Consider the following 68,068-nt stretch of genomic DNA (forward strand, 5'->3'; position numbering starts at 1 on the left):
TGGAGTATGCGGCCCCAGCATGGAGCCCGTACCTTGTCAAGCACAAGACGAAGTTGGAAAATGTTCAGAGGTATGCCACTAGACAAGTCCCAGAACTAAGAGGCATGAGTTACGAGGAAAGGCTGCGGAAAATGCACCTTACGATACTGGAAGACAGAAGAGTAAGGGGAGATATGATCACTACCTACAAAATTCTCAGAGGATTTGAGAGGGTAGATAAGGATAAACTATTCGACACGGGTGGTACGCGAACAAGGGGACACAGGTGGAAACTGAGTACCCACATGAGCCACAGGGACATTAGAAAGAATTTTTCAGTGTCAGAGTAGTTAACGGATGGAATGCATTAGGCAGTGATGTGGTGGAGGCTGACTCCATACACAGTTTCAAATGTAGATATGATAGAGCCCAATAGGCTCAGGAACCTGTACACCAGTTGATTGATAGTTGAGAGGCGGGACCAAAGAGCCAGAGCTCAACCCTCGCAAGCTCAACTTGGTGGGTACACAATATATATATATATATATATATATATATATATATATATATATATATATATATATATATATATATATATATATATATATATATATATATATATATATAATATAAACACCTTGAATTCCTCACTGCCACTAGAAACTTTATCAATTCCACTCCAGACTTCAGTATGGCACAAGAACAAATGTTTCTTTGAAAACTACTTTACCCAGAACTTGTCCTAATCTCATTGGTGATAAACTATCACCAATGACACGCGAAGCTGCTCTGTGTTTTATTTTATTCTTATCATCTATTCAATTTCTGAGCCATTGAGCAAGATTTAGCAGGAGTCCGCAGGATAATTATCTCTGAAAGCTCATTCAAGTCTGCACTTATCGCCTCTTTGCCTGAGTGAATTGATTGCTTTTCACTGGCACTGATTAACTGACAAGAAAAGTATTATAAAACCACTATGATTTGATGATAACGCTCATGGATAAAGGATAATGAATTTAGACGAAAGGAAGAAATGTTCGAGGGATATATCCGTGGGCTCCACTTCTCGGTGGATATACAGGGATAATACAGGATTATTGACTATTATCCTGGATTACTTTAATGACTAAAGTATACATGTTTGTTAATCAGTTAGTCTGATAGCCTCATTATCTCTCCAGACGGTGATAACTTTTAAGTCCATCAACAAATGACTCCAAAAAATGTAGAAAATATAGATGATAGTAAATGATGTAGAAAATCACACTGAATGCATTTGGCTCTTCCTCCGGCTTATCTAGACTATCACAGATAGTCTAGATAAGCACTGATTAAACGGTGATTTAGTAGGTGATTTAGCAGGTGATTAGGTGATTTAGCAGGTGATTAGGTGATTTTGCCTCTTCCTCCGGCTTATCTAGACTATCACAGACAGTATAGATAAGCACTGATTAAACGGTGATTTAGTAGGTGATTTAGCAGGTGATTAGGTGATTTAGGAGGTGATTAGGTGATTTAGGAGGTGATTAGGTGATTTAGCAGGTGATTAGGTGATTTAGCAAGTGATTAGGTGATTTTGCCTCTTTCACCGGCTTATCTAGACTATCCATGCCAAAAATCTACCCGTTCTGAATCTACTAACAGAATAGACTGAGTTGACATTACGTAAATCACCGCAAGAACAAGGTACAATAATCAATCAATCACAATAATGGGGAGGAAGGATTGACACCTAGGACCAGATTCACGAAGCAGAAACGCAAGCACTTACGAAGTCTGGGGCCAGATTCACGAAGCAGTTACGCAAGCACTTACGACCCTGTACATCTTTTCTCAATCTTCGGTGACTTTGTATACAATTATTAAACAGTTAATGAGCTCCGAAGCACCAGGAGGCTGTTTATAACAATAACAACAGTTAATTGGCAAGTTTTCATGCTTGTAAACTGTTTAATAAATGTATCCAAAGCCGTCAAAGATTGAGGAAAGTTTGAGTTCGTAAGTACTTGCGTAACTACTTCGTGAATCTGGCCCCAGGTTCGTAAGTACTTGCATAATTGCTTCGTAAATCTGGCCCCAGGTTCGTAAGTGCTTGCGTAATTGCTGCGTGAATCTGGCCCCAGGTTCGTAAGTGCTTGAGTAACTACGTCGTGAATCTGGCCCCAGGTTCGTAAGTGCTTGCGTAATTGCTTCGTGAATCTGGCCCCAGGTTCGTAAGTGCTTGAGTAACTACTTCGTGAATCTGGCCCCAGGTTCGTAAGTGCTTGCGTAATTGCTGCGTGAATCTGGCCCCAGGTTCGTAAGTGCTTGAGTAACTACGTCGTGAATCTGGCCCCAGGTTCGTAAGTGCTTGCGTAATTGCTTCGTAAATCTGGCCCCAGGTTCGTAAGTGCTTGAGTAACTACTTTGTCGGAAATTCCGACACCATTTAATAATCATACAGATAATAGCTGTATTGTATAAACAAGTTACCCATAGAAAACGTAACTTGTAGTGGAATTACCGTCTATAGAAAACGGGATATCATCACCACATACTATTATATTCTCCACCTATTATGGTGGGAATTATTTTTAAATACATTAGTCTTTGGACTTTACCATCATAAAAACATCTTATATAAATTAACTTAATTATCAATATTAAAGTAGAGTAAATGTGACCCTTCTATCACTTTCTGAAATCTGGACAATGTAAGCCAGGCGTCAGGGTGAGGAAGGGGCAGCCATTGTTGATACTAGACCAGAGGCTCACAGGAGCAAATTCGGCTCCTGTTAATTTTACTTGGACGTAGTGTTATGGAAACCAAAGGTGTACCATTATCACACGCTGTCAACAAATTCAAGTTAAGTGTTCTTTCCGAAACCCATGTATCTTTCATTTATGGCCATTAATGTCATTATATAGGGTGGGCCGGTTAGAGCACGACATAGCCTCAAACTAAAGGTAATTAAGCCAGGTCTTCATTGTTCCATGTATAGTGTTTTCTCTGATATAACTTGTCATATATAGGATTCTGGCTTTACAGCTAGCGCCCTTTTGACAGGTCAAGAAGAGGAAGCAAGATTTGTGCACCAGTTACTGGGTGATGGAAGCTACCTCAAAGAGGATAATTTGGTGTCTACACCCTAGTTATACCTGGTGGACTAACCTGCTGTACTATAAGATAAGGAACCTTTTCAATGTATGTAGTTAATACTGTAGTTTGATTGGCTGCATATATATAAATATAAACCCCCCTAATGTGTAGAGGATCGATTTGTGAGATTATGAGATTATTGCAGAAATACAGTCCACTTATCATTATACAAATTGCTATCGAAGTATATAAATTAACGTAAATATAAATTCATATAAATTAAATAAATATAAATCGCACAGGTCGGTTCCCACATACTTCGTGAATCTGGCCCCAGGTTCGTAAGTGCTTGAGTAACTACTTCGTGAATCTGGCCCCAGGTTCGTAAGTGCTTGCGTATTTGCTTCGTGAATCTGGCCCCAGGTTCGTAAGTGCTTGAGTAACTACTTCGTGAATCTGGCCCTTGGTTCGTAAGTGCTTGAGTAACTACTTCGTGAATCTGGCCCCAGGTTCGTAAGTGCTTGAGTAACTACTTCGTGAATCTGGCCCCAGGTTCGTAAGTGCTTGAGTAACTACTTCGTGAATCTGGCCCCAGGTCTCGAAGTTAAGCAACAGACAACGTTTCGATCAATCCGGATCATTATCATAATATATTTCACGGTCTGAGAGTGGTCCAGGACGGACCGAAACGTCGTCAGTTTCTATTTGTGAGTTCGGTCTCTAAGACACGTGAGTTCGGTCTCTAAGACACGTGAGTTCGGTCTCTAAGACACGTGAGTTCGGTCTCTAAGACACGTGAGTTCGGTCTCTAAGGCACACACTTCGACTGTAATTATACTATCCAATTCATCAATTGTTCCTCATATCTTAGCACATTGCCCCTCATATCCCAGCTTCCTGTCCTCATAAATAAGTTACTTTCTCTTTTATCCCAGTTTATAGCCCTCATGTACCCTTTCCTTGTCCTCATGTCCCACCCCATGGGATATGAGGATACATAGGGATGGGATATGAGGATACATAGGGGGTGGGATATGAGGATACATAGGGGTGGGATATGAGGATACATAGGGGGTGGGATATGAGGATACATAGGGGGTGAGATATGAGGGTACATAGGGGGTGGGATATGAGGATACATAGGGGGTGGGATATGAGGATACATAGGGGTGGGATATAAGGATACATAGGGGGTGGGATATGAGGATATATAGGGATGGGATATGAGGATACATAGGGGGTGGGATATGAGGATACATAGGGGGTGGGATATGAGGGTACATAGGGGGTGGGATATGAGGATACATAGGGGTGGGATATGAGGATACATAGGGGGTGGGATATGAGGATACATAGGGGGTGGGATATGAGGATACATAGAGGGTGGGATATGAAGATACATAGGGGTGGGATATGAGGATACATAGGGGGGTGGGATATGAGGATACATAGGGGGTGGGATATGAGGATACATAGGGGGTGGGATATGAGGATACATAGGGGTGGGATATGAGGATACATAGGGGGTGGGATATGAGGATACATAGGGGTGGGATATGAGGATATATAGGGATGGGATATGAGGATACATAGGGGGTGGGATATGAGGATACATAGCGGTGAGATATGAGGATATATAGGGATGGGATATGAGGATATATAGGGATGGGATATGAGGATATATAGGGATGGGATATGAGGATACATAGCGGTGGGATATGAGGATATATAGGGATGGGATATGAGGATACATAGCGGTGGGATATGAGGATATATTGGGATGGGATATGAGGATACATAAGGGTGGGATATGAAGATCCATAGGGGGTGGGATATGAGGATACATAGGAATGGGATATGAGGATACATAGCGGTGGGATATGAGGATATATAGGGATGGGATATGAGGATACATAGGAATAGGATATGAGGATACATAAGGGTGGGATATGAGGATACATATCCCACCATGGGATATGAGGATACATATCTCACCCCATGGCACATGAGGATACATATCCCACCCCATGGGATATGAGGATACATATCCCACCCATGGGATATGAGGATACATATCCCACCCCATAGGATATGAGGATACATATCCCACCCCATGGGATATGAGGATACATATCCCACCCCATGGGATATGAGGATACATATCCCACCCATGGGATATGAGGATACATATCCCACCCATGGGATATGAGGATACATATCCCACCCATGGGATATGAGGATACATATCCCACCCCATGGGATATGAGGATACATATCCCACCCCATGGGATATGAGGATACATATCCCACCCCATGGGATATGAGGATACATATCCCACCCCATGGGATATGAGGATACATATCGCAACCCAATGGGGTATGAGGATACATATCCCACCCCATGGGATATGAGGATACATATCCCACCCATGGGATATGAGGATACATATCCCACCCCATGGGATATGAGGATACATATCCCACCCCATGGGATATGAGGATACATATCCCACCCATGGGATATGAGGATACATATCCCACCCATGGGATATGAGGATACACATCCCACCCCATGGGATATGAGGATACATATCCCACCCATGGGGTATGAGGATACACATCCCACCCCATGGGATATGAGGATACATATCCCACCCCATGGGATATGAGGATACATATCCCACCCATGGGATATGAGGATACATATCCCACCCATGTGCACTCCGTCAAAGACTCTGTGTCGTTCGTAAACTCTGTTAATGTCGAAGGGTAGTCGACTCTGTCTATAACAATTCTTGATACACTCTGTGCCGCATCTTAGTAAACTCCGTCTATGCCACATTTTGTGGGAATAATTGGACCCCAAGACTGACAGCTCTGGCGTCTGTGGGAACATGTTGAAGAGGTTTCTGTTCAGGAAGGATTTTTGGGGTTGTAAATACGACTGTGGATGACAGGAGTTGGGTGATTGTCTATTGTTGCTTCATTCATCCGTGTATCTCTTCGTCTCATCCATCTCCCTCCCCGCCTCATCCATCTGGCTTTAAGCCTCATCCATCTGGCTCCAAGCCTCATCCATCTATCTCCCCGCCTCATCCATCTCCCCTCCCCGCCTCATCCATCTCCCCGCCTCGTCCATCCCCCTCCCCGCGTCATCCATCTCCCCGCCTCATCCATCCCCCTCCCCGCGTCATCCATCTCCCCGCCTCATCCATCTCCCCGCCTCATCCATCTCCCCCGCCTCATCCATCCCCTCCCCGCCTCATCCATCTCCCCGCGTCATCCATCTCCCCGCCTCATCCATCTCCCCACCTCATCCATCTCCCCGCATCATCCATCTCCCCGCCTCCTCCATCTTCCCCGCTCATCCATCTCCCCTCATCATCCATCTCCCCGCCTCATCCATCTCCCCGCCTCATCCATCTCCCCTCATCATCCATCTCCCCGCCTCATCCAACTCCCCGCCTCATCCATCTCCCCGCATCATCCATCTTCCCGCCTCATCCATCTCCCCGCCTCATCCATCTCCCCGCCTCATCCATCTCCCCGTCTCATCCATCTCCCCGCATCATCCACCTCCCCGCCTCATCCATCTCCCCGCCTCATCCATCTCCCCGCCTCATCCATCTCCCCGCCTCATCCATCCACCTCCCCGCCTCATCCATCTCCCCGCCTCATCCATCTCCCGCCTCATCCATCTCCCCGCCTCATCCATCTCCCCGCCTCATCCATCTCCCCGCCTCATCCATCTCCCCGCCTCATCCATCTCCCCGCATCATCCATCTCCCCGCCTCATCCATCTCCCCGCCTCATCCATCTCCCCGCCTCATCCATCTCCCCGCCTCATCCATCTCCCCGCCTCATCCATCTCCCCGCCTCATCCATCCCCCTCCCCGCATCATCCATCTCCTCGCCTCATCCATCTCCCCGCCTCATCCATCTCCCCGCATCATCCATCTCCCCGCCTCATCCATCTCCCCGTATCATCCATCCCCCCGCATCATCCATCTCCCCTCCTCATCCATCTCCCCGCCTCATCCATCTCCCCGCCTCATCCATCCCCCTCCCCGCATCATCCATCTCCTCGCCTCATCCATCTCCCCGCCTCATCCATCTCCCCGCCTCATCCATCCCCCTCCCCGCATCATCCATCTCCTCGCCTCATCCATCTCCCCGCCTCATCCATCTCCCCGCATCATCCATCTCCCCGCCTCATCCATCTCCCCGTATAATCCATCCCCCCGCATCATCCATCTCCCCTCCTCAACCATCTCCCCGCCTCATCCATCCCCCTCCCCGCATCATCCATCTCCTCGCCTCATCCATCTCCCCGCCTCATCCATCTCCCCGCCTCATCCATCCCCCTCCCCGCCTCATCCATCTCCTCGCCTCATCCATCTCCCCGCCTCATCCATCCCCCTCCCCGCAACATCCATCTCCTCGCCTCATCCATCTCCTCGCCTCATTCATCTCCCCGCCTCATTCATCTCCCCGCCTCATCCATCTCCCCGCATCATCCCCCTCCCCGCCTCATCCATCTCCCCGCCTCATCCACCTCACCGCATCATCCATCTCCCCGCATCATCCCCCTCCCCGCCTCATCCATCTCCCCGCCTCATCCCCCTCCCCGCCTCATCCATCTCCCCGCCTCATCCACCTCACCGCCTCATCCATCTCCCCGCCTCATCCACCTCACCGCCTCATCCATCTCCCCGCCTCATCCACCTCACCGCCTCATCCATCTCCCCGCCTCATCCACCTCACAGCCTCATCCATCTCCCCGCCTCATCCACCTCCCCGCCTCATCCATCTCCCCGCCTCATCCATCTCCCCGCCTCATCCATCCCCCCGCCTCATCCACCTCACCGCCTCATCCATCTCCCCGCCTCATCCATCTCCCCGCCTCATCCACCTCCCCGCCTCATCCATCTCCCCGCCTCATCCATCCCCGCCTCATCCATCCCCCCGCGTCATCCATCTCCCCTCCTCATCCATCTCCCCGCCTCATCCATCTCCCCGCCTCATCCATCCCCCTCCCCGCATCATCCATCTCCTCGCCTCATCCATCTCCCCGCCTCATCCATCTCCCCGCCTCATCCATCCCCCTCCCCGCATCATCCATCTCCTCGCCTCATCCATCTCCCCGCCTCATCCATATCCCCGCCTCATCCACCTCCCCGCCTCATCCATCCCCCGCCTCATCCATCTCCCCGCCTCATCCATCCCCCGCCTCATCCATCCCCCCGCGTCATCCATCTTCCCGCCTCATCCACCTCCCCGCCTCATCCATCTCCCCGCCTCATCCATCTCCCCGCCTCATCCCTCCCCCTCCCTGCGTCATCCACCTCCCCGCCTCATCCATCTCCCCGCCTCATCCATCTCCAAGCCTCATCCATCTCCCCGCCTCATCCATCTCCCCGCCTCATCCATCCCCCTCATCATCCATCTCCCCGCGTCATCCCCCTCCCCGCCTCATCCATCTCCCCGCCTCATCCCCCTCCCCGCCTCATCCATCTCCCCGCCTCATCCACCTCACCGCCTCATCCATCCCCCGCCTCATCCATCCCCCCGCCTCATCCACCTCCCCGCCTCATCCATCCCCCCGCCTCATCCATCTCCCCGCCTCATCCATCTCCCCGCCTCATCCATCCCCCCGCCTCATCCATCTCCCCGCCTCATCCATCTCCCCGCCTCATCCACCTCCCCGCCTCATCCATCTCCCCGCCTCATCCATCTCCCCGCCTCATCCATCCCCCGCCTCATCCATCTCCCCGCGTCATCCATCTCCCCCCTTCATCCACCTCACCGCCTCATCCATCGCCTCACCATCTGCCACTGACAGTAATTGCTGTCGTGGCCGGGATAGTGTCGCGGCATCATGTTGCCCAACCGTCTCTGTCTTGTAAATCTCGATATTTATTTTCCTGGTTCGAATATTCCCGTTTCTTAAGTATTCTCTAATTCCCCCTCCATGGGGCCTCGTAGCCTAGTGGATAGCGCGCAGGACTCGTAATTCTGTGGCGCGGGTTCGATTCCCGCACGAGGCAGAAACAATTGGGCAAAGTTTCTTTCACCCTGAATGCCCCTGTTACCTAGCAGTAAAATAGGTACCTGGGTGTTAGTCAGCTGTCACGGGCTGCTTCCTGGGGGTGGAGGCCTGGTCGAGGACCGGGCCGCGGGGACACTAAAGCCCCGAAATCATCTCAAGATAACCTCAAGATAACCCTCAGTTGTCTTAACAAACTCCTTTATATACTGAAGCTGATGTAGTTCTTGTTTTGTTTATCAAGACTTGTTTATCAAGACTTGTTTATCAAGTCTTGTTTATCAAGACTTGTTTATCAAGACTTGTTTATCAAGTCTTGTTTATCAAGACTTGTTTATCAAGACTTGTTTATCAAGACTTGTTTATCAAGACTTGTTTATCAAGACTTGTTTATCAAGACTTGTTTATCAAGACTTGTTTATCAAGACTTGTTTATCAAGACTTGTTTATCAAGACTTGTTTATCAAGACTTGTTTATCAAGACTTGTTTATCAAGACTTGTTTATCAAGACTTGTTTATCAAGTCTTGTTTATCAAGACTTGTTTATCAAGACTTGTTTATCAAGTCTTGTTTATCAAGACTTGTTTATCAAGACTTGTTTATCAAGACTTGTTTATCAAGACTTGTTTATCAAGACTTGTTTATCAAGACTTGTTTATCAAGACTGGTTTATCAAGACTGGTTTATCAAGACTTGTTTATCAAGACTGGTTTATCAAGACTGGTTTATCAAGACTTGTTTATCAAGACTTGTTTATCAAGACTTGTTTATCAAGACTTGTTTATCAAGACTTGTTTATCAAGTCTTGTTTATCAAGACTTGTTTATCAAGACTTGTTTATCAAGTCTTGTTTATCAAGACTTGTTTATCAAGACTTGTTTATCAAGACTTGTTTATCAAGACTTGTTTATCAAGACTTGTTTATCAAGACTTGTTTATCAAGACTTGTTTATCAAGACTTGTTTATCAAGACTTGTTTATCAAGACTTGTTTATCAAGACTTGTTTATCAAGACTGGTTTATCAAGACTGGTTTATCAAGACTGGTTTATCAAGACTTGTTTATCAAGACTTGTTTATCAAGACTTGTTTATCAAGACTTGTTTATCAAGACTTGTTTATCAAGACTTGTTTATCAAGACTTGTTTATCAAGACTGGTTTATCAAGACTTGTTTATCAAGACTGGTTTATCAAGACTGGTTTATCAAGACTTGTTTATCAAGACTTGTTTATCAAGACTTGTTTATCAAGACTTGTTTATCAAGACTTGTTTATCAAGTCTTGTTTATCAAGACTTGTTTATCAAGACTTGTTTATCAAGTCTTGTTTATCAAGACTTGTTTATCAAGACTTGTTTATCAAGACTTGTTTATCAAGACTTGTTTATCAAGACTGGTTTATCAAGACTTGTTTATCAAGACTGGTTTATCAAGACTGGTTTATCAAGACTTGTTTACCAAGACTTGTTTATCAAGACTGGTTTATCAAGACTTGTTTATCAAGACTGGTTTATCAAGACTTGTTTATCAAGACTTGTTTATCAAGACAATTACAGAAAAAAAAGAAAATAAATCTGATAAATTGATGCAGTTTTAATGTTTTATTTTTATTATGGTAATTATTATGTAATTTCAATTATTGGTTTTGTAAATAATTGTTTCTGAGCTGTGAGGACGATTTGCTATCGAGGGCATTATGGCACTCTGGCACTATGGCACTATGGCACTCTGGCACTATGGCACTATGGCACTCTGGCACTATGGCACTATGGCACTCTGGCACTATGGCACTATGGCACTCTGGCACTATGGCACTCTGGTACTCTGGCACTCTGGCACTATGGCATTATGGCACTCTGGTACTATGGCACTCTGGTACTCTGGCACTATGGCACTATGGCACTATGGCACTCTGGTACTATGGCACTATGGCATTATGGCACTCTGGCGCTATGGCACTCTGGTACTCTGGTACTATGGCACTCTGGTACTCTGGCACTATGGCACTATGGCACTATGGCACTATGGCATTATGGCACTCTGGCACTATGGCACTCTGGTACTCTGGTACTATGGCACTCTGGTACTCTGGCACTATGGCACTATGGCACCCCAAGCTGAGGTAACCATAGTCTTGACCTCACTTGAGTGAACACAAGACTCTCCAAGTGTGAGTGTGAGTGTGATTGAGAAACAACCGCTCTCTTACATCAGGGAGGTGAGGTATTTATTCTCTCTCTCTCTCTCTCTCTCTCTCTCTCTCTCTCTCTCTCTCTCTCTCTCTCTCTCTCTCTCTCTCTCTCTCTCTCTCTCTCTCTCTCACTAACACTACCGTTCAATAGGAATGGTGTTGCATTTATTAATGAAACATCAAACAAACTGGTATCTAATCTCTGACCATAGAAACGCTAAATTAATATCCTTTATACACGTTTTTATCACGAATTAAGCTTAAAGTTACGCTAGTCACGTTCAGCTCGTGAGGAAGATCATGCAAAATGATGTTACTGTGAACTGAGATTGATCAGCCCCGTGAGGAAGTTGAATTCCCCGTATATCAGAGGCTTCATGTGGTAGATTGATCAGCCCCGTGAGGAAGTTGAATTCACCGTATATCAGAGGCTTTATGTGGTAGATTGATCAGCCCCGTGAGGAAGTTGAATTCCCCGTATATCAGAGGCTTCATGTGGTAGATTGATCAGCCCCGTGAGGAAGTTGAATTCCCCGTATATCAGAGGGTTCATGTGGTAGATTGATCTGCCCCGTGAGGAAGTTGAATTCCCCGTATATCAGAGGCTCCATGTGGTAGATTGATCAGCCTCGTGAGGAAGTTGAATTCACCGTATATCAGAGGCTTCATGTGGATGATTGATCAGCCCCGTGAGGAAGTTGAATTCACCGTATATCAGAGGCTTCATGTGGATGATTGATCAGCCCCGTGAGGAAGTTGAATTCCCCGTACATCAGAGGCTTTATGTGGTAGATTGATCAGCCCCGTGAGGAAGTTGTATTCCCCGTATATCAGAGGCTTCATGTGGTAGATTGATCAGCCCCGTGAGGAAGTTGAATTCACCGTATATCAGAGGCTTCATGTGGATGATTGATAAGCCCCGTGAGGAAGTTGAATTCCCCGTATATCAGAGGCTTTATGTGGTAGATTGATCAGCCCCGTGAGGAAGTTGAATTCCCCGTACATCAGAGGCTTCATGTGGATGATTGATCAGCCCGTGAGGAAGTTGAATTCCCCGTATATCAGAGGCTTCATGTGATACATTGATCAGCCCCGTGAGGAAGTTGAATTCACCGTGTATCAGAGGCTTCATGTGGTAGATTGATCAGCCCCGTGAGGAAGAACCTATTCTTAGGGAACTTAGTGGAACTCGGGTTCCATTGTAGATATATTTATTTGATATTTCAGGTTATTGTAATTTTTTTTTCCTTTCCTTATTCTCTCTCTATTGCTTTCTCTTCTTTTTTCGTGAGTAAAGAAGCAGGAGAATTTTCTCTCTTTCTTTCTCTTTCTCTCACTCTTTCGCATGAAATAAATTATTTATGATCCCAATGAAAAAAAATGTGTTCCGGTGTGTTATTTTTCCGCGTATATATTATTCAGTCGGCGCGACATTTATAAAATAATTATTGTTTATGAAAGATTTTCAAGCGGGTTCACGAGTATTATTTTTCAGCCAAGAACAGCGTCCCACAGACGAATATGTGTCGGGAATATTAAACTGGTAAACTAGAGACTGACATCTGCGTCACACCGTTACACCGTCACACCGTTACACCGTCACACCGTTACACCGTCACACCGTCACACCGTCACACCGGTACACCGTCACACCGTTACACCGTCACACCGGTACACCGTCACACCGTTACACCGTTACACCGTTACACCGTCACACCGTCACACCGTCACACCGGTACACCGTCACACCGTTACACCGTCACACCGGTACACCGTCACACCGGTACACCGTTACACCGTCACACCGTTACACCGTTACACCGTCACACCGTCACACCGTTACACCGTCACACCGTTACACCGTCACACTGTCACGCCGTCACGCCGTCACACCGTTACACCGTTACACCGTTACACCGTCACACCGTTACACCGTCACACCGTTACACCGTTACACCGTCACATCGTCACACCGTCACACCGTCACACCGTTACACCGTCACACCGTCAGAAAGTCACACATTGAACCTGTGTGTGTAGATATATCTATCCTCTCTCTGTCTCTGTCTCTCTCTTTCTCTCTCTCTCTCTTTCTCCCTCTCTCTCTTTCTCTCTCTCTCTCTTTCTCTCTCTCTCTCTCTCTCTCTCTCTCTCTCTCTCTCTCTCTCTCTCTCTCTCTCTCTCTCTCTCTCTCTCTCTCTCTCTCTCTCTCTCTCTCTCTCTCTCTCTCTCTCTCTCTCTCTCTCTCTCTCTCCCTCCCTCTCTCTCTCTCTCTCTCTCTCTCTCTCTCGCTGTCTGTCTCTCTCTCTCTCTCTCTCTCTCTCTCTCTCTCTCTCTCTCTCTCTCTCTCTCTCTCTCTCTCTCTCTCTCTCTCTCTCTCTCTCTCTCTCTCTCTCTCTCTCTCTCTCTCTCGCTGTCTGTCTCTCTCTCTCTCTCTCTCTCTCTCTCTCTCTCTCTCTCTCTCTCTCTCTCTCTCTCTCTCTCTCTCTCTCTCTCTCTCTCTCTCTCTCTCTGTCTCTCTCGCTGTCTGTCTGTCTCTCTTCTTCTGTCTATCTCTCTCTCTCTCTCTCTCTCTCTGTCTCTCTCGCTGTCTGTCTGTCTCTCTCTCTCTCTGTCTATCTCTCTCTCTCTCTCTCTCTCTCTCTCTCTCTCTCTCTCTCTCTCTCTCTCTCTCTCTCGCTGTCTGTCTGTCTCTCTCTCTCTCTCTCTCTCTCTCTCTCTCTCTCTCTCTCTCTCTCTCTCTCTCTCTCTCTCTCTCTCTCTCTCTCTCTCTCTCTCTCTGTCTCTCTCGCTGTCTGTCTGTCTCTCTTCTTCTGTCTATCTCTCTCTCTCTCTCTCTCTCTGTCTCTCTCGCTGTCTGTCTGTCTCTCTCTCTCTCTGTCTATCTCTCTCTCTCTCTCTCTCTCTCTCTCTCTCTCTCTCTCTCTCTCTCTCTCTCTCTCTCTCTCTCTCTGGAGGAGTCGTGTGCTCTCTCACCCTCGACCCAAGACCAGGGATGCCACCTGTGCCCTGAACAACGTCGCCCTGTCCATTCAAATGACTTATAAATTCAATTTTCGCTCCAGGTGGTGACTGATTACACCTGTGGGAGGCCAGCTGGCACGCGGGGGATATACCTGCCACAGGTGGTGCTTGTAAGGCAGTTGGAGAACATAATTACGCAACTACCACAATTATTATTCCAATTAGGGCTTTTAAGTAGGTGTTGCCCAATGGTGGTATTATCCAAAGAATTTGACTAGGTGGTATAACTCCCTGGCTTCTTAAACCATCTAAGCTTGGTCCTCCGATGGTGGAAGTGGTTGGGCAACATTCCTTTCCTCTGTCCTCATGTAACAGTGATCTGTCTTCATATCCCATCTAAGTGCTTAGCTTTTTCTCCATAATAACCCAGGAGGTAATCGCCTTCCTTCAAGTATATAGAACAAGGGACTCGGTCTCCTATATGTAGGGTATCATATGTATATATATATATATATATATATATATATATATATATATATGACTATATATGTGTGTGTATATATGTATATATGACTACTATGAAGGTCAATGAACTTGATGGTTGTCAGCACATCCCGTCACCATATCTTGAGATTATCTTGAGATGATTTCGGGGCTTTAGTGTCCCCGCGGCCCGGTCCTCGACCAGGCCTCCACCCCCAGGAAGCAGCCCGTGACAGCTGACTAACACCCAGGTACCTATTTACTGCTAGGTAACAGGGGCATTCAGGGTGAAAGAAACTTTGCCCATTTGTTTCTGCCTCGTGCGGGAATCGAACCCGCGCCACAGAATTACGAGTCCTGCGCGCTATCCACCAGGCTACGAGGCCCCCTAAAATAAACCATAAACACGTCTCTCCCGTAGGATAAACAACTATCCAACTAGCCAGGATATATGGATATTACCGTCGGTTTAGTAATCACCTTTTTCTCTATCCCATGTTCATGTCTTCCGCTCTTCCTATCTGGCAGGTGTTTCTGTTCTCCCTGTCCATATATCCTGTCTATCAGTTCTGTTCTACCTGTCCATATATCCTGTCTATCAGCTCTGTTCTACCTGTCCATATATCCTGTCTATCAGTTCTGTTCCACCTGTCCTTATATCCTGTGTATCAGATCTGTTCCACCTGTCCATATATCCTGTCTATCAGTTCTATTCCACCTGTCCATATATCCTGTCTATCAGTTCTGTTCTACCTGTCCATATATCCTGTCTATCAGTTCTGTTCCACCTGTCCTTATATCCTGTCTATCAGTTCTGTTCCACCTGTCCATATATCCTGTGTATCAGATCTGTCTTATCTATTATTCCTGTCCTATTCTAACTGTAGTCCCATTCCGTTTGTCTCCAAGTCATGCCTATCTGACTCCCCGTTCCGTCTCCGTCTTCTTCTGTCACTTTCTGCGTCCTTGCCCGTCTAATTCTCCCTCTTCTGTCTCCCAAGATCCTCTTAAATCTCCATCTATTTTTTCATCTTCCCAGTACTCGCTTGACATTCCTTTGTCTTTACTTAATTGAAGTCCTTTGTCTCCAAGACTCCGAGAGTTCTTATGGACCCTGAACCTTGAAACGTTCAGTTGGGGTGTTCATAAGAACTGGAGACCTTGAAACGTTCAGTTTAGGTGTTCAAAGGAACTGGAGACCTTGAAACGTTCAGTTGGGGTGTTCATAAGAACTGAAAACCTTGAAACGTTCAGTTTAGGTGTTCATAAGAACTGGAAACCTTGAAATGTTCAGTTGGGGTGTTCAAAGGAACTGGAAACCTTGAAATGTTCAGTTAGGGTGTTCAAAGGCACTGGAAACCTTGAAACGTTCAGTTGGGGTGTTCAAAGGAACTGGAAACCTTGAAACGTTCAGTTGGGGTGTTCAAAGGAACTAGAAACCTTGATACGTTCACTTTAGGTGTTCAAAGGAACTGGAAACCTTGAAACGTTCACTTTAGGGTGTTCATAAGAACTGCAATGCTTAAAACGTCTCAAGAATTTATAAGATATTGCACGGGGATGATTCACTACCTGATGCAACCACCAATTAACCTTTGCACAGGGAATAATAATGCTTTCGTCACACAGGTGTTCCTTGGAAGATAAGTTTTAAAACCTTCAAACACAAGAATTTGTTTCAAATGACTTATGTCAATCATTTTCATTCCAATGAGTACCAATTTTTTTTTAACTTTTATTGAATTACTTGAACGTAAAAATTTTCAATTGTCGGATATTGAACATTTAGTTTTAAACATATAACTGAAATTCTTAAATTATTTAATGTCTACAAATTTTGTATCGTGCCTACCCAATCATTCCCAGCCTTCCTCATCATTCCCAGCCTCCCCCATCATCATCCCCAGCCTCCCCCATCATTCCCAGCCTCCCCCCATCATTCTCAGCCTCCCTCATCATCCCCTACACACCCATGACTCCATGTGTGAAATAACTCCATCATTTCACACAGTCGTTATCAGGTCGATGAATTGGTAATGAGTCGCAAGGGACTAATAAAATTATTATATAGCGGATTGAAGTGTGATGAGTTTATGAGCTCAGCCAATTGATAGCTCATTATTGAAAGTGTTTAGGATATATTCAGAGAAATGAGTAGTGATAATTGATGAGTTTATTGTAAGTTTATTGAACTTTTTTATTTATATCAGTTCGGTCCCTCTAAACTCCTATGGGATTCGAAGGATGGAAAATATCAGGGGGAAAGCGCCAAGTCATTACGACTATATAGCACTGAGAAGGGGTCAGGATAAGGATTTGGGATGGGACGGGGGGAAAGGAATGGTGCCCAACCACATTGACGGTCAGGGATTGAACGCTGACCTGCATGACGTGAGACCATCGCTCTACCGTCCACCCCAAGTGGCTGGGCTAATGGGCCAATAGTATTTGATACATAATAGTTCGTTAATGCATTCAAGAATATACATTTATTTTCGTTAATATTAATATAATTTTCCTAACTGTGTAATAATTATAAATTTTATAAATTGATTCTGCATTGTTGTAAGTCACGGTCTATAGATATCATCTGCAATCATATTTAATTATAGCCAAAGATATCTTTGAACGAATATAATAAAAGCAACCAATTAACACGAAACTATACATGTTTATTGAACTTTTTTATTTATTTACTTATATATACAAAAAGATACATTGGGTTTGAGTACATAATAATGATTTTTTTACATTCTTGTAAACCCACTAACACGCACAGCGTTTCGGGAATATTAAACGACGTAGTCATTTACAAAATACAGTTTTATGAGTATTTTATTCAAAACTTCATATATTTACACGCTGAGTATTACTCGTTGTTATCACGAACGGTGCGAAAATGTTGGTCTGAAAATGCAGAAAGGTTGGAAAAAAGGTGGAAAATATATGAGCAAGAAAATCAATGGGTGTATGAACACACAGCGGGCCGTTCAGTCTCTGATATTGGCTTCAGTGCTGTTGTGAATAGCGCTGAGGAATGTTTCTTCCGTAACAATGGCAGGGAAGAATGAGAGAGACAGAGAGAGAGAGAGAGAGAGAGAGAGAGAGAGAGAGAGAGAGAGAGAGAGAGAGAGAGAGAGAGAGAGAGAGAGAGAGAGGGAGAGAGAGAGCGAGAGAGAGAGCGAGAGAGAGAGAGAGAGAGAGAGAGAGACAGAGAGAGAGACAGAGAGAGAGAGAGAGAGAGAGAGAGAGAGAGAGAGAGAGAGAGAGAGAGGGAGAGGGGGGGAGAGAGAGAGAGGGGGGGGAGAGAGAGAGAGAGAGAGAGAGAGAGAGAGAGAGAGAGAGAGAGAGAGAGAGATAGACAGAGACAGAGAAGAGAGAGAGAGAGAGAGAGAGAGAGAGAGAGAGAGAGAGAGAGAGAGAGAGAGAGAGAGAGAGAGAGAGAGAGAGAGAGAGAGAGGGAGAGGGGGGGAGAGAGAGAGAGGGGGGGAGAGAGAGAGAGAGAGAGAGAGAGAGAGAGAGAGAGGGAGAGAGAGAGAGAGAGAGAGAGAGAGAGAGAGAGAGAGAGAGAGAGAGAGGAAGAGAGACAGAGAGAGAGAGACAGACAGAGAGAGAGAGAAAGAGAGACAGACACAGCGAGAGAGAGAGAGAGAGAGAGAGACAGACACAGCGAGAGAGAGAGAGAGAGAGAGAGAGAGATAGAGAGAGACAGAGACAGAGAGAGAGAGAAAGGCCCGCAATCAGCGCATTCTGATTGTCAAGTTGTAAATTATAGACAAGCAGACTTCACTATAATCAAGATAGACAGATAGCACAACTCTTGCAGTCTATCCAAAACATTAAGACACAAGGATGGACTTACGATGTGAGATATCCATGTAAAACCCAAATTCTAGGAATGGATAGTAAATACAGTCCTTGGAGGCGCAGTGGTAACACACTGGCTCCCTATCCTGGCCGAGGAGGATTGACTGGGCGCCAATCCTTAAATATGTGCCTCAGTTCACCTAGCAGTAATTGGGTACCTATTTGTTTACCGATTGGCGAGTCGCTTTCCAAGGAAACTAGTGAATCAGGCTGACCATGAGCTATGGGATGTGAAGCAGCTGTCAGCCTCCTGACAGGAGTCAGCAGTCGATTGGTCATTTACATGGTAAATTCCCTGTTACACTGGGATTTACATCTCATTTACACCTCTCATGGAGGTCTCAAGGTACGGCTGTAATCACCGAGACATGATCGTGCCGAACCCACTAGTAATTACACGTAAAAGTGATACTTGACTATGATTAGCTAAGCTGTGACTGGACTTGGGGGATTGCCAGACCGAGTTACGGCTGAGAGACTATTCAGAACAGGGCAGAAAGTCAGACCATTCAGGTGTGAATGGTGTGAATGGTCTGACTTTCCACAACAATGGTCGTGTTGTGGAACTTTCCGTCAGAGACTATAAACCATTATATATTTGTAAGTTAATGGCACGAGAGTACAATGGAATACAAGCAACAGCCGCCCTGCTAAGTATAGGGAGAGGAGGGAATTATCAGAGGGGAAAGCGCCAAGCCATTACGACTATATAGCACTGGGAAGGGGTCAGGATAAGGATTTGGGGATGGGACGGGCCAGGGAAGGAATGGTGCCCAACCACTTGTGTTGGACGGTCGGGGATTGAACGCCGACCTGCATGAAGCGAGACCGTCAAGTATAGGGAGAATAACAATGCAACAACCGCTACTTTAAATGGGGGTTTGGCCTTGTGACTAATGGTGACACCAAGTGCTTGGAGAAGCGTTACTACCGTGACCACGTGCTTGGAGAAGCGTTACTACGTCACCACGTGCTTGGAGAAGCGTTACTACGTGACCACGTGCTTGGAGAAGCGTTACTACGTGACCACGTGCTTGGAGAAGCGCTACTACGTGACCACGTGCTTGGAGAAGCGTTACTACGTGACCACGTGCTTGGAGAAGCGTTACTACGTGACCACGTGCTTGGAGAAGCGTTACTACGTGACCACGTGCTTGGAGAAGCGTTACTACCGTGACCACGTGCTTGGAGAAGCGTTACTACCGTGACCACGTGCTTGGAGAAGCGTTACTACGTGACCACGTGCTTGGAGAAGCGTTACTATGTGACCACGTGCTTGGAGAAGCGTTACTATGTGACCACGTGCTTGGTGAAGCGTTACTACGTCAACACGTGCTTGGAGAAGCGTTACTATGTGACCACGTGCTTGGTGAAGCGTTACTATGTGACCACGTGCTTGGAGAAGCGTTACTACGTGACCACGTGCTTGGAGAAGCGTTACTACGTCAACACGTGCTTGGAGAAGCGTTACCACCGTCTCCACGTGCTTGGAGAAGCGTTACTACGTGACCACGTGCTTGGTGAAGCGTTACTACGTGACCACGTGCTTGGTGAAGCGTTACTACGTCAACACGTGCTTGGAGAAGCGTTACTATGTGACCACGTGCTTGGAGAAGCGTTACTATGTGACCACGTGCTTGGAGAAGCGTTACTATGTGACCACGTGCTTGGAGAAGCGTTACTATGTGACCACGTGCTTGGAGAAGCGTTACTACGTGACCACGTGCTTGGAGAAGCGTTACTATGTGACCACGTGCTTGGAGAAGCGTTACTACGTGACCACGTGCTTGGAGAAGCGTTACTATGTGACCACATGCTTGGAGAAGCGTTACTATGTGACCACGTGCTTGGAGAAGCGTTACTATGTGACCACGTGCTTGGAGAAGCGTTACTACGTGACCACGTGCTTGGAGAAGCGTTACTATGTGACCACGTGCTTGGTGAAGCGTTACTATGTGACCACGTGCTTGGAGAAACGTTACTATGTGACCACGTGCTTGGAGAAGCGTTACTACGTGACCACGTGCTTGGAGAAGCGTTACTATGTGACCACGTGCTTGGAGAAGCGTTACTACGTGACCACGTGCTTGGAGAAGCGTTACTATGTGACCACGTGCTTGGTGAAGCGTTACTATGTGACCACGTGCTTGGAGAAACGTTACTATGTGACCACGTGCTTGGAGAAGCGTTACTACGTGACCACGTGCTTGGAGAAGCGTTACTACGTGACCACGTGCTTGGAGAAGCGTTACTACGTGACCACGTGCTTGGAGAAGCGTTACTACGTGACCACGTGCTTGGAGAAGCGTTACTACGTGATCACGTGCTTGGAGTTACACAGTTAAACATTTCCAGACGATTAACAAAGTGCTCAACGATCCCACGGACTGGCTCGACCCAGAGGTCAGGCTGTGACAGGTCAGGATGCGACAGGTCAGACTGTGACAGGTCAGGCTGTGACAGGTCAGACTGTGACAGGTCAGGCTGTGACAGGTCAGACTGTGACAGGTCAGACTGTGACAGGTCAGACTGTGACAGGTCAGACTGTGACAGGTCAGACTGTGACAGGTCAGACTGTGACACAGATCAGACTGTGACAGATCAGACTGTGACAGGTCAGATTGTGACAGGTCAGACTGTGACAGGTCAGGCTGTGACAGGTCAGACTGTGACACAAATGAGACTGTGACAGATGAGACTGTGACAGATGAGACTGTGACACAGATCAGACTGTGACAGATCAGACTGTGACAGGTCAGACTGTGACAGGTCAGACTGTGACACAGATCAGACTGTGACAGATCAGACTGTGACACAGATCAGACTGTGACAGGTCAGACTGTGACACAGATCAGACTGTGACAGGTCAGACTGTGACAGGTCAGACTGTGACAGGTCAGACTGTGACAGGTCAGACTGTGACACAGATCAGACTGTGACAGGTCAGACTGTGACACAGATCAGACTGTGACAGGTCAGACTGTGACACAGATCAGACTGTGACAGGTCAGACTGTGACAGGTCAGACTGTGACAGGTAAGACTATGACACAGATCAGACTGTGACAGGTCAGACTGTGACACAGATCAGACTGTGACAGGTCAGACTGTGACACAGATCAGACTGTGACAGGTCAAACTGTGACACAGATCAGACTGTGACAGATCAGACTGTGACAGGTCAGATTGTGACAGGTCAGACTGTGACAGGTCAGACTGTGACACAGATCAGACTGTGACAGGTCAGACTGTGACAGATCAGACTGTGACAGGTCAGACTGTGACAGGTCAGGCTGTGACAGGTCAGACTGTGACAGGTCAGACTGTGACAGGTCAGACTGTGACACAGATCAGACTGTGACAGGTCAGACTGTGACAGGTCAGACTGTGACAGGTCAGACTGTGACACAGATCAGACTGTGACAGGTCAGACTGTGACAGATCAGACTGTGACAGATCAGACTGTGACAGGTCAGATTGTGACAGGTCAGACTGTGTCAGGTCAGGCTGTGACAGGTCAGACTGTGACAAAGGTCAAACAACGTTGTTACCCTCTATAACAATGGTCCAGATCTGTTCATTTACTTAATGCTCACATATTCAGTCGCTTATAATAATACAATCCAAATTCGAGGTGTTCAACAAATCTGTGAGTGATGGCATTACCACTGTAGAAGTTCATGTAATATATATAGGACTTCTCGGCCGACGTAATCATTACCTTTGTCTGAGAGAATGTAATGAATATAGAAGTTCTTGGAAGGAATAGTCATTTTCTCCTCTTTCTGTGTTGCATATGATTAGCGGTTAATACTTGATATGTGTCAGGCAGCTGTTGCAAGGATAGTGCAAGAATTACATTCCTGAATTCTTTAAATTCAGCCAGTAGTTCTTAGGTGGGGTCCCTCGAGTGTTTCAAGCGCAGGTTGGACATGTATATGAGGGGGATTGGGTGGTTATAGATAGGAGCTGCCTCGTATGGGCCAATAGGCCTTCTGCAGTTACCTTTGTTCTTATGTTCTAATGAATTTCTGGTGTCGCAAGACAGAGCTTCGCTTATTCTGAGGTTGTAGGAATTAACTGCACTTTTCCTGTCATTTTGGGATATTGCGATGTGTATATTTTTGTAGTTGTAATCTATATTACATATTATCTAATCTTTGCAGTCTCCGTGGTGTAGTGGTAAGACACTCGCCTGGCGTTCCGCGAGCGCTATGTCATGGGTTCGTATCCTGGCCGGGGAGGATTTACTGGGCGCAATTCCTTAACTGTAGCCTCTGTTTAACGCAACAGTAAAATGTGTACTTAGATGAAAAAACGATTCTTCGCGGCAGGGGATCGTATTCCAGGGACCATAGGATTAAGGACCTGCCCGAAACGCTACGCGTACTAGTGGCTCTACAACCATGTAACAACTCTTGTATATATCTCAAAAAAAAAAAAAAAAATATAGGAGAGTTTATAGCTGCGTTTATTCAGTAGTTGAAAGTTAAGCGTCGTGCCCGAAACGCTTAGCGTACTAGTGGCTTTAGGCCATTGTATGTACCAGCTCCATCTATAACTCGATCAAATTATGTCAAATCTCTTGTGTGTTTGTACCTTATCTGAACAAACATTTTATTTTATTTATTATTTTTATTGCTGCACTTATCTTGTAGTTACAAGTAACTTAACAACGCTTATTCTGCAGTTGAAAGCTGCAACAGCGCCTTGTTAACAGTTGTAAGCGATAGTTCTAGTTAACAGTTAACAGTTGTAAGCGATAGTTCTAGTTAACAGTTACTAGTTAACAGTTAACAGTTGTAAGCGATAGTTCTAGTTAACAGTTACTAGTTAACAGTTACTAGTTGTAAGCGATAGTTCTAGTTAACAGTTACTAGTTAACAGTTACTAGTTAACAGTTAACAGTTGTAAGCGATAGTTCTAGTTAACAGTTACTAGTTAACAGTTACTAGTTGTAAGCGATAGTTCTAGTTAACAGTTACTAGTTAACAGTTACTAGTTAACAGTTAACAGTTGTAAGCGATAGTTCTAGGTAACAGTTACTAGTTAACAGTTAACAGTTGTAAGCGATAGTTCTAGTTAACAGTTACTAGTTAACAGTTAACAGTTGTAAGCGATAGTTCTAGTTAACAGTTACTAGTTAACAGTTACTAGTTAACAGTTAACAGTTGTAAGCGATAGTTCTAGTTAACAGTTACTAGTTAACAGTTAACAGTTGTAAGCGATAGTTCTAGTTAACAGTTACTAGTTAACAGTTAACAGTTGTAAGCGATAGTTCTAGTTAACAGTTACTAGTTAACAGTTACTAGTTGTAAGCGATAGTTCTAGTTAACAGTTACTAGTTAACAGTTACTAGTTAACAGTTAACAGTTGTAAGCGATAGTTCTAGGTAACAGTTACTAGTTAACAGTTAACAGTTGTAAGCGATAGTTCTAGTTAACAGTTACTAGTTAACAGTTAACAGTTGTAAGCGATAGTTCTAGTTAACAGTTACTAGTTAACAGTTACTAGTTAACAGTTAACAGTTGTAAGCGATAGTTCTAGTTAACAGTTACTAGTTAACAGTTAACAGTTGTAAGCGATAGTTCTAGTTAACAGTTACTAGTTAACAGTTACTAGTTAACAGTTAACAGTTGTAAGCGATAGTTCTAGTTAACAGTTACTAGTTAACAGTTAACAGTTGTAAGCGATAGTTCTAGTTAACAGTTACTAGTTAACAGTTACTAGTTAACAGTTAACAGTTGTAAGCGATAGTTCTAGTTAACAGTTACTAGTTAACAGTTAACAGTTGTAAGCGATAGTTCTAGTTAACAGTTACTAGGTAACAGTTACTAGTTAACAGTTAACAGTTGAAAGCGATAGTTCTAGTTAACAGTTACTAGTTAACAGTTAACAGTTGTAAGCGATAGTTCTAGTTAACAGTTACTAGTTAACAGTTACTAGTTAACAGTTAACAGTTGTAAGCGATAGTTCTAGTTAACAGTTGTAAGCGATAGTTCTAGTTAACAGTTACTAGTTAACAGTTAACAGTTGTAAGCGATATTTCTAGGTAACAGTTACTAGTTAACAGTTAACAGTTGTAAGCGATAGTTCTAGGTAACAGTTACTAGTTAACAGTTAACAGTTGTAAGCGATAGTTTTAGTTAACAGTTACTAGTTAACAGTTAACAGTTGTAAGCGATAGTTCTAGTTAACAGTTACTAGTTAACAGTTAACAGTTGTAAGCGATAGTTCTAGGTAACAGTTACTAGTTAACAGTTAACAGTTGTAAGCGATAGTTCTAGGCAACAGTTACTAGTTAACAGTTAACAGTTGTAAGCGATAGTTCTAGGTAACAGTTACTAGTTAACAGTTAACAGTTGTAAGCGATAGTTCTAGGTAACAGTTACTAGTTAACAGTTAACAGTTGTAAGCGATAGTTCTAGGTAACAGTTACTAGTTAACAGTTAACAGTTGTAAGCGATTGTTCTAGGTAACAGTTACTAGTTAACAGTTAACAGTTGTAAGCGATAGTTCTAGTTAACAGTTACTAGTTAACAGTTAACAGTTGCAAGCGATAGTTCTAGGTAACAGTTACTAGTTAACAGTTGTAAGCGATAGTTCTAGTTAACAGTTACTAGTTAACAGTTAACAGTTGTAAGCGATAGTTCTAGGTAACAGTTACTAGTTAACAGTTGTAAGCGATAGTTCTAGTTAACAGATACTAGTTAACAGTTAACAGTTGTAAGCGATAGTTCTAGTTAACAGATACTAGTTAACAGTTAACAGTTGTAAGCAATAGTTCTAGGTAACAGTTACTAGTTAACAGTTAACAGTTGTAAGCGATAGTTCTAGGTAACAGTTACTAGTTAACAGTTGTAAGCGATAGTTCTAGTTAACAGTTACTAGTTAACAGTTAACAGTTGTAAGCGATAGTTCTAGGTAACAGTTACTAGTTAACAGTTGTAAGCGATAGTTCTAGGTAACAGTTACTAGTTAACAGTTGTAAGCGATAGTTCTAGTTAACAGTTAATAGTTAACAGTTAACAGTTGTAAGCGATAGTTCTAGTTAACAGTTACTAGTTAACAGTTTACAGTTGTAAGCGATAGTTCTAGGTAACAGTTACTAGTTAACAGTTAACAGTTGTAAGCTATAGTTCTAGTTAACAGTTAACAGTTGTAAGCTATAGTTCTAGTTAACAGTTAACAGTTGTAAGCGATAGTTCTAGTTAACAGTTAACAGTTGTAAGCGATAGTTCTAGTTAACAGTTAACAGTTGTAAGCGATAGTTCTAGTTAACAGTTAACAGTTGTAAGCTATAGTTCTAGTTAACAGTTAACAGTTGTAAGCTATAGTTCTAGTTAACAGTTAACAGTTGTAAGCTATAGTTCTAGTTAACAGTTAACAGTTGTAAGCTATAGTTCTAGTTAACAGTTAACAGTTGTAAGCTATAGTTCTAGTTAACAGTTAACAGTTGTAAGCTATAGTTCTAGTTAACAGTTAACAGTTGTAAGCGATAGTTCCGCGAATTCGATACTTGTTGCCACTATTTTTATTGTTATAAATAATTACACAGAAATCACATTATCGTGACATATATAAATTTGAAGGTGTTGATAGACTTCAGCTTAACACTAAGCTTAACCACCTGGGAGCCGGTCGGCCGAGCGGACAGCACGCTGTACTTGTGATCCTGTGGTCCCGGGTTCGATCTCGGGCGCCGGCGAGAAACAATGGGCAGAGTTTGTTTCATCCTATGCCCCTGTTACCTAGCAGTAAAATAGGTACCTGGGTGTTAGTCAGCTGTCACGGGCTGCTTCCTGGGGGTGGAGACCTGGTCGAGGACCGGGCCGCGGGGACACTAAAGCCCCGAAATCATCTCAAGAAAACTAACCATGATATATTTAGCTAATTAGCATATTCGCGAAGGTTATTATCTTCTAAGATTTTTTACTTACAAACCATTTCTAATTTGAAATCCAACTTACAAAAAAAACCTTCGAATTCCAAATGTTCTCTAATTTCGAACAATAGCTAATGAGAGAACCAGCAATAAACTGGTTATTGTTCCTATTGTTCTATAGGAAGAATATTCTATTGTTCCTATTGTTCTACCTATTGTTCCTCGCCTCTGCTGCTTTTAAACCCCCCCAAAAAATCTAAATAACCCCCTTCATATATAATACCAGAAACAACAGTTTAATTTCCACTCAAATCTGCCTAGTAATTTTTACGCATAATTGATATTAATCCCACAGACATTCAGACCGTCACATGCATAAATACCATTCAAAAAATGCTTATTTCGAGTTTCCAAAACACTCAAAAAACATATATTCCCATTATATAATTGCTTTGGTTTGATAAAAAAGAAATGGATCATATCTCAGTAGCTCTCAAAATATATATATATGCGTCCATTAAACGCCTGGACATTAGATTTTGAAATAAATATCAATGCGTTGCAAAAAATTGCAGCAACAGTAGAGTAACTCTTTAGCTGGTAGAATACATGGTGGGGAATAGATGATAGGTATGTATGATAGGTATACATAGTAGCCATGTACATTGTAGGAATATATAGATGAATGTCAAGGATGGAATACACGATGCTAATTATAAGAATACCTGATAGGTATATATGGGGATATATACCCATATATACCTTCCCATATATACATATGTATATATGGGAAGAACACTCGCAAGGAATACATTGTACATATACACAGAATACATAATTTATTTTCATGAATGTAGCGCATTCGTGCTTTTGTGCCAATATGTATGCGCTACATGGTGCGAATACCATGTAACGCATAATGATACGAATTCATAATTGGACTCCAAGGCAGAAATCATGGTGGGAATTCATGCCAGGAATACATACCAGGAATACATACCAGGAATACATACCAGTAGAGAGATAAAGAGCAGAAGAAAGAGAGGCAAGTCTTTAGAGAGATTTAGGAAACTTTACATAACGAAAGAGAGAGAGAGAGAGAGAGAGAGAGAGAGAGAGAGAGAGAGAGAGAGAGAGAGAGAGAGAGAGAGAAAGAGAGAGAAAGAGAGTGATAGAGAGAAATTCTAACATTCCATCCTCCATAAACACAGTAAAATGGTTTAACATTTGAATGGCCACTCAGTTGAGGCCATGTACATAAATTCTAAGTAATATGGGTGTGCTGGTGAGATGAAAATGGAATTTATTCTCAAATATTTTACACCCAAAATATTATTGCCAAGCTAACTTGGTGGAGGCATTGTGAACTCAATGAAGCGGCAGCTTTTATATAGAGAGCGAATGGCATAGATCTGCACGATTGAGTAGGGAAATGTGGTGTGAGTATTTCAGGATATATTCCAGGGATATCCAGGCTCAGTTAGTACACTCGTACACACATGTGTATGGAAGTATACATGTATACACATCAGGCCGAGGCTGTGTGAAGTGTAGTGTGAGTATTTCAGGATATTCAAGGGATATCCAGGCTCAGTTAATACACTCGTACACACATGTGTATGGAAGTATACATGTATACACATCAGGCCGAGGCTGGCAGTGAAACCCAGTGATGAGTTAGTGAAGATCCTGGATTAAAACTGGAGAAAGATAATCATTTTTGTTTACAAAGTGGGAGTTGGCAAACAAATTATTGAAGTGGCTTAAGGCCCACTGTGCTTCCCTGATCTCAGGGATCATCTATCGAGCTTAGAGAGAGAGAGAGAGAGATAAAGGGCTCACTGGAGAGAAATGTGAGAATTATGAGAATAAGAGAGATTCTGCCCTCAGGGACATTGATCTGAACCTGGAAAATTATTAAACAGTAGCTTTGGAGAGTGATTGACGCTGAAAGTGGTGTTGATATTACCGTGGAGTTTAATACCACTTTTCTACTTTTTAAAGAGGTTGTATAGTTAGCACAGGATGAATCATACACAGGGGGCTTGGTAGCTGAGTTGCCTGCATGCTGGATACGTAGTCCTGTAGACCGGGATTCGATTCCCGGCGGAAACAGATGGGCAGAGTTTCTTTCATCCTTGATGCACCTGTTCACCTAGCAGTAGATAGGTACCTGGGAGTTAGACAGCTGCTACGGGCTGCTTCCTGGGGGTGTGTAATAAAAAGGAGGCCTGATCGAGGACTGGGCCGCGGGGACGCTAAGCCCCGAAATCATCTCAAGATAACCTCAAGATAGATCTAGGTGTTCCATTTTCTTTTCCTTGTTAATCTCTCTCTATACACCTGAGTACTGTCTTCTCGTCAGGGAAAATTTTCTTTAGTTTCCTGGGGTCAAATTCACGAAGCGGTTACGCAAGCACTTACGAACCTGGAGCCAGATTCACGAAGCAGTTACGCAAGCACTAACGAACCTGTCCATCTTTTCTCAATCTTTGGCGGCTTTGTCTACAATTATTAAACAGTTAATGAGCTCCGAAGCACCAGGAGGCTGTTTATAACAATAACAACAGTTGATTGGCAAGTTTTCATGCTTGTAAACTGTTTAATAAATGTAACCAAAGCCGTCAAAGATTGAGGAAAGAATCTGGATCTATAACAACAACAAGAACCCTTCTGCTTCTCCATCATCCTCTTCTTTCCTCTCTCTCCTTCCATTCGCTTTCCCTTTCACTTTTCTCTCTCTCTCCCTCTTCATCTCCTCTTTTATTTCTCTTTAACCCCCCCCCCATCTCTCCCTTCCCCTTCTTCTCTCTCTCTCTCTCCCTCCCTCTCCATCAGCCTCAGAAAATGTAATATTACATAATATTAATATAGACTTCGTAAGAAATGGGACTTGGGACTTCCCGGACTGGCCTATGATCCTCCCATACCCCACATGTGTCATCTTCGAAGATTTTTGAGACAAGCCGCAAGCATCCGGCCTCCAGTTTTGGACTGACAGACATCCTCTTTTACAGATATAGAGACATTTGTTTTTCTAACTGATAATATGGAACTGGGATATATTTTGGGGCGAGAGTGACGCATAGTATGATATTTTAATGAACAAATCCACAAGGGCCGTGACGAGGATTCGAACCTACGTCCGAGAGCATCCCAGACGCGGCCTTATTCCTGGACGGAGGTTCGAATCCTAGTCGAGGCTCTTGTGGATTTGTTCATTTGACGCATCACGCTCTTATGATTTCTGTGTGTAATGATATTTTATTTAATTTGTATTTCCTTGTATTTATATACCACGTCCAGCAGTTTTGTTTAGTTGGAGCCGGTCGGCCGAGCGGACAGCACGCTGGACTTGTAATCCTGTGGTCCCGGGTTCGATCCCAGGCGCCGGCGAGAAACAATGGGCAGAGATTCTTTCACCCTATGCCCCTGTTACCTAGCAGTAAAATAGGTACCTGGGTGTTAGTCAGGAGTCACGAGCTGCTTCCTGGGGGGTGGAGGCCTGGTCGAGGACCGGAGGACCGTCCCGTGCTTGGACGTACCAGTGGACGAGACAATCGGGATGATAGCCGACAGAGTGTACCGTGATCCGGCCTGTACTCCTCTTGACATACCAGAAAACAGTCTAAGGATACTACTCCAGGCTTGTACTAAAGAGGCACCCTTCTTGAGCCCGGATGGGCACATGTATAAGCAAGTAGATGGGGTCGCCATGGGTTCTCCCCTAGGTGTCCTGTTTGCAAACTTCTACATGGGTACCATCGAGCAAAAAGTCTTAGTCGACATGAACTTGAAACCGGCCATATACTGCAGGTATGTTGACGACATTTTTACACAGGTACCTGATGTCAGACATCTGCAGGAGCTGAAGGAGGCATTTGAGCAGAGTTCCGTGCTGCGTTTCACTTATGAGATGGAAAAGGATGGGAAGCTGCCCTTTCTAGATGTAACAGTCATGGAAAAGAGCGGAGGTTTCCACACTGCAGTCTACACTAAGGAAACGAACATAGGAATGTGCCTAAATGCCAACAGCGACTGCCCAGACAGGTACAAGAGGAGTGTTGTTAACGCATATGTCGACCGTGCTCTCAGCCACAGCTCAGAATGGAAGCAAGTCGACGAAGAACTCTATAGGGTAAGGCAGGTCCTAGTCAACAACGGCTTCTCCAATGGTTTCGTCGAAGACATCATAAGAAGGAAAGTGAAACGCCATGCAACCTCTGAAGAGACAACTAACACAACACCTATACCCCCTATTAGACTATTTTACAGGAACTTCTTTTCCACAGCTCATAAAACGGAGGAAAGGGTCCTGAAAGATATTGTTAATAGAAACGTTATCCCTACAGACAAAAATCAGAGGATACAACTGACGATTTACTATAAAACCAGAAAAACGGCCAGCCTACTCATGAGAAACTCTCCAGACACAAAACAGAACGCTTTAAAAGAGACCAACATCGTCTATGCCTTCAAATGCCCTCTTGGGGACTGTAAGCTCCAAAAAACCCAGTATATAGGCAAGACAACAACATCTCTTTCTAGGCGTTTAACGATGCATAAGCAACAGGGCTCCATTAAGGAACATATAATCTCTTCCCACAACCAAACCATCGCCAGAGAAATCCTAGTAAACAACACAGAAATCATCGATAGATACAGCGATAGCAGGCGGCTTGACGTCTGCGAGGCACTACACATTAAGAAGTCAACACCAGCAATCAACAGCCAATTAATGCACAACTATATTCTACCCACCTCAAGACTCCGCTCTAATATAGAAGCATCAAGAAATATGGACCAATAGGCTTTCTACAATCACTCAATACCCATTGTTTCGTGTTCTGTCTTGTGTTTATGAATTTAATACCCTATTAATACCACCTCACCCCATCCACCTCACTCAAATGTAGATATAAACAAATCGAAGATGTGTAAGTTCTATTCAGTTGTGTATGTGTAAACTAAAGTCTTTGAAAATGTAATAAGTTTTACGAAACGCGCTCAAGTGTCACGTCAGACTAGAAATAAAAATGAATTTTGGAGAATTGATTTTTGAATTACCACCAACAGTGAAAAGAAACGTACGAAAGATCGAGAAAATTCGTGTTAGAATTATTAATCTTACTTGTTCGGTCATATTTAATAATATATATATATATATATATATATATATATATATATATATATATATATATATATATATATATATATATATATATATATATATATATATATATATATATATATATATATTATTAAATATGACCATAAATATATATATATATATATAAATATATATATATATATATATATATATATATATATATATATATATATATGTATATATATATATATATATATATATATATATATATATATATATATATATATACATATATATATAATATGCAAACAAGCCTAAATGGTCCCCAGGCATACATGCATTCTGGGGTGTGAGTTTGCGGTTACATATATATATATATATATATGTGTATATATACGAATTAACTGCCCTAACTGGTCTATCGGGTATATCATTAACGTAGTGAGCAATATAACACTAACCACTTAGGGTACGTGTATACCCCAACAAATTGGGTAGTTAATCATTAGAGATACCGAGGCATTAATTGCAGAGTCATTAAAGGTTTAACCCCCCCACAGAATGGTCTCAAAGGGCGTTACCAGAGGTGGTCAGTACCTGTGGCCAGGAGTGACTGGCTTATAGAGGTAGAAACTATGATAAAACTTTGCAATACCGTTCGGAACATGATCATTGCAAGAACTCTTGCAATTTCTAATATACTGAGGACACAGTTGAGGAACAAGACTCCTCTGGATAATGTTTTCTGATGACGCGAAGTTGAGGAAGATAATTGGTGTTAGTGATGACTGTTGGTGGTTCCTGGAGCACATTGATGAGCTGCTGTGGGCATCAAGAAGACGGGAATTGAACTGTTGGGAAGACGGGGCTCGGGAGCGCGAGCTCGGTCACGCAAACTTGGTGTAGGTAGCTGTTAGCGTCGTGTACACACATACACACACACACACACACACACACACACACACACACACACACACACACACATATACACAAAACCTAACTAAGGGGGTCTGGTAGCTGAGTAGACATCACGCAGGGCTCGTAATTCTGTGGCCCGGGTTCGATTCGCAGACCAGGCAGAAACAAGTGGGCAAAGTTTCTTTCACCCTGATGCGCCTGTTACCTAGCAGTAAATAGGTACCTGGGAGTTAGACAGCTGTTACGGAGCTGCTTCCTGTGTGTGTGTTAATACAAATTAGTTAGTAATTAGTTACAGTTGATTGACAGTTGAGAGGCGGGCCGAAAGAGCAGAGCTCAACCCCCGCAAGCACAACTAGGTGAATACAGCTCAGAGCAGACTTACTCTCGCTACTTCAAGCGCCGAAACAATTACAAATCTTCAGCCAAAGTAAAGGTTCAGCTGAAACAGTTTACTAATTTAATCCTTGAAGTGCTAATTAGCCCTCTATTGTAACTATCTAACGAGCTTCTGTTGCACGATAATTCAACTCAATACGTCAAACAGGAAGCATCAGACGAGGCCAGAGACACACGGATGGTTCAGACCAATTGTATAGATAATTGGATAATTTTTCTGTTCTCTATTAAACTGAATGAATTGTTTACCTATCGAAGGTGATTAAGGAGTGTGTGAAGGATGAATTATTAACTGTTTGTTGATATATCAGCGCATGAGGTGCTGAGCTTGTTGATATATCAGCGCATGAGGAGCTGAGCTGGTTGACATATCAGCGCATGAGGCGCTGAGTTTGTTGATATATCAGCGCATGAGGTGCTGAACTTGTTGATATATCAGCGCATGAGGCGCTGAACTTGTTGATATATCAGCGCATGAGGTGCTGAGCTTGGAGTCAATGATATCTTTCCACAGTTGATTTTTACTAGTTGATTGACAGTTGAGAGGCGGGACCAGTGAGCCAGAGCTCAACCCCCGCAAGCACAAGGTGGGTCTAATACAATCTCCTCAGGATTTAACCCTAATTGAGATATTCCAAGAAAATTATAATTGTTTTTTTATCAAGTATGGTAATGCAGAAAGAGAAAATCTCAAAGAAATTTTGTATTTTTCGCTGTATTCGCCCAAGCACTTGGGCTGGACGGTAGAGCGAGGGGTCTCGCTTCATGCAGGTCGGCGTTCAATCCCCGACCGTCCACAAGTGGTTGGGCACCATTCCTTCCCTCCGTCCCATCCCAAATCCTTATCCTGACCGCCTTCCCAGTGCTATATAGTCTTAAAATGGCTTGGCACATATTCACTGATTACTCACGTTGGTGGTGAGTAATTATTTGCGTGGACAATAAGTATATTTTTATATGTTTCCCACACATCATATTACTCATTAGCCTCCTCCCCCCCCCCCACCGGCCTCCTCCTAATCGTCAATTTTCTAATTTGCTTCTATTTTCTATTCTTGTAAAAATCGGCTTTTGTAGTGAAATCGTGGTACCTGTTACCGTAGAGTTTTGGCTTTCTTAATTAGCTAGTGAATATGTTGTAATTTATCTTGCGGTACGTTATATGGGGGCGGGGGGGGGGGGGGAGGTACATTACATGATTTCGGGCCTCACTGCCCAGCGGCCCGGTCAACGACCAGACCTCCTGGTTACTGGACTGGTCAACCAGGCTCTTGGACGCGGCTGCTCGCAGCCTGACCTATGAGTCACAGACTGGTTGATCAGGTATTCTTTGGAGGTGTTAATCAAGTTCTCTCTTGAACACTGTGAGGGGTCGGCCAGTTATGTCCCTTATGTGTAGTGGAAGCGTGTTGAACAGTCTCGGGCCTCTGATGTTGATAGTTCTCTTTTGAACACTGTGAGGGGTCGGCCAGTTATGTCCCTTATGTGTAGTGGAAGCGTGTTGAACAGTCTCGGGATTCTGATGTTGATAGTTCTCTCTTGAACACTGTGAGGGGTCGGCCAGTTTTGTCCCTTATGTGTAGTGGAAGCGTGTTGAACAGTCTCGGGCCTCTGATGTTGATAGTTCTCTCTTGAACACTGTGAGGGGTCGGCCAGTTATGTCCCTTATGTGTAGTGGAAGCGTGTTGAACAGTCTCGGGCCTCTGATGTTGATAGTTCTCTCTTGAACACTGTGGGGGGTCGGCCAGTTATGTCCCTTATGTGTAGTGGAAGCGTGTTGAACAGTCTCGGGTCTATGATGTTGATAGTTCTCTCTTGAACACTGTGAGGGGTCAGCCAGTTATGTCCCTTATGTGTAGTGGAAGCGTGTTGAACAGTCTCGGGTCTCTGATGTTGATAGTTCTCTCTCAGAGTACCTGTTGCACCTCCGCTTTTCAACGGGGGTATTCTGCACATCCTGCCATGCCTTCTGGTCTCATGTGATGTTATTTATGTGTGCAGGTTTGGGACCAGCCCCTCTAATATTTACCGGGTGTAAATTATTATGTATCTTCCATTTGGTCCAAGTGGTCCAAATGGAAGATCCACTTGGACCACTTGGACCACTTGGACCACTTGTTATTCCTTCCATTCCTCATGTCCCAGCTCCATGACTTCATATCCCAGCTTCTTTTCCTTAAATCCCAGCTCCTTATCCTCATATCCCTAGCCCCTTATACTTATATCCCAGCTCCATGTCTCCATATCCCATCATCTTGTCCTTAAATCCCAGCTCCTTATCCTCATATCCCTAGCACCTTATCCTCATATCCCAGCTCCATGTCTTCATATCCCATCATCTTGTCCTTAAATCCCAGCTCCTTATCCTCATACCCCTAGCCCCTTATCCTCCTGTCCCAGCTCCATGTCTTCATATCCCAGCTTCACAGAGTAGAGGAAGATAAAGGTTTAAAAATAAGCATCAGGATGGAAGAGATTAAGACAGCTTGTATCTCCTTTCACCTCTGTTCCTTTCCCCCTTCCCTCTTTCACCTCCCTTTCCACCTTCCCTCCCTCTCCCATACCCCCATTTACCATTCCCAAGCCTCAACCTAACAAGAGAGAGAGGCAGTAATGGATAATACATCATTAGATTTACATTACAGTTTTATCCAAGGATTTCATTGGATATGTTTATAGTGGCTTAATTGTTGATGTTGTCTGAGAGATGACAGAGTTTCCCCTATTGTGTAAATAAGGTATATATAATATAGGGAGGCATTGAGTGGCTGCAAATGCCATGTTTTGAGGGAAGGAGTCATTGGTCAGCCTTGAAAGAGGGAGAGGCGGAGCTCCAAGCTAATGAGCTCGGCTACTGTATAGATCCTTGGAATTAGATTACATCTCAGAGCCTCACCTGCTATCTCACCAGTCAGCTGGCTCTTCATCACAACTCCAGCCGGTTCTTCATAACCATGGCAGCTTAATTCAGTATTCCTCTTGGTTGTGTAATAATTTTTGGTGTTCTGGTTAAATGTTTAAGTTACAGCCAAACTCAGTCTAATTCCGGAACAATATGGAGGTGGTGCTCGGTCGTGTTCTCTTGTTAGTTAGTTCACTTTGATTTACAGTGGGTAAGGAACTGTTGGTTCATATATTAGAGTCTAGCTTTCTGATTTAATCATTCCAATTAATGGGTTTAATAGTTAGATGAAACATGGAAATATTGATGAGGATGTAAAACTTTTTCATTATCATATGATGATGTATATTGTCATATAATGACAGCCTGTGATGTATATTATATAAATCTTTATCTATATGCAATTGAACGAACATTAATTAGATTAAACAACAATTTTAATTTTGATAAATTTAATGAGACTATTTTTTGTCACTTTACAATAATTTTCAGACCATTACACACAGGACAAAAATGCAAAAAAAAACTACTTATTGAATTTATAATCTCAAAGTCGGATGGGTTTACATAATTTATTCTGAAAGATAAATATTATTCGTTATTTCTTTTTCTAGTGCTAAAAATATATATTTTGATTAGTAATTTTTAATAAAAACTTTTCCTTTCCAGTGTGGAGTGAGAGAAGAAAATATAAAGTTGAGAATAATATTGAGAGACATTGAGGGTATTGTAGAGGGTATTGAGTAAAGTATTATAGAGGATATTATCTACCCAATACAATACCCAATACCCAATACAATACCCAATACCCAATACAATACCCTACACAATAAAACATGGGTTAGTTTCATCTTTTAACAAATTTTCCGAATCTTTTGTGTTTGTTAAAAAGTCATTATGAAAGCAAACAAAGACTTGATTTTTCTCATTACTTTGAGAACGTTTTCTGTTCAGTCTAGAACCTAAATGTTCTCAAACATTTACATTAGCAATAAACATTTACAAGTAAACATAAACTCTATAGTGTAAAAATTCTTGCATCATTTACACTACAATTGGTCTCCTTCCAGAGCCCAGCCACACACTGCATGCATACTAGCATTATTGTATATGTATACTGACTATGTATATTATCCAACCCGTTCTCGCAAATTCGTAAATTCAATATTGACTAATTAAATAAGTGCATAGGTGACATACTAAACATAATAGATACCCTTAAAAAGCTTCATAGAAAACACCGACCTTACCTAACCTTGTTAGTATCTTAAGATAAGCATCTTATTGCTTCGTAATTACAATTGTTACTTAACCTATTATAGGTATAGGTTAAGTAACAATTGTAATTACGAAGCAATAAGATGCTTATCTTAACATACTAACAAGGTTAGATAAGGTCGGTGTTTTCTATGAAGCTTTTTAAGGGTATCTATTAGGTTTAGTACGTCACCTATGCACTTATTTAATAAGTCAATATTGACTATACGAATTTGCGAGAACGGGTTGTATTACCAGAACAGATATTCACGTTCAATGGTTTCTACATTTGCAGTAGGGTTTCCAGCATATATTCCCTCTAACTACCCCACAACTAACGCTAGTCATGGAAGCTTTTGGGGGGTCTGATTCCCTGTAAATATCAGTTCCGTTGTAATATATTTAGGATCAAAGCTATAAGGTAGCCGATGTTGGGGTGATTGTTCAAGTCCAGCTCGATAACGAAGTGGTAGGAGGCACAATCACCTCCAACTGCCAACGATGCATTGTATAACATTGCAGGCATAAATCGTGCAATGCAATACACTAAATTAGAGGGTTCAGTGCCTTCATAGTGCCAAGTTCTAGAGAGAGTGAGAGTTTGGAGGAGATTGATGCCATGGTTAGTTTACCATCAATGGTTGACTGGTTCCCTGGGTTGTTACTGGGGGCATAGAAGCCTCTCTGGGTTGTTACTGGGGGCATGGAAGCCTCTAGGTTGCTACTTGGGGCATGGAAGCCTCTCTGGGTTGTTACTTGGGGCATGGAAGCCTCTCTGGGTTGTTACTTGGGGCATGGAAGCCTTTCTGGGTTGTTACTTGGGGCATGGAAGCCTCTCTGGGTTGTTACTTGGGGCATGGAAGCCACTCTGGGTTGTCACTGGGGGCATGGAAGCCTCTCTGGGTTGTCACTGGGGGCATGGAAACCTCTCTGGGTTGTTACTGGGGGCATGGAAGCCTCTCTGGGTTGTTACTTGGGGCATGGAAGCCTCTCTGGGTTGTTACTTGGGGCATGAAAGCCTCTCTGTGTTGTTACTGGGGGCATGGAAGCCTCTCTGGGTTGTTACTTGGGGCATGGAAGCCTCTCTGGGTTGTTACTGGGGGGCATGGAAGCCTCTCTGGGTTGTCACTGGGGGCATGGAAGCCTCTCTGGGTTGTCACTGGGGGCATGGAAGGCTCTCTGGGTTGTTACTGGGGGCATGGAAGCCACTCTGGGTTGTCACTGGGGGCATGGAAGCCACTCTGGGATGTCACTGGGGGCATGGAAGCCACTCTGGGTTGTCACTGGGGGCATGGAAGCCACTCTGGGTTGTCACTGGGGGCATGGAAGCCACTCTGGGTTGTCACTGGGGGCATGGAAGCCACTCTGGGTTGTCACTGGGGGCATGGAAGCCACTCTGGGATGTCACTGGGGGCATGGAAGCCACTCTGGGTTGTCACTGGGGGCATGGAAGCCTCTCTGTGGGCATGGAAGCCTCTCTGGGGGCATGGAAGCCTCTCTGGGGGGCATGGAAGCCTCTCTGGGGGCATGGAAGCCTCTCTGAGGGCATGGAAGCCTCTCTGGGGGCATGGAAGCCTCTCTGAGGGCATGGAAGCCTCTCTGGGGGGCATGGAAGCCTCTCTGGGGGCATGGAAGGCTCTCTGGGTTGTCACTGGGGGCATGGAAGGCTCTCTGGGTTGTCACTGGGGGCATGGAAGCCTCTCTGGGTTGTCACTGGGGGCATGGACATACACATAGGACCAGTAAGCAGGCCCGGCTTGGCCCCCCAACCCCCCTTGTCAGTTCCATACACCTGGGCTGTAGGGGACTCGAACTCTGGACCCTTTGTGTGTGACTGCACCTCATTTTACCCCTCATATAGGCGCCTGACAGCTGAGTGGACAGCGCTTGCGATTCGTAGTCCTAAGGTTCCGGATTCGATATCCGGTGGAGGTGGACTCAAATGGGCAGAATTTCTTTCACCCTGATGCATCTGTTCACCTAGCAGTAAATAGGTACCTGGGAGATAGACAGCTGCTGCGGGCTGCTTCCTGGGGGTGTGTAACAAAATGGAAGCCTGGTCGAGGACCGGGCCGCGGGGACGCTAAGCCCCGAAATTATCTCAAGATAACCTCAAGACAACCTCAAGATAACCCACTGCCCCTTAAGATAACCTAAAGATAACCCACTGCCCCTTAAGATAACCTAAAGATAACTCACTGCCCCTTAAGATAACCTAAAGATAACCCACTGCCTCTTAAGATAACCTAAAGATAACTCACTGCCCCTTAAGATAACCTAAAGATAACCCACTGCCCCTTAAGATAACCTCAAGATAACCCACTGCCCCTTAAGATAACCTAAAGATAACCATGCCAGCAGCAAGCCAGCACCTCCACATTAACCTTACTAATGGGCAATTACTTTGCTTCACTGTAATTACTGCATTTTGTATTATAAAATACCAAATAAATTGGTGGCTTCTACTGCCAGCACCTGATGCATATGTTCACCCCCTGGGGTAATTATATCCATTGGATTTTATACTATTTGTTATTTATAATGATGGTGGGATATAATGAGGATATAATATGTATTATATATAATATATATAGAGGATATAATGACGGGAGCCGGTCGGCCGAGCGGACAGCACACTGCACTTGTGATCCTGTGGTCCTGGGTTCGATCTCCGGCGCTGGCGAGAAACAATGGGCAGAGTTTCTTTCACCCTATGCCCCTGTTACCTAGCAGTAAAATAGGTACCTGGGTGTTAGTCAGCTGTCACGGGCTGCTTCCTGGGGGTGGAGGCCTGGTCGAGGACCGGGCCGCGGGGACACTAAAGCCCCCGAAATCATCTCAAGACCTCAAGATATGGTTAATAGCTCTGGTCCTTGTAAACAAGTGCCACACTACACATTTGCTCTCGCCGGCTGGCCGTCCTCCTAAGATCCCACAACGTCCAGAAAATGTGGTACTAAAGTGACCTTATCCTAACCTACCAGAGGACCTAAAACAGAAAACGAGACAGTATGTCACTTTCGCCAGCCGCTTTCATTTTCTAGTACGATAGTTTTTGGCCTTAGAATATACGTCAAAATGCGACGGTTTATTATCAGGACAGGTTGGGCAGTATTCATATATACATACACTCATACATATACAACACATGTGCTGTATACATATGTGTATGCAACACATGTGCTGTATACACATATACAACACATGTGCTGTATACATATGTGTATACAACACATGTGATGCATACACATATACAACACATGTGCTGTATACATATGTGTATACAACACATGTGATGTATACACATATACAACACATATATACTCTCATACATCAATTAGCACCAAAAATACTGATAATTCATATACATGTTATACATAGAATTAGGAATAATTAATGATTATTACCGAAATGTATAAATAATTAATGAATTTTTGATGTTTGAAATTAACACATAATTTAGCATGTATATAGAGTCAGGGACTAGAGTATACCTGGGAGAATAGTATACTGGGGTATACCAGCCTGCTGGACACTATACCTGCTGGACACTATACCCTGCTGGACACTATACCTGCTGGACACTATACCCTGCTGGACACTATACCTGCTGGACACTATACCCTGCTGGACACTATACCTGCTGGACACTATACCCTGCTGGACACTATACCTGCTGGACACTATACCTGCTGGACACTATACCCTGCTGGACACTATACCCTGCTGGACACTATACCTGCTGGACACTATACCTGCTGGACACTATACCTGCTGGACACTATACCTGCTGGACACTATACCCTGCTGGACACTCTACCTGCTGGACACTATACCCTGCTGGACACTATACCTGCTGGACACTATACCTGCTGGACACTATACCCTGGTGGACACTATACCCTGGTGGATACTATACCTGCTGGACATTATACCTGCTGGACACTATACCCTGCTGGACACTATACCTGCTGGACACTATACCTGCTGGACACTATACCTGCTGGACACTATACCTGCTGGACACTATACCTGCTGGACACTATACCCTGCTGGACATTATACCTGCTGGACACTATACCCTGCTGGACACTATACCTGCTGGACACTATACCTGCTGGGCACTATACCCTGCTGGACACTATACCTGCTGGACACTATACCCTGCTGGACACTATACCCTGCTGGACACTATACCCTGCTGGACACTATAACTGCTGGACACTATACCTGCTGGACACTATACCTGCTGGACACTATACCTGCTGGACACTATACCCTGCTGGACACTATACCTGCTGGACACTATACCTGCTGGGCACTATACCCTGCTGGACACTATACCTGCTGGACACTATACCCTGCTGGACACTATACCCTGCTGGACACTATACCCTGCTGGACACTATACCTGCTGGACACTATACCTGCTGGACACTATACCTGCTAGACACTATACCCTGCTGGACACTATACCCTGCTGGACACTATACCTGCTGGACACTATACCTGCTGGACACTATACCTGCTGGACACTATACCCTGCTGGACACTATACCCTGCTGGACACTATACCCTGCTGGACACTATACCTGCTGGACACTATACCCTGCTGGACACTATACCCTGCTGGACACTATACCTGCTGGACACTATACCCTGCTGGACACTATACCCTGCTGGACACTATACCTGCTGGACACTATACCTGCTGGACACTATACCCTGCTGGACACTATACCTGCTGGACACTATACTCTGCTGGACACTATACCCTGCTGGACACTATACCTGCTGGACACTATACCCTGCTGGACACTATACCTGCTGGACACTATACCCTGCTGGACACTATACCTGCTGGACACTATACCCTGCTGGACACTATACCTGCTGGACACTATACCCTGCTGGACACTATACCCTGCTGGACACTATACCTGCTGGACACTATACCCTGCTGGACACTATACCCTGCTGGACACTATACCTGCTGGACACTATACCCTGCTGGACACTATACCTGCTGGACACTATACCCTGCTGGACACTATACCTGCTGGACACTATACCCTGCTGGACACTATACCTGCTGGACACTATACCCTGCTGGACACTATACCTGCTGGACACTATACCTGCTGGACACTATACCTGCTGGACACTATACCCTGCTGGACACTATACCTGCTGGACACTATACCCTGCTGGACACTATACCCTGCTGGACACTATACCCTGCTGGACACTATACCCTGCTGGACACTATACCTGCTGGACACTATACCCTGCTGGACACTATACCTGCTGGACACTATACCCTGCTGGACACTATACCTGCTGGACACTATACCCTGCTGGACACTATACCTGCTGGACACTATACCCTGCTGGACACTATACCTGCTGGACACTATACCTGCTGGACACTATACCTGCTGGACACTATACCCTGCTGGACACTATACCTGCTGGACACTATACCTGTTGGACACTATACCTGCTGGACACTATACCCTGCTGGTCACTATACCTGCTGGACACTATACCAGCTGGACACTATACCCTGCTGGACACTATACCCTGCTGGACACTATACCTGCTGGACACTATACCCTGCTGGACACTATACCCTGCTGGACACTATACCTGCTGGACACTATACCCTGCTGGACACTATACCCTGCTGGACACTATACCTGCTGGACACTATACCTGCTGGACACTATACCCTGCTGGACACTATACCTGCTGGACACTATACTCTGCTGGACACTATACCCTGCTGGACACTATACCTGCTGGACACTATACCCTGCTGGACACTATACCTGCTGGACACTATACCCTGCTGGACACTATACCTGCTGGACACTATACCCTGCTGGACACTATACCTGCTGGACACTATACCCTGCTGGACACTATACCCTGCTGGACACTATACCTGCTGGACACTATACCATGCTGGACACTATACCCTGCTGGACACTATACCTGCTGGACACTATACCCTGCTGGACACTATACCTGCTGGACACTATACCCTGCTGGACAACTATACCTGCTGGACACTATACCCTGCCTGGACACTATACCTGCTGGACACTATACCCTGCTGGACACTATACCTGCTGGACACTATACCCTGCTGGACACTATACCTGCTGGACACTATACCCTGCTGGACACTATACCTGCTGGACACTATACCCTGCTGGACACTATACCCTGCTGGACACTATACCTGCTGGACACTATACCCTGCTGGACACTATACCCTGCTGGACACTATACCTGCTGGACACTATACCCTGCTGGACACTATACCTGCTGGACACTATACCTGCTGGACACTATACCCTGCTGGACACTATACCCTGCTGGACACTATACCCTGCTGGACACTATACCTGCTGGACACTATACCCTGCTGGACACTATACCTGCTGGACACTATACCTGCTGGACACTATACCTGCTGGACACTATACCCTGCTGGACACTATACCTGCTGGACACTATACCTGTTGGACACTATACCTGCTGGACACTATACCCTGCTGGTCACTATACCTGCTGGACACTATACCAGCTGGACACTATACCCTGCTGGACATTATACCCTGCTGGACACTATACCCTGCTGGGCACTATACCTGCTGGACACTATACCTGCTGGACACTATACCTGCTGGACACTATACCCTGCTGGTCACTATACCTGCTGGACACTATACCTGCTGGACACTATACCCTGCTGGACACTATACCTGCTGGACACTATACCTGCTGGACACTATACCTGCTGGACACTATACCCTGCTGGACACTATACCCTGCTCCTCACCATCCCCTGCCCTTCACCATCCCCTGCTCCTCACCATCCCCTGCTCTTCACCATCCCCTGCTCCTCACCATCCCCTGCTCTTCACCATCCCCTGCCCTTCACCATCCCCTGCTCCTCACCATCCCCTGCTCTTGACCATCCCCTGCTCTTCACCATCCCCTGCTCTTCACCATCCCCAACTCTTCACCATCCCCTGCTCCTCACCATCCCCTGCTCCTCACCATCCCCTGCTCTTCACCATCCCCTGCCCTTCACCATCCCCTGCTCCTCACCATCCCCAACTCCTCACCATCCCCAACTCCTCACCATCCCCTGCTCTTCACTATCCCCAACTCCTCACCATCCCCTGCTCTTCACCATCCCCTGCTCTTCACCATCCCCAACTCCTCACCATCCCCAACTCCTCACCATCCCCTGCTCCTCACCATCCCCTGCTCTTCACCATCCCCTGCTCTTCACCATCCCCAACTCCTCACCATCCCCAACTCCTCACCATCCCCTGCTCTTCACCATCCCCTGCTCTTCACCATCCCCTGCTCTTCACCATCCCCAACTCCTCACCATCCTCTGCTCTTCACCATCCCCTGCTCTTCACCATCCCCTGCTCTTCACCGTCCCCTGCTCTTCACCATCCCCTGCTCTTCACCATCCCCTGCTCCTCACCATCCCCTGCTCTTCACCATCCCCTGTTCTTCACCATCCCCTGCTCTTCACCATCCCCTGCTCCTCACCATCCTCTGCTCTTCACCATCCCCTGCTCTTCACCATCCCCAACTCCTCACCATCCTCTGCTCTTCACCATCCCCTGCTCTTCACCATCCCCTGCTCTTCACCATCCCCTGCTCTTCACCATCCCCTGCTCCTCACCATCCCCTGCTCTTCACCATCCCCTGTTCTTCACCATCTCCTGCTCTTCACCATCCCCTGCTCCTCACCATCCCCTGCTCTTCACCATCCCCTGCTCTTCACCATCCCCTGCTCCTCACCATCCCCTGCTCTTCACCATCCCCTGCTCTTCACCATCCCCTGCTCTTCACCATCCCCTGCTCCTCACCATCCCCTGCTCTTCACCATCCCCTGCTCTTCACCATCCCCTGCCCCTCACCATCCCCTGCTCTTCACCATCCCCTGCTCTTCACCATCCCCTGCTCTTCACCATCCCCTGCTCTTCACCATCCCCTGCTCTTCACCATCCCCTGCTCTTCACCATCCCCTGCTCTTCACCATCCCCTGCTCTTCACCATCCCCAACTCTTCACCATCCCCTGCTCTTCACCATCCCCTGCTCCTCACCATACCCTGCCCTTCACCATCCCCTGCTCCTCACCATCCCCAACTCTTCACCATCCCCTGCTCTTCACCATCCCCTGCTCTTCACCATCCCCTGCTCTTCACCATCCCCTGCTCTTCACCATCCCCTGCTCTTCACCATCCCCTGCTCTTCACCATCCCCTGCTCCTCACCATCCCCTGCTCCTCACCATCCCCTGCTCTTCACCATCCCCTGCTCTTCACCATCCCCTGCTCTTCACCATCCCCTGCTCTTCACCATCCCCTGCTCTTCACCATCCCCTGCTCCTCACCATCCCCTGCTCTTCACCATCCCCTGCTCCTCACCATCCCCTGCTCTTCACCATCCCCAACTCTTCACCATCCCCTGCTCTTCACCATCCCCTGCTCTTCACCATACCCTGCTCTTCACCATCCCCAACTCTTCACCATCCCCTGCTCCTCACCATCCCCTGCTCTTCACCATCCCCTGCTCTTCACCATCCCCTGCTCTTCACCATACCCTGCTCTTCACCATCCCCAACTCTTCACCATCCCCTGCTCTTCACCATCCCCTGCTCTTCACCATCCCCTGCTCTTCACCATCCTCACCATCTCCTGCCATACATTGACCCCTACAAAACATGGCCCCATTGTCGGACAATATAATCCGAGTCAGAATAGTTTGTATCATGATACAATCATGCAACAAAATCATACAGCAAAATACAGATTGGTATTTTGCCTGAGCATCGCAGTTATTGAACATGTTCCAAATTTTACCAATTTTGATACAGATTTTAAAGTTGCATTTGGAACTACATGACCACTTTGTGGCAATATTTGCCTGTATGGCTGGTACAGTGCTGTATTAGAGGTACAGTGCTGTATTAGAGGTACAGTGTTGTAGCAGAGGTACAGTGCTGTATTAGAGGTACAGTGCTGTATTAGAGGTACAGTGCTGTATTAGAGGTTCAGTGCTGTATCAGAGGTACAGTGCTGTATTAGAGGTACAGTGCTGCAGCAGAGGTACAGTGCTGTATTAGAGGTACAGTGATGCAGCAGAGGTACAGTGCTGTATTAGAGGTACAGTGCTGTATTAGAGGTACAGTGCTGTATTAGAGGTACAGTGCTGCAGCAGAGGTACAGTGCTGTATTAGAGGTACAGTGCTGTATTAGAGGTACAGTGCTGTATTAGAGGTACAGTGCTGCAGCAGAGGTACAGTGCTGTATTAGAGGTACAGTGCTGTATTAGAGGTACAGTGCTGTATTAGAGGTACAGTGCTGTATTAGAGGTACAGTGCTGTATTAGAGGTACAGTGCTGTATTAGAGGTACAGTGCTGTATTAGAGGTACAGTGCTGTATTAGAGGTACAGTGCTGTATTAGAGGTACAGTGCTGCAGCAGAGGTACAGTGCTGCAGCAGAGGTACAGTGATGTAGCAGAGGTACAGTGCTGTAGCAGAGGTACAGTGCTGTATTAGAGGTACAGTGCTGTATTAGAGGTACAGTGCTGTATTAGAGGTACAGTGCTGCAGCAGAGGTACAGTGCTGTATTAGAGGTACAGTGCTGTATTAGAGGTACAGTGCTGTATTAGAGGTACAGTGCTGCAGCAGAGGTACAGTGCTGTATTAGAGGTACAGTGCTGTATTAGAGGTACAGTGCTGTATTAGAGGTACAGTGCTGCAGCAGAGGTACAGTGATGTAGCAGAGGTACAGTGCTGTAGCAGAGGTACAGTGCTGTATTAGAGGTACAGTGCTGTATTAGAGGTACAGTGCTGTATTAGAGGTACAGTGCTGCAGCAGAGGTACAGTGATGTAGCAGAGGTACAGTGCTGCAGCAGAGGTACAGTGCTGTATTAGAGGTACAGTGCTGCAGCAGAGGTACAGTGATGTAGCAGAGGTACAGTGCTGTAGCAGAGGTACAGTGATGTAGCAGAGGTACAGTGCTGCAGCAGAGGTACAGTGATGTAGCAGAGGTACAGTGCTGTAGCAGAGGTACAGTGCTGTAGCAGAGGTACAGTGATGTAGCAGAGGTACAGTGCTGTAGCAGAGGTACAGTGCTGCAGCAGAGGTACAGTGATGTAGCAGAGGTACAGTGCTGTAGCAGAGGTACAGTGCTGCAGCAGAGGTACAGTGCTGTATCAGAGGTACAGTGATGTATCAGAGGTACAGTGCTGTATTAGAGGTACAGTGCTGCAGCAGAGGTACAGTGCTCTATTAGAGGTACAGTGCTGCAGCAGAGGTACAGTGCTCTATTAGAGGTACAGTGCTGCAGCAGAGGTACAGTGCTGTATTTGAGGTACAGTGCTGCAGCAGAGGTACAGTGCTCTATTAGAGGTACAGTGCTGCAGCAGAGGTACAGTGCTGTATCAGAGGTACAGTGATGTATCAGAGGTACAGTGCTGTATTAGAGGTACAGTGCTGCAGCAGAGGTACAGTGCTGTATTTGAGGTACAGTGCTGCAGCAGAGGTACAGTGATGTAGCAGAGGTACAGTGCTGCAGCAGAGGTACAGTGCTGTATCAGAGGTACAGTGATGTATCAGAGGTACAGTGCTGTATTAGAGGTACAGTGCTGCAGCAGAGGTACAGTGCTCTATTAGAGGTACAGTGCTGCAGCAGAGGTACAGTGCTCTATTAGAGGTACAGTGCTGCAGCAGAGGTACAGTGATGTAGCAGAGGTACAGTGCTGCAGCAGAGGTACAGTGCTGCAGCAGAGGTACAGTGATGTAGCAGAGGTACAGTGCTGCAGCAGAGGTACAGTGCTGCAGCAGAGGTACAGTGCTGCAGCAGAGGTACAGTGCTGCAGCAGAGGTACAGTGCTGCAGCAGAGGTACAGTGCTGTATCAGAGGTACAGTGCTGCAGCAGAGGTACAGTGCTGTACCAGGGGTACAGTGCTGTATCAGGGGTACAGTGCTGTACCAGGGGTACAGTGCTGTACCAGGGGTACAGTGCTGTACCAGGGGTACAGTGCTGTACCAGGGGTACAGTGCTGTACCAGGGGTATAGTGCTGTACCAGGGGTACAGTGCTGTACCAGGGGTATAGTGCTGTACCAGGGGTACAGTGCTGTACCAGGGGTATAGTGCTGTACCAGGGGTACAGTGCTGTACCAGAGGTACAGTGCTGTACCAGGGGTATAGTGCTGTACCAGGGGTACAGTGCTGTACCAGGGGTATAGTGCTGTACCAGGGGTATAGTGCTGTACCAGAGGTACAGTGCTGTACCAGGGGTATAGTGCTGTACCAGGGGTACAGTGCTGTACCAGGGGTATAGTGCTGTACCAGGGGTACAGTGCTGTACCAGGGGTATAGTGCTGTACCAGAGGTACAGTGCTGTACCAGGGGTATAGTGCTGTACCAGGGGTACAGTGCTGTACCAGGGGTATAGTGCTGTGCCAGGGGTACAGTGCTGTACCAGGGGTATAGTGCTGTACCAGAGGTACAGTGCTGTACCAGGGGTATAGTGCTGTACCAGGGGTACAGTGCTGTACCAGGGGTATAGTGCTGTACCAGAGGTACAGTGCTGTACCAGGGGTATAGTGCTGTACCAGGGGTACAGTGCTGTACCAGGGGTATAGTTTTGTACCAGGGGTACAGTGCTGTCCCAGGGGTATAGTGCTGTACCAGGGGTACAGTGCTGTACCAGGGGTATAGTGCTGTACCAGGGGTACAGTGCTGTACCAGGGGTATAGTGCTGTACCAGGGGTACAGTGCTGTCCCAGGGGTATAGTGCTGTACCAGGGGTACAGTGCTGTACCAGGGGTACAGTGCTGTACCAGGGGTATAGTGCTGTACCAGGGGTACAGTGTTGTACCAGGGGTATAGTGCTGTACCAGGGGTATAGTGCTGCACCAGAGGTACAGGTACAGTGCTGTAGCAGAGGTACAGGTACAGCAAACCTTAGTGTTATTCTTGTCCACATATGTATATAATATAGTATGGTATAGCGCCCTTAGTGATCGAGCCCAGCTATGCAAGGAAGGTGTTCATGAGGTGAAAGTGCTAAGCCGGTATGAGAATATAATTCATTAGAGAGTTATGAGGACAAGGTGCTGCAGGGACTTGAGGACAGAGTGAACGAACTCTGCTCTTGGAACATCGGGGCATCGAACTACGACCCTGCAGCAAGACTGACCAGTAAAACAGGGAATCGAACCGCAAAAATATTTTCCGTTACCTTGTTTAAGATGGCCTTGTTTAAGATGGCCTTGCTTAAGATGGCCTTGCTTAAGATGGCCTTCTTTAAGATGGCCTTGTTTAAGATGGCCTTGTTTAAGATGGCCTTGTTTAAGATGGCCTTGTTTAAGATGGCCTTGTTTAAGATCGCCTTGCTTAAGATCGCCTTGCTTAAGATGGCCTTGTTTAAGATGGCCTTGTTTAAGATGGCCTTGCTTAAGATGGCCTTGCTTAAGATGGCCTTGCTTAAGATGACCTTGCTTAAGATTGGCCTTGCTTAAGATTGGCCTTGCTTAAGATGGTCTTGCCTAGGATGGCCTTGCTTAAGATGGCCTTGCTTAAGATGGCCTTGCTTAAGATGGCCTTGCTTAAGATGGCCTTGCTTAAGATGCCCTTGCTTAAGATGGCCTTGATTAAGATGCCCTTGCTTAAGATGGCCTTGCTTAAGATGCCCTTGCTTAAGATGGCCTTGCTTAAGATGGCCCTGCTTAAGATGGCCTTGCTTAAGATGGCCTTGCTTAAGATGGCCTTGCTTAAGATGGCCCTGCTTAAGATGGCCTTGCTTAAGATGGCCTTGCTTAAGATGGCCTTGCTTAAGATGGCCTTGCTTAAGATGGCCTTGCTTAAGATGCCCTTGCTTAAGATGGCCTTGATTAAGATGCCCTTGCTTAAGATGGCCTTGCTTAAGATGCCCTTGCTTAAGATGGCCTTGCTTAAGATGGCCCTGCTTAAGATGGCCTTGCTTAAGATGGCCTTGCTTAAGATGGCCTTGCTTAAGATGTCCTGGCTTAAGATGGCCTGGCTTAAGATGGCCTTGCCTAAGATGGCCTTGTTTAAGATGCCCTTGCTTAAGATGGCCTTGCTTAAGATGGCCTTGCTTAAGATGGCCTTGCTTAAGATGGCCTTGCTTAAGATGACCTTGCTTAAGATGGCCTTGTTTAAGATGACCTTGCTTAAGATTGGCCTTGCTTAAGATTGGCCTTGCTTAAGATGACCTTGCTTAAGATGCCCTTGCTTAAGATGCCCTTGCTTAAGATGGCCTTGCTTAAGATGGCCTTGCTTAAGATGGCCTTGCTTAAGATGCCCTTGCTTAAGATGCCCTTGCTTAAGATAGCCCTGCTTAAGATGGCCTTGCTTAAGATGGCCTTGCTTAAGATGCCCTTGCTTAAGATGGCCTTGCTTAAGATGGCCTTGCTTAAGATGGCCTTGCTTAAGATGGCCTTGCTTAAGATGCCCTTGCTTAAGATGGCCTTGCTTAAGATGGCCCTGCTTAAGATGGCCTTGCTTAAGATGGTCATGCTTAAGATGGCCTTGCTTAAGATGGTCATGCTTAAGATGGCCTTGCTTAAGATGGCCTTGCTTAAGATGGCCTTGCTTAAGATGCCCTTGCTTAAGATGCCCTTGCTTAAGATGGCCTTGCTTAAGATGGCCTTGCTTAAGATGGCCCTGCTTAAGATGACCTTGCTTAAGATTGGCCTTGCTTAAGATTGGTCTTGCTTAAGATGGCCTTGCTTAAGATGGCCTTGCCTAAGATGGCCTTGTTTAAGATGCCCTTGCTTAAGATGGCCTTGCTTAAGATGGCCTTGCTTAAGATGGCCTGGCTTAAGATGGCCTGGCTTAAGATGGCCTTGCCTAAGATGGCCTTGTTTAAGATGCCCTTGCTTAAGATGGCCTTGCTTAAGATGGCCTTGCTTAAGATGGCCTGGCTTAAGATGGCCTTGCTTAAGATGACCTTGCTTAAGATGGCCTTGCTTAAGATGGCCTTGCTTAAGATGGCCTTGCTTAAGATGACCTTGCTTAAGATTGGCCTTGCTTAAGATTGGCCTTGCTTAAGATGGCCTTGCTTAAGATGCCCTTGCTTAAGATGCCCTTGCTTAAGATGCCCTTGCTTAAGATGGCCTTGCTTAAGATGGCCTTGCTTAAGATGGCCTTGCTTAAGATGCCCTTGCTTAAGATGCCCTTGCTTAAGATGGCCTTTCTTAAGATGGCCTTGCTTAAGATGGCCTTGCTTAAGATGGCCTTGCTTAAGATGGCCTTGCCTAAGATGGCCTTGCTTAAGATGCCCTTGCTTAAGATGCCCTTGCTTAAGATGGCCTTGCTTAAGATACCCTTGCCTAAGATACCCTTGCTTAAGAAGGCCTGGGGCCAGATACGTCTGGCCCCAGGCCAGCCTCAGGGAGTAGAATAACTCTCGAACCCTCTCCAGGTATTCTCCAGGTATACCTTGCCTTTATCTGACATTACGGTACCAACACTTACCTTACACCTCGTCAAGACATATATGTTCCTGTTAACTTTAAATCTGAGATTTCCTCTGTGTATCTAAGCTCCTCAATACCTTCCTTGAGGCATTAATAAGTAAACAAATAAGTCTCAATCTCACGAAGATCTAGCGGTGCCGGAGCCAATACTCTTGACAGGAGCGGGCCAAAGAATCCAAGAGTGCTTGGCCAATCACCGGAGATGATCACGTTTCTTCAAGATATTGAGTCCAGCACCGCCTTCTATTGGAAACGCAATCTGCGTAAATCTCCCTTTGATTGGATTTAAGGTACGTCTCCAAGGAGCTAGAGTGACTCCGGGAATGCCAAGACTCTAGGTCCATGGAGTAACCTTTTTTCCGTGCACGAGATCAAGCACCTAGCGCCAGGTTCACGAAACAGTTACGCAGGCACTTACGAACCTGTATATCTTTTCTCAATCTTTGGCGGCTTTGTTTACAATGAGCTCGATAGCACCAGGAGGCTGTTTATAACAATAACAACAGTTGATTGGCAAGTTTTCATGCTTGTAAACTGTTTAATAAATGTAACCAAAACCGTCAAAGATTGAGGAAAGATGTACACGTTCGTAAGTACTTGCGTAACTGCTTCGTGAATCTGGCCCCAGGTTCGTAAGTGCTTGCGTAACTGCTTCGTGAATCTGGCCCCTGTACATCTTTCCTCAATCTTTGGCGGCTTTGTTTACAATTATTAAACAGTTAATGAGCTCCGAAGCACCAGGAGGCTGTTTATAACAATAACAACAGTTAATTGGCAAGTTTTCATGCTTGTAAACTGTTTAATAAATGTAACCAAAACCGTCAAAGATTGAGGAAAGATGTACACGTTCGTAAGTACTTGCGTAACTGCTTCGTGAATCTGGCCCCCAGGTTCGTAAGTGCTTGGGTAATTGCTTCGTGAATCTGGCCCCCAGGTTCGTAAGTGCTTGAGTAACTGCTTCGTGAATCTGCCCCAGGTTCGTAAGTGCTTGCGTAACTGCTTCGTGAATCTGGCCCCCAGGTTCGTAAGTGCTTGGGTAACTGCTTCGTGAATCTGGCCCCAGGTTCGTAAGTGCTTGGGTAACAGCTTCGTGAATTGGGCCCCCAGGTTCGTAAGTGCTTGGGTAACTGCTTCGTGAATCTGGCCCCAGGTTCGTAAGTACTTACGTAACTGCTTCGTGAATCTGGCCCCCAGGTTCGTAAGTGCTTGGGTAACTGCTTCGTGAATCTGGCCTCCAGGTTCGTAAGTGCTTGCGTAACTGCTTTGTGAATCTGGCCCCCAGGTTCGTAAGTACTTGCGTAACTGCTTCGTGAATCTGGCCCCTGGCCCGTAGGAAGCTGAGTCACGTGACCCGGAGCCTCTAAGTTATAAAGTTATCTGTAATGTTAAGTTGTAAAGTTATCTGTATTGTTAAGCTGTAAAGTTATCTGTATTGTTAAGTTGTAAAGTTATCTGTATTGTTAAGTTGTAAAGTTATCTGTATTGTTAAGTTGTAAAGTTATCTGTATTGTTAACTTGTAAAGTTATCTGTATTGTTAAGTTGTAAAGTTATATGTATTGTTAAGTTGTAAAGTTATCTGTATTGTTAAGCTGTAAAGTTATCTGTATTGTTAAGTTGTAAAGTTATCTGTATTGTTAAGTTGTAAAGTTATCTGTATTGTTAAGTTGTAAAGTTATCTGTATTGTTAAGTTGTAAAGTTATCTGTATTGTTAAGTTGTAAAGTTATCTGTATTGTTAAGCTGTAAAGTTATCTGTATTGTTAAGTTGTAAAGTTATCTGTATTGTTAAGTTGTAAAGTTATCTGTATTGTTAAGTTGTAAAGTTATCTGTATTGTTAAGTTGTAAAGTTATCTGTATTGTTAAGTTGTAAAGTTATCTGTATTGTTAAGTTGTAAAGTTATCTGTAATGTGCCTATAATCCTGTAATATTATTATCTCTCCAATATGACACTTTAAATTTGAATAAATTCACTTTGCAATATCTTCACTTTATTATAAACACTTTAGCAACTTGAAATTAATTTTGAAATGTGATTTACATTATATTGCTCAAGGCATAATATATCAGGAGACTAACTTAAGATAATGTGACAACTTAAGATAATATGACAACTTAAGATAATATGACAACATAATGTGCCCAATTTAAGATAATGTGACCAACTTAAGATAATATGACCCAACTTAAGATAATGTGACAACGTAAGATAATATGACAACTTAAGATAATGTTACAACTTAAGATAATGTGACAACTTAAGATAATATGACCCAACTTAAGATAATATGCCCAACTTAAGATAATATGACCCAACTTAAGATAATATGACCCAACTTAAGATAAAATGGTTAACAGCCAATATAAAAAGTAACATTAACTCATTCTTCCAAGCAATAATCTGAAGTCATCCCCAATTAACTCCTGAGCCCGAACTGCCCCTCAGTTAACAACCTGCTATCCAATTACCGTCCGGCTAAACAAGGGGAAGACAGAATGCTTAGACGGATAAAAAAAAAAAACTACAGCCAATTGTCCTGTATCAAATGTGGTTAGTTAAGCCTTTAACAAGTTCAGAGATAAGCGCTTGTGGGGTTAAGTCCCCCTACGGGGCTCACCATAGCCCGTGCTACTTGGAACTTTTTGTTTCTAGTAGCGATTCTTAAAGAACAACATTTTAGGGTTATGTTTAAGTCTTATTCATCATTGGTTATTCATAAGAGTTGCATATCATACATAAGAGTTACACAGTTGGTCCTGGGTTCGATCCCGGGCGCCGGCGAGAAACAATGGGCAGAGTTTCTTTCACCCTATGCCCCTGTTACCTAGCAGTAAAATAGGTACCTGGGTGTTAGTCAGCTGTCACGGGCTGCTTCCTGGGGTGGAGGCCTGGTCGAGGACCGGGCCGCGGGGACACTAAAGGCCCCGAAATCATCTCAAGATAACCTCAAGATAACCTCAAGATATCTCCATATTCCTGGTCCAGTGTGGGGATGTAAACAATGTATTCCTGGTCCAGTGTGGGGATGTAAACAATGTATTCCTGGTCCAGTGTGGGGTTGTAAACAACATATTCCTGGTCCAGTGTTGGGTTGTAAACAACATATTCCTGGTCCAGTGTTGGGTTGTAAACAACATATTCCTGGTCCAGTGTTGGGTTGTAAACAACATATTCCTGGTCCAGTGTTGGGTTGTAAACAACATATTCCTGGTCCAGTGTGGGGTTGTAAACAACATATTCCTGGTCCAGTGTGGGGTTGTAAACAATATATTCCTGGTCCAGTGTGGGGATGTAAACAACATATTCCTGGTCCAGTGTGGGGTTGTAAACAACATATTCCTGGTCCAGTGTGGGGTTGTAAACAATATATTCCTGGTCCAGTGTGGGGTTGTAAACAATATATTCCTGGTCCAGTGTGGGGTTGTAAACAATGTATTCCTGGTCCAGTGTGGGGTTGTAAACAACATATTCCTGGTCCAGTGTGGGGTTGTAAACAATATATTCCTGGTCCAGTGTGGGGTTGTAAACAATGTATTCCTGGTCCAGTGTGGGGTTGTAAACAACATATTCCTGGTCCAGTGTTGGGTTGTAAACAACATATTCCTGGTCCAGTGTTGGGTTGTAAACAATATATTCCTGGTCCAGTGTGGGGTTGTAAACAATGTATTCCTGGTCCAGTGTGGGGTTGTAAACAACATATTCCTGGTCCAGTGTTGGGTTGTAAACAACATATTCCTGGCCCAGTGTGGGGTTGTAAACAACATATTCCTGGTCCAGTGTGGGCTTGTAAACAACATATTCCTGGTCCAGTGTGGGGTTGTAAACAATGTATTCCTGGTCCAGTGTTGGGTTGTAAACAACATATTCCTGGTCCAGTGTGGGGTTGTAAACAACATATTCCTGGTCCAGTGTTGGGTTGTAAACAACATATTCCTGGTCCAGTGTGGGGTTGTAAACAACATATTCCTGGTCCAGTGTGGGCTTGTAAACAACATATTCCTGGCCCAGTGTGGGCATGTAAACAACATATTCCTGGCCCAATGTGGGCATGTAAACAACATATTCCTGGCCCAATGTGGACATGTAAACAACATATTCCTGGTCCAGTGTGGGCATATAAACAACATATTCCTGGCCCAGTGTGGGCATGTAAACAACATATTCCTGGCCCAGTGTGGGCATGTAAACAACATATTCCTGGTCCAGTGTGGGCATGTAAACAACATATTCCTGGCCCAGTGTGGGCATGTAAACAACATATTCCTGGCCCAGTGTGGGCATGTAAACAACATATTCCTGGCCCAGTGTGGGCATGTAAACAACATATTCCTGGCCCAATGTGGACATGTAAACAACATATTCCTGGCCCAATGTGGGCTTGTAAACAATATATGCTTCTTCCTGACTTTACCTAGATTACTGTTTACTAGTTTCTGTTTTCTGTTTTTCTTATGGCCCGTTTAAGGACCGTTCGTCAAGGCTGGAGGAAGAAGGCGGCATATATCAGGGGGCAGGTGCCCCTAATGTCTGGGAAGGTGGACGGCTGTAAACATTAGCGCCTGGGAACATGTGTTCAAAAACCCACCATTTACACATGTTCAAAAACCCACCATTTACACATGTTCAAAACCCCACCATTAAAACCCTTTCCTGTCTCCAGATGATTGGTATAGAGACTTTCACCTTGCAACACAGTGTTGCGACAGTGTCCATCGTTCAGCTGAGCGAGGAAACACTTGTTGGAATGTTGCAGTGTTGATTATAGAATGATCGAGGCAGGTGTTGTTACGATCTCTGACACGCCCTCGACTTTACGACCGGCTGAGTCGACATTTGTCATGCGGGACAAATGTGTTTATTGTGGTTGATGAAGAGGTCGTAAATGGCCGAGCTTACGACCATTTGGGCTCCGCTCGACCTTTGCTTAGTGGACTTAATTGACCGTGGTCACGAATATCCTTTGTGAGGCTACGTGAGTGTACACTTAGCTAGCCTTGTGGTATATTAGTTTACCTGGGCACTGTACCCGAGGGCCTCTGTCGGAGCCACTTGGGCAGCCTTTCTTAACTCTATCTGGCTCTTCTACTATGTACTACAAGTAGCCTTTATTTAAAATATCTTACAGCTTGTAGAACATACCAGGTTAGCCTTTCTTTTACAACACCTGTAGCTCTAAAGTTCTACAACTGACTGTAACTCTCTTTACAGCTGCCTGTAACTCTCACATTGGATTTCTTAACGACAAAAACTTCATAGAGGTAAGAACATAATTAGGATTGTGAACATGACCGAGAGAACATCTTTCACCACACTACTGAGAGCTAGAGACTACCTTAAGAGCCTTAAGAGCCTTAAGAGCTGGACCTTAAGAGCCTTAAGAGCTGGACCTGGACCTTAAGAGCTGTCGTTCGATCATACACCAACTTACAGCTTGCTACTTGTATATGCCAGCATGTTAGCAAGTAATTTAGGAACAAAATAAAGAAAAGATAAAAAGCGAGCAAGATAGCTAAAAAATTGAAAAAATAAACAATAGACCTGGTAAACAATAGACCTGGTAAACAATAGACCTGGTAAACAATAGACCTGGTTAACAATAGATCTGGTAAACAATAGACCTGGTAAACAATAGACCTGGTAAACAACAGACCTGGTAAACAACAGACCTGGTAAACAATAGACCTGGTAAACAACAGACCTGGTAAACAACAGACCTGGTAAACAATAGACCTGGTAAACAATAGACCTGGTTAACAATAGATCTGGTAAACAATAGACCTGGTTAACAATAGATCTGGTAAACAATAGACCTGGTTAACAATAGATCTGGTAAACAATAGACCTGGTTAACAATAGATCTGGTAAACAATAGACCTGGTAAACAATAGACCTGGTAAACAACAGACCTGGTAAACAATAGACCTGGTAAACAACAGACCTGGTAAACAATAGACCTGGTTAACAATAGACCTGGTTAACAATAGACCTGGTAAACAATAGACCTGGTTAACAATAGACCTGGTAAACAATAGACCTGGTTAACAATAGACCTGGTAAACAATAGACCTGGTAAACAATAGACCTGGTAAACAATAGACCTGGTAAACAATAGACCTGGTAAACAATAGACCTGGTTAACAATAGACCTGGTAAACAATAGACCTGGTAAACAATAGACCTGGTGAACAATAGATGTGAAAGCTGAACAAAACATTGCAATAATATTCCCATGAACGTGATGATTTGTTCAGGGAATGTCAAGGTTATCACTATTTTTTTTATCTTTTGGCCACCAATTTAGATAATTATGTGTGACTAACTCTAGCATTCTTCCTTTAGAGATAACGAGCAGGAACAACAGGAGGTTGGAAAGGGAACTACAAAAGCTGATCTGGTTGGGATTTGCTGTTGTTATTTTTAATAGAGTGTTTAGGATTCTCTCGGACGTAGATTCGAACCCTCGTCACGGCCCATGTGGGTTTGTTGATAGAGTTTAACCACTGCCTTGACAGCTGCTAGTGGAAGGGGTTACGTAAGATAACAAAGGGATATAGCTATATCTACTATATAGCTATCCAGGTGGGATATGGCCACACAGGTGGGATATGGTTATCCAGCTGGGATATAGCCAGCCAGGGGGAAAGGATGTGTCCAGCCAGCTGTGAATGGACACGGTGGCCAGAATATAAATGGCATTCAACTTATGAATTTTGCATGAGGAGCGCTTGTCACAAACCTTGCCACGGAAAAATGAGGCGAGACCTCAAGCAGGAATTATGAGGAATGATCCTTCCCCCTCCTCCTCCCCTCCTCCTCCGCCTTCCTATCAATACTCATTGACTCACACCGGAGTTATGAGGAGATTTTGACGGTGAAGGGATGGTGAGACGGTGAATGTGTCTTTGAAACTGTGAGGAGGGACCTTACGAAACGCATGACTAGCCATCAGACACAATGAAAAGTTAAAAAGAACTTTGGAGAGTTAATTTTTCAACTTTCAGCTTCAGTGAAGAAAAACATAAGTAATATTGAGAAGATTCGCGACAGAATCCTAAGTCTAAAAGTTTCTATCGTTTTCAATAATATAAATATATAAATATATAAATATATAAATATATAAATATATATATATATATATATATATATATATATATATATATATATATATATATATATATATATATATATATATATATATATATATATATATATTAGTATATTTTGGTAGCAGTCTTTCCTGTAGACATATATTATTAAATATGACTGAAAAAGTAAGATTAATAATTCTAACACGAATTTTCTCAATATGGTTCTTTTCACTGTCGATGGTAAGTGAAAAATCAATTCTCCAAAATTCATTTTTATTTCTAGTCTGACGCGACGCTTGAACGCGTTTCGTAATAACGTATTACATTTTCAAAGACTTTAGTTTACACACACACGCACAACTGTAACCTGAAAACACTTAACAGAGTTTTACGAATTCTAACGATAAACAGCTTGTCTTATATACTCGCATTTGGGTGAGGTTATATGTTGAAACAGTTTTGGATAAGGTGAACAAACTTTTGACCAACACAAGACAGAACACGGAGCAATGGGTATAAATTGGATAAGTTAAAGGGAAGAATGGAAGTAACTGCGAAGGGCCTATTGGCCCATACTTCCTCTTGATGCTTCTATATTGGTACGGAGTCTTGAAGTGGGTAGAATATAGTTGTGCATTAATTGGCTGATGATTGCTGGTGTTCACAAAAAGTCAACCTCTCAACTGTGACAAAAAGTCAACCTCTCAACTGTGACAAAAAGTCAACACTAGCAATCAACAATACCCACAAAAGCTCAAATTCTAAGCCTTCAAAGCTTTTTCTTTGCTTTTGTAGTCAATTATATTTCCCTAGACTTTCCACTCTCACTACAGCGCAAGAAAATCGCGATATACATGTGTATACAATGTCCTCGTATGCAAATATATAAAAGGTCCTGGTATACATATACAAGGTCTATGTGTACACATGTATACACAGTTCTGGGGATCCAGTATCCCCCTCTCTCCCCTGTGGTTTGATGAATGCCATTTTCTATTTAACAAAAAGTTTCAATGTCAATCACTGAGTTCAGTTCCCTCTGAAAGTTGTGATACAGCTGAGTATGTATCCGCTCACTGTATCACGAGATACATAATAGTTTGCGTGGAACACAGGTGACCTCACGCGAGGGAACGTAATTACAAAAATTATAATGTATTATTTGACTGTAATGGCCTGTAATAATTATTGATGATGTCATTAGCATCTGATTCACAACTATCACTTTCAGCTCGACACTGAGTATACTTCCTATTCCAGCTGCCTTCCTTGTGGCTGCCCTCCTCTGAGGGGCCTTTGTGTAGAGCTGCCAGCGTGTCCTCGCGGCCTACAGACAGATTCCGAGAGACAGACAGACAGACAGACACAGACACAGACAGCTAGATAGACAGACACAGACACAGACAGCTAGACAGACAGACAGACAGAGTATGGAAGTGTTCATGTACTCCACGTCCTGATCCTATACCCGCCAAACACACACCGAAACTACGACGTTGCTTCAACGTTCGAACAAGTTTTAACGCCTCCTAACCAGTTATAACAACTAATATAGCAAGTTGTTACAACGTTCTAATACGTCATAAACACGTTAAGCCAAGATGTAACAACTTTATTACAAGTTGTAACAAGCGGAAAATAGAGACAGTTTCGGTTTGTGTTTCCAGGGATATATACTGCTAATCAAAACAAACATTGGTAATATAATTTTATTCACTCTCACAACTGGCATCTCGAACCCAGGACCAGAAAAATGGAAGCCCGAAGTCCTCCCAACTACACCGTGATGGCTCACAATATGGAAGACTCGCTGAGACAACTAAGTGCTATAACTATTAACACCTCCACTTCCATTGGCGCCTCTTTGAAAGCTTGAAGCCACATATAGATACCACTTAGGTGTCTAAAGTTTACCCATCAAAGAAAATACATTCTAACTAGACAAGTGAACAGTTTACCTCTGTGACTGTTCATTGGTCCAGTGTGTACTGTTAGCAAAGGTAAAAATGAACACTTGAAATAGCTTAATGTTTTCACTAAATTGTGTTCGTTCACCTACACTAACATATTGAAGGGACGTTCATTTGCAGATGTTGATAATGTATCTAGTCGTAAGCTCAGGTTAAAGCTAATGGTCCCGTTGCTAGTAGCTAATGGAGGGATCAGGTCATTACCCTGGAAACACAAACCGAAACTGTCTCTATTTTCCGCTTGTTACAACTTGCAATAAAGTTGTTACATCTTGGCTTAACGTGTTTATGACGTTTTAGAACGTTGTTACAACTTGCTATATTGGTTGTTATAACTGGTTAGGAGGCGTTAAAACTTGTTCGAACGTTGTACCAACGTCGTAGTTTCGGTGTGTGTTTGGCGGGTTACAGCTGTCAGAAAGTGAAGATATTGCTTTCTGTGTGTTAATTCCTTTGTGAAGATTTCCATGATAGCGACAAGATAGTTCAGGAGATCTAGACGATCTTTAGGGCCCAGATGCGCCCCTGGGGGTCCTGCGGGCCCTAGAGGGCCCCACGAAGTCCCTGAGGGGCCCTGAATATCCTTGAGACGTCCAGAGGTCTGGGAAGGAATGCATTTCACATGATCAAAAGAAACTGTCACCTCATGTTCCACTTGAGGGACTCTGTACTCTATTTTCCCAGTGTTCGCCAAGCACACAAACTCTTCAACTCCACTTTGCAGACCACAGAAAAAGTTTTCAGTTTGACGGAAGCTTCCTGGAAAGTTCCAAACACCCAGAGTTCCTGGAGAGTCATCAGGTCTGAGTGTCTGTCCTTATATGTTTGTGGTAGACATTAATGAGGTTGAAGCTGGAATACAGGTAGGACTCCTCTGCTGCAGGTACTCACCTGTTGAGTGAGTGAGTGGACTCACTCACTCACTCAACATGTGAGTGGTGGACTCCTGTACCACAGATAAAGGAAGGCAGGAATTATCAGAGGAAAGCACTAAGCCATTATGACTATATAGCACTGGGAAACGGGTTAGGATAAAGATTTGGGATGGGACGGGGTGAAAGGAATGGTGCCCAACCACTTGTGGACAGTCGGGGATTAAACGCCGACCTGCATAAAGCCTGACCCGTCGCTCTACCGTCCACCCCAAGTAGGAAAGACGGAATTGCCCCAGATTCCTGTAGTTTCTCCCTGCTTTCCGCTGGGAAAATGCCACGAATCTATTCTGTGGTTTGATTCAACTCATACCTTCCTCCGCTCCTCACGGAGGAAGATGCACTTGTCATTTCTAAGACGTTTCGGCCGGATTGTTTTTCAGTTTATGATGAAAGCTCATAATCTGATTCTGGAGGTAGATCTCTGCCGCCCCTCTCTTGACTACTGAGCTCTTTGCCACACTACAGCACTCTGTTTCCTCATTTTAACCCAAAGTATGTTTCTGGATCTTGTGCGACTCGTCAAGGCAAGAAAAATATAATTTTTTATATAATATCAAGCTTAGAGAAAAATATTGTTAACATCAAAATAATCAAAGAATTAGGACTCTGTATACACCAGTTCTGATAGTCAGAATTTACCCTGCAAATAACAGACTCGATCCTTCTCAAGGGAGAGTGTTTTAGGATCGAGTCTGTGTATGTCTGTGTCGATGATATAACGGTGTAAAGTGTCGAGCGAACACAGGCTTGCGAAGGGTGTAGATCCCGGAACACTTAGGGTGTATGTGTGGCCAGAAGAAACAGCTCATCTAGGCCGCAACTGCTAACTCCTTTCATCATACTGAAGTGGAACTTTACTGTGGCGTAACGTGTGTGTGTGTGTGTGTGTTTAGCTATTTTAATATGACTAGGGCGTACGTACACACGTCCCTGGATGTTGAGACACATCTCCACAGGTCCCTGGATGGTGAGACACATCTCTACAGGTCCTTGGATGCTGCGACACATCTCAACAGGTTCTTGGATGTTGAGACACATCTCCACAGGTCCCTGGATGCTGAGACACATCTCTAAAGATCCCTGGATGCTGTGACATCTCCACAGATCCCTGGATGCTGTGACATCTCCACAGATCCCTGGATGCTGAGACACATCTCCAAAGGTCCCTGGATGCTGTGACACATCTCCACAGATCCCTGAATGCTGAGACACATCTCCTCAGGTCCCTGGATGCTGAGACACATCTCCACAGGTCCCTGGTTGCTGAGACACATCTCCACAGATCCCTGGATGCTGAGACATCTCCAAATGTCTCTGGATGTTTTGACACATCTCCACAGGTCCCTGGATGCTGTGACATCTCCTCAGGTCCCTAGATGCTGAGGCACCTCTCCTCAGGTCCTTGGATGCTGAGACACATCTCCACAGGTCCCTGGATGCTGAGACACATCTCCACAGGTCCTTGGATGCTGTGACATCTCCACAGGTCCCTGGATGCTGAGACACATCTCCACAGATCCCTGGATACTAAGACACATCTCTAAAGATCCCTGGATGCTGAGACACATCTCCACAGGTCCCTGGATGCTGAGAGACACATCTCGACAAGTCCCCCAGACACTAAGACGTATGTCCCCCAAGCAAGTCTTGCAACCTACAAGCACTGCTTCATAGCGGTTGACGAGGGTGTCGGTAGAAGTGAGCTTCGGTCTGAGGAGATGAAGATGCAAGGAATGGACACTACCAGGCGCCCTTCATCAGCTCTCAATGTGGGTTAAGTATATTGAATTTGCGGAGAAATGTAAAGCTGTCGCCAGTAACGCGATGCGACACTGCTTTCTGTTGGCGATTGGCCGCATTCCACAAGTTTCATACACACAGATGGAATGACCTGTGTGTGTGTGTGTGAGGAGTGAGGGAGAGTATTTTCTTAGTGTGAGGAGCGAGGGAGAGTATTTTCTTAGTGTGAGGAGTGAGGGAGAGTATTTTCTTAGTGTGGGGAGTGAGGGAGAATATTTTCTTAGTGAGAGGAGTGAGGGAGAGTATTTTCTTAGTGTGAGGAGTGAGGGAGAGTATTTTCTTAGTGTGAGGAGTGAGGGAGAGTATTTTCTTAGTGTGAGGAGTGAGGGAGAGTATTTTCTTAGTGTGAGGAGTGAGGGAGAGTATTTTCTTAGTGTGAGGAGTGAGGGAGAGTATTTTCTTAGTGTGAGGAGGGAGGGAGAGTATTTTCTTAGTGTGAGGACCGAGTGAGAATATTTTCTTAGTGTGAGGAGCGAGTGAGAATATTTCCTTAGTGTGAGGAGCGAGTGAGAATATTTTCTTAGTGTATCTTGAGGTTATCTTGAGATGATTTCGGGGCTTTTTAGTGTCCCCGCGGCCCGGTCCTCGACCAGGCCTCCACCCCCAGGAAGCAGCGAGTGTGAGGAGTGAGTGAGAATATTTTCTTAGTGTGAGGAGCAGGAGACAGATTACTCTTATTGTGGAAAGCGATGGATGATTTCCTCACATTGTGAAGAATAGAGGAAAGTTTCCACTTTTTATCCAGACCTGACGATACGAGTTGCGTTTCGCTAACTCTTGTCAACATTGACAGAGACAGAGTAAGAATGATTGTAGAATGTCTTCCTGCATGATATTTACTCGAGGATGAGGTGAAGGTGATGAGGTGAATGTACGTCAAAGATCTACCAGACGATATAAGGAGTGGTTTACGGGCTCACCATAGCCCGTGCTACATGGACACTTCGTCTTGAGTAGCTAAATCTTTAACAACAACAACGATATAAGAACTCATTCCTCTCAATGCTGATGATGCTAAAGTTATGAAGAAGATAATGACAGAGGAAGATAGAGACTACACGATGACATGGACAAACTGAAGGAATGGTCCAGCAAATGGCTACTAGAGTTTAACTTAAATAAGTGTAAAGTAATACAAATAGGTGAAGGGAGAATGGTGAGCACGTGATATCATCTGAGAGGTGAAATCTTTCAAGACTTGAATGATATCTGACAGTCGATGACAACCTAGAAGCCGACATGAAAAGTATATCATTAACTTAGCACTTGCTAAGTTGACCAACATGAGAACTGTCTTTAGAACATGTGAAAGGAATCAGTCTTAGCCTTGAATACCACATGTCAGACCAATCCTGGAGCATGCAGTTCTAGTCAAAAGTCCATATCTAGATAAACATAAGACAAAATTAGAGAAGATTCATAACGAGGGTATGTGACTAGTCCCAGACCTGAGAGGTATGAGCTATGAGGAAAGGCTACGGGGATTAAGCCTCACGTCCCCTGAATGATATAGGAGTTATAGGAGAGAAGGAAATTATATACATCGTCACCTATATAATTCTCAGAGGAATTGAAAGTGTAGATAAAGACAAGCTATTTAGCATGAGTGGAACACGAACAAAGGGACACCGGTGGACAGTACCCAAATGAGCCATAGAGACATTAGAATTCTGTTTGTTTCAGTGTCAGAGTAGTTAACGGATGGAGTGCATTAGGCAGTGATGTGGTGGAGGCTGACTCCATACACAGTTTATAATGTAGATATGATAGAGCCCAATAGGCTCAGGAACCTGTACACCAGTTGATTGACAGTTGAGAGGCGGGACCAAAGAGCCAGAGCTCAACCCCCGCATGCACAATTAGGTGAGTACACACACAACACACACACACACACACACACACACACACACACACACTCACACACACTTGGGGGCCTCGTAGCCTGGTGGATAGCGCGCAGGGTTCGTAATTCTGTGGCGCGGGTTCGATTCCCGCACGAGGCAGAAACAAATGGGCAAAGTTTCTTTCACCCTGAATGCCCCTGTTACCTAGCAGTAAATAGGTACCTGGGAGTTAGTCAGCTGTCACGGGCTGCTTCCTGGGGTGTGTGTGTGTGTGTGTGGTGTGAAAAAAAAAGTAGTTAGTAAACAGTTGATTGACAGTTGAGAGGCGGGCCGAAAGAACAAAGCTCAACCCCCGTAAAAACAACTAGTAAACACACACACACACACACACACACACACACACACACACACACACACACACACACACACACACACACACACACACACACACACACAAACACACACACACACACACACACACACACACACACACACACACACACACACACACACACACACACACACACACAAACACACACACACACACACACACACACACACACACACACACACACACACACACACACACACACACACACACACGTAATTATAATGGAAACGCATTTTTCTTCAGGTATCTTTTCTGTACTCAGTCATCGTTTTGAAGACATCGTTAGAAGTAATTGCTCGTGTAATCCTTGTTAACGAGACCGTAACGAGTCCTCATTCGTAACAATTTTCAGACTAGCCACGTTAGGGAGACTCTGGTTATGACTGGAATAAGGAGAGGGCCGGTCAAAGCAATTTTAAGATTTATTCGTTAAAAACTTGATTCGAGGATGATGGCTCGGATGTTTGACTTGTTGTGATGTCGGGTTATGACGCAGGTTCGAGTCCCCGAGGTCAATTATGGTTGGTGTTTGTGTTCCAAGCTTTGCTTCGTGCAGTGTGTGTGTGTGTGTGTACTCACCTATTTGTACTCACCTATTTGTGCTTGCAGGATCGAGCATTGACTCTTGGATCCCGCCTTTCCAGCTATCGGTTGTTTACAGCAGTGACTCCTGTCCCATTTCCCTATCATACCTAGTTTTAAAAGTATGAATAGTATTTGCTTCCACAACCTGTTCCCCAAGTGCATTCCATTTTTCCACTACTCTCACGCTAAAAGAAAACTTCCTAACATCTCTGTGACTCATCTGAGTTTCCAGTTTCCACCCATGTCCCCTCGTTCTGTTATTATTACGTGTGAACATTTCATCTATTTCCACTTTGTCAATTCCCCTGAGTATTTTATATGTCCCTATCATATCTCCTCTCTCCCTTCTTTTCTCTAGTGTCGTAAGGTTCAGTTCCTTCAGCCGCTCTTCATATCCCATCCCTCGTAACTCTGGGACAAGCCTCGTCGCAAACCTCTGAACCTTCTCCAGTTTCTTTGTGTTTCTTCAGGTGGGGGCTCCATGATGGCGCGGCATACTCTAAGACGGGTCTCACGTAGGCAGTGTAAAGCGCCCTAAAAGCCTCCTCATTTAGGTTTCTGAATGAAGTTCTAATTTTCGCCAGTGTAGAGTACGCTGCTGTCATTATCCTATTTATATGTGCCTCAGGAGTTAGATTAGGTGTCACATCCACTCCCAGGTCTCTTTCTCGAATCGTTACAGGTAGGCTGTTCCCCTTCATTGTGTACTGTCCCTTTGGTCTCCTGTCACCTGATCCCATTTCCATAACTTTACATTTACTGGTGTTAAACTCCAGTAGCCATTTCCCTGACCTGTGTGTGCGTGTGTACTCACCTAGTTGTACTCACCTAGTTGTGTTTGCGGGGGTTGAGCTCTGGCTCTTTGGTCCCGCCTCTCAACCGTCAATCAACAGGTGTACAGATTCCTGAGCCTATCGGGCTCTGTCATATCTACACTTGAAACTGTGTATGGAGTGAGCCTCCACCACATCACCCCCTAATGCATTCCATTTGTCAACCACTCTGACACTAAAAAAGTTCTTTCTAATATCTCTGTGGCTCATTTGGGCACTCAGTTTCCACCTGTGTCCCCTTGTGCGTGTTCCCCTTGTGTTAAATAGACTGTCTTTATCTACCCTATCAATCCCCTTCAGAATCTTGAATGTGGTGATCATGTCCCCCCTAACTCTTCTGTCTTCCAGCGAAGTGAGGTTTAATTCCCGTAGTCTCTCCTCGTAGCTCATACCTCTCAGCTCGGGTACTAGTCTGGTGGCAAACCTTTGAACCTTTTCCAGTTTAGTCTTATCCTTGACTAGATATGGACTCCATGCTGGGGCTGCATACTCCAGGATTGGCCTGACATATGTGGTATACAAAGTTCTGAATGATTCTTTACACAAGTTTCTGAATGCCGTTCGTATGTTGGCCAGCCTGGCATATGCCGCTGATGTTATCCGCTTGATATGTGCTGCAGGAGACAGGTCTGGCGTGATATCAACCCCCAAGTCTTTTTCCTTCTCTGACTCCTGAAGAATTTCCTCTCCCAGATGATACCTTGTATCTGGCCTCCTGCTCCCTACACATATCTTCATTACATTACATTTGGTTGGGTTAAACTCTAACAACCATTTGTTCGACCATTCCTTCAGCTTGTCTAGGTCTTCTTGAAGCCTCAAACAGTCCTCTTCTGTTTTAATCCTTCTCATAATTTTAGCATCGTCCGCAAACATTGAGAGAAATGAATCGATACCCTCCGGGAGATCATTTACATATATCAGAAACAAGATAGGACCGAGTACAGAGCCCTGTGGGACTCCACTGGTGACTTCACGCCAATCGG

General features: G+C 44.7%; 4 protein-coding genes across 4 annotated transcripts; all 4 read left to right on the top strand.

Annotated features, from left to right (window-relative positions):
- The first annotated feature begins 49,688 nt into the window (after positions 1-49,688).
- On the top strand, positions 49,689-50,348 carry LOC123771344 (uncharacterized). The gene has a single exon (XM_045763848.1). The coding sequence runs from the start codon at positions 49,689-49,691 to the stop codon at positions 50,346-50,348; it is 660 nt and encodes a 219-aa protein (XP_045619804.1).
- Positions 50,349-50,365: 17 nt separating this feature from the next.
- On the top strand, positions 50,366-50,860 carry LOC123771343 (uncharacterized). The gene has a single exon (XM_045763847.1). It carries the CDS (start codon positions 50,366-50,368, stop codon positions 50,858-50,860), a length of 495 nt encoding a protein of 164 aa, XP_045619803.1.
- Positions 50,861-50,877: 17 nt separating this feature from the next.
- Positions 50,878-51,192, top strand: LOC138352712 (uncharacterized). Its single transcript, XM_069305293.1, has one exon. It carries the CDS (start codon positions 50,878-50,880, stop codon positions 51,190-51,192), a length of 315 nt encoding a protein of 104 aa, XP_069161394.1.
- A 17-nt stretch (positions 51,193-51,209) lies between these two features.
- Positions 51,210-51,563, top strand: LOC138352713 (uncharacterized). The gene has a single exon (XM_069305294.1). It carries the CDS (start codon positions 51,210-51,212, stop codon positions 51,561-51,563), a length of 354 nt encoding a protein of 117 aa, XP_069161395.1.
- The last annotated feature ends 16,505 nt before the right edge of the window (positions 51,564-68,068 follow it).

Source organism: Procambarus clarkii, chromosome 54 (assembly GCF_040958095.1).
Source record: "Procambarus clarkii isolate CNS0578487 chromosome 54, FALCON_Pclarkii_2.0, whole genome shotgun sequence".
NCBI classification, from domain to species: domain Eukaryota; kingdom Metazoa; phylum Arthropoda; class Malacostraca; order Decapoda; family Cambaridae; genus Procambarus; species Procambarus clarkii.

What these genes read in the sequence shown, in the direction of transcription:
- LOC123771344 (XM_045763848.1), top strand. Translation starts at nt 49,689, where the DNA reads ATGGCCTTGCTTAAGATGGCCTTGCTTAAGATGGCCTTGCTTAAGATG.
- LOC123771343 (XM_045763847.1), top strand. Translation starts at nt 50,366, where the DNA reads ATGACCTTGCTTAAGATGCCCTTGCTTAAGATGCCCTTGCTTAAGATG.
- LOC138352712 (XM_069305293.1), top strand. Translation starts at nt 50,878, where the DNA reads ATGGCCTTGCTTAAGATGGCCTTGCCTAAGATGGCCTTGTTTAAGATG.
- LOC138352713 (XM_069305294.1), top strand. Translation starts at nt 51,210, where the DNA reads ATGGCCTTGCTTAAGATGCCCTTGCTTAAGATGCCCTTGCTTAAGATG.